General features: G+C 36.9%; 7 protein-coding genes across 14 annotated transcripts in view; 3 read left to right on the top strand and 4 right to left on the bottom strand.

The window, feature by feature from the left end:
* The window catches only part of LOC140801503 (putative pentatricopeptide repeat-containing protein At1g68930), a 5,865-nt gene extending 5,825 nt beyond the window's left edge, over positions 1–40 (top strand). For all 7 annotated transcript variants that reach the window (XM_073156677.1, XM_073156672.1, XM_073156671.1 and 4 more), the window contains one exon: positions 1–40. This exon is cut by the window's left edge. The gene's annotated coding sequence lies outside the window, so the exon portion shown is untranslated.
* Positions 41–5,282: 5,242 nt separating this feature from the next.
* Positions 5,283–10,821, bottom strand: LOC140800684 (NAC domain-containing protein 7-like). Of its 2 annotated transcripts, none has more exons than XM_073155457.1 (4): positions 10,669–10,821; positions 7,982–8,165; positions 7,614–7,885; positions 5,283–6,138 (listed from the first exon to the last, which is right to left on the bottom strand). In XM_073155457.1, the coding sequence occupies exons 2-4, from the start codon at positions 8,139–8,141 to the stop codon at positions 5,557–5,559; spliced, it is 1,014 nt and encodes a 337-aa protein (XP_073011558.1). In that variant the 5' UTR covers positions 8,142–8,165; positions 10,669–10,821; the 3' UTR covers positions 5,283–5,556. The 2 variants fall into 2 exon arrangements, with proteins under 2 accessions (XP_073011558.1, XP_073011557.1); XM_073155456.1 differs by having other exon boundaries at positions 10,471–10,754.
* A 21,154-nt stretch (positions 10,822–31,975) lies between these two features.
* On the bottom strand, positions 31,976–33,193 carry LOC140801310 (uncharacterized). Its single transcript, XM_073156341.1, has 2 exons — positions 32,959–33,193; positions 31,976–32,810 (listed from the first exon to the last, which is right to left on the bottom strand). The coding sequence occupies exons 1-2, from the start codon at positions 33,118–33,120 to the stop codon at positions 32,154–32,156; spliced, it is 819 nt and encodes a 272-aa protein (XP_073012442.1). The 5' UTR covers positions 33,121–33,193; the 3' UTR covers positions 31,976–32,153.
* A 2,120-nt stretch (positions 33,194–35,313) lies between these two features.
* Positions 35,314–36,352, bottom strand: LOC140801284 (uncharacterized). Its single transcript, XM_073156314.1, has 2 exons — positions 36,141–36,352; positions 35,314–36,047 (listed from the first exon to the last, which is right to left on the bottom strand). Exons 1-2 carry the CDS (start codon positions 36,300–36,302, stop codon positions 35,424–35,426), a joined length of 786 nt encoding a protein of 261 aa, XP_073012415.1. The 5' UTR covers positions 36,303–36,352; the 3' UTR covers positions 35,314–35,423.
* Positions 36,353–45,420: 9,068 nt separating this feature from the next.
* Positions 45,421–45,908, top strand: LOC140801070 (protein RESPONSE TO LOW SULFUR 2-like). The gene has a single exon (XM_073156071.1). The coding sequence runs from the start codon at positions 45,478–45,480 to the stop codon at positions 45,817–45,819; it is 342 nt and encodes a 113-aa protein (XP_073012172.1). The 5' UTR covers positions 45,421–45,477; the 3' UTR covers positions 45,820–45,908.
* A 1,221-nt stretch (positions 45,909–47,129) lies between these two features.
* Positions 47,130–50,656, bottom strand: LOC140800967 (uncharacterized). The gene is made up of 2 exons (XM_073155918.1): positions 50,514–50,656; positions 47,130–49,280 (listed from the first exon to the last, which is right to left on the bottom strand). The coding sequence occupies exon 2, from the start codon at positions 49,232–49,234 to the stop codon at positions 48,803–48,805; it is 432 nt and encodes a 143-aa protein (XP_073012019.1). The 5' UTR covers positions 49,235–49,280; positions 50,514–50,656; the 3' UTR covers positions 47,130–48,802.
* A 3,242-nt stretch (positions 50,657–53,898) lies between these two features.
* Positions 53,899–54,705, top strand: LOC140801175 (uncharacterized). Its single transcript, XM_073156177.1, has 2 exons — positions 53,899–54,060; positions 54,148–54,705. Exons 1-2 carry the CDS (start codon positions 53,899–53,901, stop codon positions 54,703–54,705), a joined length of 720 nt encoding a protein of 239 aa, XP_073012278.1.
* Positions 54,706–72,089: the final 17,384 nt, after the last annotated feature.

Genomic DNA, 72,089 nt, shown 5'->3' with positions numbered 1-72,089 from the left:
ATCATAAAAATTATTAAGCAAATAGATAAATGATTCTGTAGATCTTTGTTTCTTGTATCCAAGCTCTAAGTTCTGAATTCAGCTGCTATTGCTCTGGTTTTTCAGGGAGGGAGATGACTTAATTTCTTCTACAATCTTTTACCTCTCCGAATTGCTTGATTTGATGACCTTTTTCCCAGTCGTTCACTACACTGGATTTTGTTAATGTCGACAGCCAACAAGACCAAAAATCTCGGAGTCAACTCAGTCCTGCTGACTAATTGCTGACTAGGCAATTTCTGAGATAAGGAATTCTGAATTTATACCTATAGAACATATGGAGAGAAGAGAAGAGAAGAGGAGAAAATTACGGAAGAGAGACTTTCTATTATTTGAAAAAAGATTTTAGGAGAGAATGAAGAAGAAAGGGAGAAAAAAGAGAGCAAATAATGGTCACCTTTTCTCTCTAAAAGTCAAGAGAGAAAGGAAGAGAAGCTAAATTTTCTCTGGAAGAAACTCTCCGTCCCATTAATAACTAAATTATAGAGTTAGTTTTCGCTTGACTCAGATATGATTCTCCAACTGCAACTTTACAAATGTATTGGAAATAGTATAGATGTGGCATCATTCTACACGTTGATGGTAATATTTTAAGACCAAAGATTCATATAAGTTAACCACGTCGTTTGGTTTGCAGAATATTTGTAATGCGTTTGTAACCATAGCATTAATCTTAATTAGGAGAGTTCTATGATTACCAGATTTGGCAAACTATACTTTGACTTGGGCAAAACACTAACTTGGCGACACTAATTAAACAATAATGACCATCCTTATCCTATTCCCCAACCAAACACACCTTTATATAGTAGACTAACCAATGCTGGGAAGCATTGAAGAAAAGATAATCTTTTCTTGGACTACCAAATATATATCTTTAATTCTAAGCTCATCACATCTTACTTTCCTCTTGGATTCTCAATTTCTTTCCTTAGTACAGGTATTTAAGATAAAATTTTATTTCCATCATTAATATCTCTTAAATAAGCCAATTAACTTTTTTTTCCTCCATCACTAAATTGTATTATTTTATTCTCAAGGGATGAACAATGATACTGGGTCATTTTAGAATTTAATTAATTTTGAGTTGGTTCTATGAGTTTTTGATCAATATTATGTTTCTAATGGCCGTGCTATTATAGTTCTCAAATCATTCGCCAAACAATAATTTGAAAGCTACATCTCAAAGTAAATTGCTTAGAGAAAGAGGTTTATAAAGTCGTTCCCCTTCTAAAATATAATTCTTTAGCAAAATCATAATTTTTTTATAGTTGGCCAGAAACAGCAGATGTATAAAAAACGAAAGAAGTCTCCCTTATGAAGCAAGAAGTGGATAAGAACAAAGAAGTACATTGGTAGAAGTCAGAAGCATCTGAAACAAGAGTCAAAAGGTGGAGATGCAACCGATCGAGCTCTTCGTGTGGACCAACAGCAGGAGAAAGCTTAGTGCAAGTAGTGCCGGACCTTAAAAGCAATCCAAACTCTTAACCCTCCTTCCCTTTTTATCATTCTACTTTTATATGTTGGCCTACGGAAAAGTAGACATCAATCACTTGAGACAGAAGCAATGTCCCACATATGCTATATATAATTTTTACTGCACTGGTATATATATATATATATATGTTGGGAACTCTGATGATTCTAAGTCAGTGGTAACTCAAATGGTATTGGCAACGTACAAAAAGACACCATTATGTTGTCTACTCTTCCTAATTAGTAAGCCATGTTGTCTTTTTGCTGATTCTTTTTAAATCGTACACAATAAAAAATAAATAAACTATGTTGTGAGTGGAGGTTTTTATCAGCTTTTAAATAAAAATAAACCACCACTCTCTAAATTTAATACTTAAAAATAATATATTTTAGATACGTCAACTACCATCTCATGGGTCCGACAGAACTAATTGTTAGTGTAAAAAGCAAGTGCCGAAGTTTTCAACATTTGTTTGTTTTTAAGACATCTAAAATTCTTTTGTTAATATGTCAACTTTTGAAATAAAACATTTATCTGTTCAACAGTTTAGTTTAGAATAAATTATTTATCTTTGTTAGTGCTTTCAGTTTTAACAAAAGATGCTAAACAGTTTAGCACTTTTTGCTGGGCCTGTAATGTGGAGGTCGTCCATATATTTAAATAGACTTATTTTGATATTAAGTTTAGGAGATGGACTATTTTAGTAAATAAGTATTTTGAAAAGAATTAGTTTGGACAAATACTCTTTTTATGATCATAAGTCCAAAACTACAATTGTCTATTACAAAAAAAAATTAATGTTATGCCCACAAATACTCTACAAATATTCTAAAAAAAAAGATGATGTGGCATAATCTTGTTTATTAATAGCTGCAGTCTATCTCATGACAATCACTATCAATGGATAATATTATACCACATCATCAAACGTATTTGTAAAATGTTTGTGGGCAAAACACATAAATGGAAGATACAGGGCTTAATGGAGAATACTAGTGTATTTTGCTGTACATGCGTCGCATGCAGTACGTACATCCATGTACGCATACTTTTACCTATGAAGATTGCAATGAAATCAAGTATAAAGGTACAACTCCAAGTGCATGGTAGTTGATTATTTCAAATAGTAGATTGGTATAGAAGTCGCCAACGCCAGAAAGAAGGGATATATATGGAAGGGATGATTCGAAGCATATAGATCGACCGAGGTAGGGCACACAACAACAGGCGTGGGAGATAAAAAAAGAAAGAAAGGGTTGGATTGGGACAAAGGTGGATGCATGATGGGGTATCACATGAGAGCTCTCACGCAGACATAATGTTATCTTCCTCCGCAAACAATACTAACCATGACACCACCTTAATTATTCTTTCATTTCCCATGCGTTATCCTGCATGCTTCTCGTGTCCTCTTGGTTCCCTACAACTCCAACTTGCCCTTTTTGACCCTTCTCTCTCTCTTCCTTATAGTTGCTTTAAAGGAATGATGGAGTTAGGTTGCTTGCATGGCTTCCAAGTGGGGTTCTCCACCTATATAATCCACAAGCTAAGTAGGTGGGAGGCAATTTTGGTTATTGCCTGGCTCCTGAAAGGAACAGTTGGGATGTCTTTTAGGGATCAGCTCATCTTTTTCTTCATCACATATCCCTTTCTTGCACAGCTACATTTAATGTAACTCCTCATTACTTCTCTTGTGTTGTATTAGGTAGGTTATGTACTGGATCTTAAACAGTACTGTTACATCTTCTTTTGTTTAATATTCTGCTGTTTATTTACCTTGGTTGATCTACTTTTGTTGCTTCATAGGGTGGTACCAACTCTTTCTTATAGTCTTATTTTTACTTACATGAAGGTATCAAAATTTCCTGTCCCTGTGGGATTGCAGGAATTATTTAGGGTTCACCATAAGTACATACGTTATACGTTATAACATAATTTGGCCCACAGAGACACGATCCTCGGTAGTTTTCTACATGGTATACCATAGCTGATTGTGTTTAATTAGCTAGAGAAATGCCTTATCATCATCAAAGTATATGATTTGTACACTGTGATGTTCTAGCATTCTTGAAGTCTTTAAAGTATACCTAATATTTATATTTCTTGATGCAGTGGTGTATTGTTGTTGCTATTCGTTCGTTATTAATGCTTCTACTACTATATAATTCAGTCCTATATTGTTTGCAGCTAATTTAATGAGATATACTATCAATGAATGCCAATTAGATTATAGTGTTTCTTGAGCTTGTATTAAGAGACCATATTTCTTGCGAAGAATAAAAAAGATGTCAATAAGCTAAAATTATCAACCACAGCAATGTTTTATCTGAATTGCATGGTAGATTCAGTTGTTATTGCTGCTTCTATTGTTGCGTTTCCAAATAATAGCAAGTTATTCTTTTATGATAATGTTCGAAGTATTTTCTGGACTTTTTGCTCATAATAAATCTTAGGCGCGGAATAATGTTCTTTCTTTTATTGTGAGGCATTTTTAAGTAATGTCACTGAAGTCTACTTTTTTAGTTCCAAATGGCATCCATAAGAGTGATGACTTTTTCTTCTTTCATGAAATTTCTAAATTGAGGAATAGTCAGCAGCAGCTGAGTTGATTTTTTTTATGGGTTCGAACAATTAGCTATTTAGCTATATGCTGATGTGACGGGAAAATAAAAGCATGCAAGGAGGTAATATGTTAAGCCTTGTTCTCCTAATTCTTCCTGCGCCCTTTTCAATTGTTGAAGATGGAGTAGGAGCTCACTACCTTCCATGGAAAATAACAATAACTTCAGGGACAGTACATATTTATGTAGTATTGTTTAATTGTCTAGTAGAAGCATATATATGCAAGTGCGAAGATCAATTTAAAATTGAGGAAAAAGGAAAGAAAATATTTAGCATGGTAATTATCATATCTTTCCGGCAAGTAATTAGGCATTATGATGAAAGTTGGGCTTCTTTTGTCAAACGAAGTCATGATGATTTTTCAACAAAACACTTAAAGAAGTATGTTACCGTAGCAACTCTTGATTCTTATGTATATATGTTACACAATTTAGCATCAGTTACATGTTCGTAGTTCAAAAAGTATCTTATTTGCATATGCGGGGAGATTACATTGTTTCATCCCGCAGAGAATGGCAAGTAGAACCTACGACAGTTTTAGCTACCAGCATATTCATTTGTCCGAGATGTTCTCGAGTATCCTTAATTTCTATTCCCATGTCCAACTTTAATAAAACATCTTTTTCGGTGAACCAATTGAACAGCATCTCATTTTTCCTACAAAAGTTTGTTTGCCTAGCTAGAGATCACCATTTAATTGATATATATATATATATATATATATATATATATATATATATATATATATACTTCTTTTCTTTAATAGTTCTTTTATCAGTTTGGGTTGCATATTTTGGACCTCCTTTCCAGGTGGTAGGAAAACATATCATCATCCTCAAATAGATAAGTTGATAAAAGAAAAGTGGAAACAAAAAACTTAAATTACATTTCCCTTGTAATTCATGGTCAAAAGTTCTCGTCATCGTTTTGCACATTAAGTATATAGACGGAGATAGATCTGGGTATGTATCGAATACTAATATGTTAGATTATATAGAAAAATGCCAATTAAGAAATTATCTCTTAAATTTTTGCAGTAATTTTCTATCATAAATTTGCAAATAAAAGGAGCTAAGCTATAACAATGAGCATGGCTTAGAAATGCAGGTCTTCGCATGAATTAGTTTTGACGATGAGCATAGGCTTAGAACTTGACCTAACAAAAGATCAAGTAATTAATCAAGGTTAATATCCACAAGTCATAAGAAGTTCAACAGGGCTTCTTATTATCAAACCCTATTATGTACCTATGTCCTTATTCACAAAGTAATATATCTACTATTACAAATGTCTGCGCAGCAGCAACACGACAACTTTAGTTTCATTCACACTGACCATATCGATCACCTGGACATAGGATTAAATATTGCATTTAATAACATCACTAGCAAACTATCTTCTATCCAACATAGTAGCTTTCACTTCCACTGATCAATTTGGCTGCTTGAGGTAGATGCTGATGCATAATCTGCTATAACTTCTTGTTGTTTTTCTGAAACTTGAAAAGCATCAGTGGGGTCGGAGTAATCCTTCTCTTGCGATACATCATCATGGCTAAGTTGTGACGCTACAAACTTGTCGAGAACCCTCCAGTCTGTCACTTGGTCCTCTGATTGATCTGCATTCTCATTGCTATTACAGACTGTGATCATCTCAAGTTGGTGACCTGGCTGGACTTGCACTATGTCATCCTGTGAAATGATGATAGGTTGGATGTTACTTCCATGCTGGATGTAGTTAGGAAGTTTAGGGCTCTCCAAATGAGGAAGCTGGTGGAAAGATTCATTTAGTAGCTGGTACTGCAGCTGTAGCTCTCTCTTTTGTGGATGGAGGTGTTGGTTATATGCCATCGCATGCATCTGTGGTGCCATCCTCATTGGGGAGTTTAGGTCATGCATGAAGGGACCTTCTTCATCATACCAACATGGGTTTTCCTGGTCACATTCCCTCCTTGTTGTCGGCACTCGCTTTTTGAACACCCTGCATACTACCCAACCCTCCTGTAATATGGACTTGCATAATAAGTTACTGAATTTTTATGCTAAAGACCAAGTATGTGGCAATAACTGTGACCAATGCAAAAATGAATAATATGTTTGGAAGGACAATAAAATCATACTCTACTACAACATAGATTTGGTGTTATACGGAATTTGATGATTGCAACTGATTGCATGGCTTCATCATTTTCCAGTTTTCTTCCTAAATTTTTAGATGTTAAATTAAGAACATGAATTATCTTAACCGATACTCTTTAAGGAAGTTAAAGTGACTGTTGCTCTAGCTTTAGCTGAAAGTTGATATAGATGTATTAATAGTAAGCAGCTCTACTTGCCTCATTCAGAGCTGGTTTTGTTGTGTTGCTACTATTTTGAAATACATTTGATTATTATTTAACTCTCCATGCAATAAGTAAGCATCGGATGAAAAATTGAGTGAGTACTCTTTGTTCTTATTCTAGATTCAATGTAACTATTATGTCTAATCTTGACTTCTTTTACTAGAGGAGAAGGAACATAAGAAAAGGTTAAAGACATTTATGCATATATCTTATGCAGTTCAAATTTTGAGTTTACTAAAAGCTAATAGCTTAGTCACTGTTATGCCCTCTTGATAAATTATGTAAGAATAAAGTGATTTCTGTGAAATCCGAGCAGTTGTTTGGTACAACAAAATAGTAATGATCAGGCCAACTAGATAAAGATATTGCAATTCGATTTTCAGTTGATATGAACTTAAAAATTTGTGGCTAGATATTCCCTTAACAATAACTTCTGGTTTATTTTTAATAGACTGATGACGTAAAGAGATAATAAAGGTAAGCATCTCATTGTTCCTTTTTGGTTCCTTAATTTTTCAGTCACTCAATATCGGCACCTTACAAATGTCATGTGAACAGTGAGAAACAGATTTCAGTAAGACTTATTTGATGCTGTAAAACATCTGTCATGATAGTCCTAGAGAAAAATATCTATCAACCCTTCTAGGCCTTAATCCTGGCAACCCTTCTAGTCCTAGAGAAAAAGATCTATCATGATAGTCTAACCTACAAAGACTTAGATCTAACTTGAGGTAATACATGCAATTTCAATTGACATTAGTATTTAGATGAATCAGTCTTGCATCCTGAGTATAAATAATGGAACCTATCTTGAGCATCTTAAAGCACCTTCATTTTTCTTTCTTTCTTTTTTCTTTTTTGTGTCACTCTCTTTAGACAACCTATAATATATATGTTATCAGTTAAAAGAATCAGTTGGTTTTAAGTGGAACAACTGCTTCCTAGGGAAGATATGGAAGATATAACTTTAAATATATTGTTTCCATGGTTTAAAAGTTGGAGGAATTTAGAGTTGGTTATGTCGATTATTCGATTACTACTTCTTTTTGTGTGTGATAACAATACTTAAAATGAGGTTTAGTTGATAAGAAAGAATATAATTTATGTGGTTGAGTACTGCTCGAGAGCACTTGCCTGTGGAGGTCCATTTTCACTTGTTTCAAGTCGATATTCGTGCATGATCCAATCTGATTTTTGCCCATTCGGAGCCCGACCCTTGTAGAATACTAAGGTCTTCCTCATGCCAACTAAGTTGTTCTTTGCATAAATTGGTTTATCTCTTCCAGTAGCTTTCCAGAATCCAACTGCAGTTGCTCTATTGGTGCGAGTTCCAGTTGGATACTTCTTGTCCTTATGGCTAAAGAAGTACCACTCACTTTGATCATCTTGCCCTATCCTGCATTTTTCTATTTTAATGAAGAAAGCTAATCAGAAAACAAATCCTTTGTAGATTACAATTAACTTTATTTCTTATTAACTACAGGAGTTATTTTGAGTCATACCTTGGAGATCCCATGGTTCAATTTTATACAGGTCAACATCTTTTATTATATCAAGGTCAATCCGTCTTGAAGCCATCTTTTTCCTTAGATAGTAATCAACAAGTTCTTCATCAGTAGGGTGGAATCTGAAACCTGGGGGAACATGCGATGAAGTACTCATAGTCTCCAAGTGATCTTGGAAATCCTGTGCATCATGTACAATAGGTAATATTAGTGTAAAGAAATTAATATCATTTAAATTTACTAGGTGTTGTTAAAAGAAACTTCAGAATGCAAATGAATATGGATGAATTTCTTAAATAAAGGTTATTCTATGTTGTGGTGCTAGTTTAAATGGCAGAACACTCTATTGGGTAGAAAGGAGTATAATTCCCAGCAGATGGAGAGAGTATTTGATCAAAGACACTTTGAAAAAAAAAAACGATCCAAATTGTCCAAGAAAGAGATATAGGATATATATTCTTGGTTGCACTAATTGAGTACCGTGATGGAAGAGTCCTTGCAATCAGGCATACAAAGATGTGCGAACGATGACTAACAAGGAAAGTAAATGTCATGCATGGAACAGAAAGAATAAGAGTTGGTAGTGCTCTTTCACGATATATGTTCTTAAATTGCATCAATAAATCCAATCAGATTGTACAGATAAAAGTTGATGGAAAATATCCACAGATTAAGACCGTATGCTGAGTACTATTAATATTGGCTAACTGACATCCTCAATAAACCTAGCAATATCTATAAACACATAATCACATCAACATGCATGAAAGAACGAAGAGTTTTGGTAATAAAAGAACTACATTTACTTGTTGTACATCTTATGATTAGGAAAACATAAAATCATATGCTGAGTAATATTAGTATGTCATTATTCTTCTTGCATGCTCCAAGTATTTTATTGCCACACATCTTATGATATCTGTGTTTCATCTTGTTGAAATAAACTGTTATGAAATAGATGTCTCAATATTTAATCAAATGCTAGAAGACTGTATACAAAATGAACCAGCCAACAATTAAAATTGTCGTGAAGAAGAAGAAGAAGAAGAAGAAGAAGAAGAAGAAGGTGACAAGATGATGATAGTTATCATGATGATGGTGGCAACAATGATGAAAACAAAGAGGAATAAACCTTCCTGGAGGAAGAGTTTAATTATTAGCATCTGATGTAGGAAGAGAAATACTTTCACTTTCTTAAAATACATACATACTTGTAAGGTATTTTTGTCTACTAAGTTCTTATTTAACTCTTGAATTATGATCCAAAAGATCTCCTTCCTAGTTTTCAGGCAAAACTTTTTATCCTTTGTCTTTTACGTACTGGCTTTTGTATTACCTGTATTGCAACAAGATATATACCTAGCTTTTAAAAAGAAAGTAGAAAACACATTGACAATTTAATGTTCAGATGTCAATGATTTGGTATTTGTGTATGCATCTCAATTAATATGCTGTTGTTTATACCAAAAATATACACGTTTTTATGAACGTTACCTTAACCAATAAAACGAATGCTAGCATAGAAAATAATATACATCTAGAAAGTGAGACTTAAATATAAAGAATGAAATGTTCACGAAAATGAACACTAATATTGTTCAAAACATTCCTGCAAAACTCAACTATCAACAAATAATAAGGATCTACCTGCAGTCTCTTAACAAAAAGGGTTAATGGAAAAGCAATATATGATACAACATTCTCGATTAATCCTAATATATGGGCATTGAATATTTCATGCAAGTTCCAGTAAAAAGAGTTGAAAGAATAAAATGCAACTAGATGTAGAATCACTATGGAGTTTACTAGCTTCAAAATAAAAGTGTTTCTTCCAAAGCTACATAATCTTGTTCAGTAGTCATTTGATTTGATTTCATCATATGTTTGGAAGCGGCTATCCTTAAATTAACAAAATCACAAGCTTAAACTGCTCTTGATTTTGGCACTCGTGATCTTTTATTGTAAATTAAATGCCGGTTAACTATGAGAAGTATAGACGAAGCTTATTGCAAAGATTGTCAGAAGATAGTCCCAAGTCTTTTACATAGAATCTTTACTTTAATTCATGAGAGAAGTAGACAAAGATAAGATCTCAAAAATATTTTCCTACTAAACGGATAATGGTACGTAGTCCAAAACTCTGGTGTGTGTATGTGTGTAACTATATTCATATGATACAACAGAACGATCCTTCCCTTCTAGGCAAGGAAGTAGACAAAGAACAGCTGGAATAGGAGAAGAGAAAGCGATCCAAGAACAAGAATAGATCAACCAATCAACGTTAAAATGAGATCCGTATGTCAAGCTTCAATAGATCAGTAATGTTTTTATGTCCTAGTGTGCTTATGTTAGAGAGAGAGAGAGAGAGAGAAAGAGAGAGAGAGAGAGAGAGAGAGAGAGAGAGAGAGAGAGAGAGAGAGAGATGAGAAGAGACAAGAAGAAGCTTTTGTTAGTTCTTTTCATGTCTTGCCTCCTCGAACACCTACCTCGGGATTTGATCCACTGAAACCGTTGTCTGCCTCCTTCTCCTTCTAGCTCTCTAGCTCTAGTTGTAGCTAGCTCCTCTCTCAGTAGCCCAACACGTATGATGACCTCTTGAGCTCTTCGGGATCCCAAGAAAGAAGAAGGAGGAGACGAAGAAGAGAAAGAAAGGAGAGGAGGCAGTTAGAAGACAAACAACATACCGTTACAATCTCTTAACCCTCCATATATGATAATAATATAACTTCTCTTCCTCCACCTCAACTGATCTCAATAGATATCGAAAGCTATCGCAGGGTCAATGCTTTCTGGCGTGAATAATGGCGGGGATAGATCTCTTAGCCTTCGCCGCAACCGCCACCCACCCAACTCTGATAACGACCACAGAGAAGATCTAGAGAGAGAAGAGATGAGAACGGAAACGGAGAAAGATGAGAGAGAGAGAGAGAGAGAGAGAGAGAGAGAGAGAGAGAGAGAGAGCAAAACGTTAACGGGGTGATGAATTATTTGATACTATTGGGAAGGAAGTCTTGCAGGTTAGCAGAGGTGAAGGGGGGGAAAAGGAGAATTTATGATATAAAAATCGTGCAGGACTTGAGAAAGAGATGGAGAGAGAGAGACAGGAAGAAACGGGGAGAGATGAACGGGAAAGGGAGGAAAGATATGGAGAAAACGTAATGCAACAGCATCCTCGTCCATGGGACCCACTTCTTTAGCCCCACACATCATTACCTTTTTTGGTCATTCTCTCTCTCTCTCTCTCTCTCTCTCTCTATGTGGTAGTAGTTCATGCTGCCTTTGTTAGCTAGTGATGGAATTAAGCAATTAGATCCTGTAAGGATTAGGGTTGTCTTTAACCATACAAGTTGAGCCAAGCAGGTGACCACTGCCAGTTATCTACTTCTTTATATGGGTCATTTTTAAAGGGAATAAAGCCTTATCTATCAATACTTTACAAACCTGATCTACAAACACAGTTGATATGGTATCATTATGTCCACTGATTAATGGTTGGTTACCACTGTCATATTTATTATTCTATTTCTAGAATAATTTGTCATATTTACTCTTTGAAGTGTAATGTATGGGAAGATATATGGTTGAATGTTAAATAAGCCATGTATACAACTACAACTACAATTTTCCTCTCTGTATACATTGGTTGGTTGGCTTGTAACTATCTCTATATTAGGGCTACCACTTCTCCAGTCTTCTTGCACTGCCTTTTGGGGCAAGGACCCCACCAACCGACCCACGATTGGGACTCTTCTCCAATAGAAACTTGGCAAAGGGGAGGGAGAGAGAGAGAGAGAGAGAGAGGTGTGTAGGCAAACACACACAAAAAAAAGGAGGAAAAGGAAAAGAAAAAAAAAAGAAAGGAAGAAAGGTGAGTGGATATGGGCCCCACGGAGTATTGATGGGTGGGGCCGAGTGTGGGGGCGGCTGGCGGTCTGGCGTGGGATGACTCGATCATTAGACTCGCATTTTGGGTGCTGGCAATTCCTGCACCCCCCGGGGGCCCACACTCTCACATGGGACAATTGCCACGTGCGGGGGGAGGTTAACAGGGAAAAATACTGTACCCAAATTTTTTTTTCTCTCGGGATCTTCTGACGTGGCAACATCTTGTTTGGCCACGACGACTTTTCCCCCGCTCTTACGGTCACCACCACATTTGACATTACAACTGTTATATTATTCGAAAATTTTCAAATAATACCCTGCATTTTACTGATTTTGTTATTTACACCCCTGTTTTGAGCTAGCTCTTTGTAATCTAACTGTCCTTTATTTTTTTTACCTATTTTTTTGTATACCGGTCTCTGACAAAACTATATCTAAACAACACAAAGTTTACATATTAAAGTACCTTAAATATCCTTGTCTTTCACTTTCCTTTTTAGTTAATTTCTAAATTACCCTTGCCAATCAGTTAAGACTTGCTAGGTCAGTGGCCTCTTTTGATGAAATGTGTTACAATCCGAATTAAGTTCGAGTCCATAAGTCAATCGAGTCATTTGCTTATTATAATAGTTATTTACTTATTATCTTTTGTTTGAATCTATATATGATTCAGTCCAAATTAATTTAACTATTGAGTTATTATGTCTTAGCAGATTTAGCTAAATCGATTTAGTTGAGATAACCTCTAGCCAAGCACTACCCTAGCCAAGAGCACCCCTTGCCTTGGCCTCTTTTCTTCTTTCCCTTGCTCGGCTTTATATGTGGCTTCCATCATCAACAATCCACGATCAAGACCAAGCCAGATTGAATTATTACCAACAGCCACAAATCATCTTGCACGTAACCCTAGCCAAGAGGACCCTACTATGGGTGGGGTGCTCTCGGCTTGCCCTCAGTCTCCACTTGAACCAAGACTAGTTACTCCCTTCCTTAGGATTATATTATCGAAGCCACCATTCCACGATCTATGCCTACCACACGCTCCATGGCAGCATGAAGGCGCCTAACTAGTTTAGGAGACTTCAAATATAGTGACCCTCATGGACTAGCAACACTAGGATGAACCACATAGCTAGATTTCCCCAAATTTAGTGATGGAGACACGCTTGATTTGGTTTATCATCAAGATTCATATGAAGGCACTAAGAAGTAAAGTGTTGTTGGTGTGATTCAGACCACACCGAGTCGTCTCGAGTATGGATACACCCTATGGGAGTTTATTCTTATTTTTGTTTTAGTTCTTTCCTTTAAAAAATAAAAAATTATGTATGTCACGTTCGAATGTAGGGGAGTCGCATTTGAATGCCCCATGTGAATGCCTACAGGTGTTCACATCGACAGAGAACGCAATTTGTGCATTCGAACGCATTCGACCCTGTGTGAACGCCCGTGTGCGAACCCCTGCATACGTTCGCATCAACAGAGAACGTGAATTGCGCGTTCAAACGTAGTCAACGAGAATTCATTGTTTCTAGGGTTATTATTTGTTATTTTGGCTAGTTGGATTAGCCTCTTAAGATGTGGATGACAACCAAAAGGATTATTATGAATGAATATTGATATCTATCGCTTCCCTTCCTCTCTACCCTAATCTTTCTTCTTCTTCGTTCAAGCCCTAGCCGTGCGCCATCTCAATGCCGATGACCTCTAATCCCCCTCAACTGTCGAGTCCTCCCTCCTCCTTTGGATCTGGACCACTTCTTCCCCCTCATCCTTATCCCCTCAACACCACGAGCCATCCATCCCATCACCGTTATCATTCCTCACCCCCATCATCGCCATCACCCGTCACCTTCACCCTTACATTTGCATATTTTCATCCTAGTTGCAGTCAGAATCTACGAAGGGCATGAATACCAAAAACGTAGATCAGGAAGTTACAGATTGATCACGACTAGTTTTGTAATTTTTTGTCTATGGTAGAATATTTTGTAATTATTTTCCTCTAACTATATGGACTGCTTTCCTACATCCGAGCTTTATCGAATAGCAGACGCTCGGTTCATAACAGTTGCTAGCCTCTTTCCATCTAGAAGATGTCATGATTTGGTGTTCCAATCAACACAACCAAACCGACTATTTTAAAGGATATCCTCTCAAAACTATTATTCAAGCCTACCAGTTGGAATTTGAAAGGATATCTTCTGCCCAAGTGAAGCACTTTCATTAACAAACTCAGCTACGATGTTCAAGTCAAGTGAAGGCAAGCGTCCACATTCTCTCGTGGATGCAATCCTCATAGCTAGGATAATGGAGTGAAGCTACATGACATTCGAGGGACCTAGAAGGCGTGTTGGAACTTGTGGCATGAGCATTACGAGTTTTGGATATAGGATAGCTACATCCTCCAATGCAGCATGTAACAACAACTTAAGTGGATAAGTTAAAAAGGAAGGGTCATTACTTCTATTGTGATGAAAGGTCTGTTAGAGGGCACTGATGCGCGAGCATGATTGCTATTATGTTGATAGAAGAACTTGATTAGGCTGATTCCAAGGATGATGTGACTTGGATGGCTAAGTCATACTACACGGCTTCATGTACTTAGTTTCCACCTTGAGGACAATGTGTAAGGAAATATAGTGGATTATTGTTGCGGCTGGTATTGAGTCTAAGTTATAGTTAGCTTAAATCCATGAGCTAATCGAGCCATTTGCTTATTATCTTTTTATTTGTGTCCATGTATGGTTAGTCCGACTCAAGTTAGCTATTGAGTTGTTGGGTCTTAGCCAATTTGGCTAAAGCGTGTCTAGTCTGGCTAGCCTCTTATATAAGTTCTAGAGTGCAACCGAGCCCAACCAAGTTGAATCTAATCTAGTTCTTTCTTTCTCTCTTTCTCTCTCCACCTCAACTAGACTATATTCGTCCTCCCTTTTCTTGTTCGCAATTATCAATCGAAAGCACTCTTCTCGCAACCTCCTTCCTTCTTTCCCTTGCTCAACCTTACACGTGACTATCCTCATCACCAACCCATGGCTGAGATCATGCCAAGACGAAGCCTAACAACAACCACCAATTATCTTGCTACCCTAGTCGAGAGTACCCTAGTGCTCTTGTCTTGCCCTCAGTCTCCACCTCGACTGAGACGAGCTACTCTCTTCCTTAGTTAGATCACATGTTCTTCACATACTCCTTTGCATTAGCAATATGGGTCACACTCGATACAACTTGGCTTATGGCTCTTTGCAAGTAGCCTCACTTCGGTTCACAATTAGGCTCATTTGAAAACATGGAAATACCATATGTTTCAAAGAAGATGCAAAGATCATTTTGGCTAAGAACTCCTACACTCGCTTATGAATACTATGAGATTGCTTTGTCAAGCTCCATTACTTCCTCTCCCCTGCCTCACCTTATTCATTGGGATTCCCCTGTCTAGTTATCTCATGTAACACATGTGCGGGTCACGTGTGCCCCTTTCCTTCTCCTCCCTCACTCTTTTTCTTCTTTCTTCTTTCTTCTTCCCGCTAATGGTCTTTTTGCCCCTTTCTTCTTCCCACTGTGTTATAGCACTGTCGAAGCTTGCCATCGACTCCAACTGATCCATCAGTAAGTGCCCAGCCCCCTCTTGTAGTTAATTTTAGTTAAATGGGCTAGATTTCTTTCTTTTCTCCCCTTTTTCAGCCTCGTTAGTGATTTGGCCGGCCGGCAACCTCGATCGCTGTCGTGTTGGTTTGGGAGCTTCACCTTGTGAAGCTCTTCCAGTTGCTATCCTTATTGGGCCCTCCTCGCCCTTTGTGAGGCTGCGCATCGAGGCTTCTCCCGGTTGCCTTGTGAGATGTTTTCCAACCGTCGTCATCACCGGCTTTTCGCTACGACCAGCGGGTTAGCTTCATCTTTGCAAGGAGATGCCACGGGCCTCGGCATTTGGACCCTCGTGGCCTCTTGCCTTGGCCACCGACCCTGGTGAGGACAATCCTCGATATCGATCAGCCTTGGCTATTGGGCTTCCCCTCGGCTAGCTTCTGCTTGCCAAGGGGAAGGTGTTGGTGGGATTGGTTGGGATAGCTCCCTCACCTCACTAGTGGGTGGCTTGGTCATTTGGGGGTGGATGTTGGCCCTCCGTCAGCTAGTCGGCACCGTGGGTGCCTTCCTCAACCGATGGAGTGTTGGTCAGCATGTCAAGCTTGGCTATCGGCAACCACTCCTCTCCTCCTAGTCAATTGTCCTTGGTCGAGAGAATGAGAGGACATGGTGGGGTGGTGGGTTGGGCAGGGTGTAGCTTAGCCTAGCTTGGGCTTGCGCTTGGGCTGCAACTAGCCTAGCCCATGATTTTGGGTTTGGGCTATTGCCAACCCATGGTCTCGGGGTTGGGCTTGGTGCAACCCAGCCCATGGTTTTGTGGGTTGGGTTGCGGCCTATCCCAAGTAGCTTGCTTAGCTTTCTTTGTTAATTACACTTTGGGCCTAGTGTTAATGGTTTTTATGGTAGTCATAAGGTTGGTTTCAACCCCACCAATTGCTACGGTCTTTAGCTAGCCCAAATAAAATATTGTTATTTATTTTCTTTTAATTTTGTTCAACTTTTTTTTGGTTAATCATGTCAAACGTGGGCCTTAATAATTATGTTAGAGGTTAGTTTTATTAGCTATAGAAATTATAAATTAACTTTAATGACTTAGACTATGGTAGAAGACTGTCATTTCTAATTGCTTTAGCACTACTTGGGATTTAGCATGGTCTATTATACTTTTGTTAAATTAAATTTTAGCAAATGAGTTGTTGAATTGGGTGTATCTATATTAATTCCTCCTGCTAGAGAATTAATACAAATTACTATAGAAAAATTATATTAATTAGAGTATCTTAATTAACGAAATGGATTAATTTAGTGTTGCCTATATTATTTACCTAAGTGATAATAATTAGTGGAATAAGAATTTGAGGTAAATTATTTTAAATTACTTTTAATAATGTGTTAGGCGCCAATACAACTATGCTAGCTCAATCTAATTAATAAATATAGAAATCTGTAGATGGACCTACCTAAGCTTATAGTGAATGTCAGTAGAGTTATTTAATTAATTTTAATTAATCATTGAAAGGTATTTGTGCTTATGCTTTTATTACTTTCTTTATTGAGATGGACTCCGTACCCTATGTGGATGATCTCGTGGCACAGTGTCAGTTAGTATTAGGAAAGCTGTTCAAGCAAGTAAAACTTCTATAATCTAGTAGTGTAGAGAAAGAAATAACTTACCTTATTACATCATCACATTCATGTTATGCATGTGCATACGTTTTCCTTACTGTTATTGTTTGTACGTTGTGCATATTAATTTTATTTTGCTGTTCTTTTCACATATCATAATCTTTATACATATTCATTGGGCATGAATATGTGTGTTGGAACGTAAAATATGATAATGATGTGTGTTCTGTTAGGTTTTTAGTATTGGCAATTGTGTACAAAATATGCTAAGTATTTTTATGCATGTGCATTAGCATTTATACAAGTCTTAAAAGTATTTGGATTGAAGTATTATAAGATCAAAAGAGAAAGGTTTTTGCATTCACACTGCGTTCGCACTACGTTCGAACGCGCTCTCAGGGGTTCACACATATAGAGAATATATTCAGGCCGTTCGAATGCGAACACACGCGTCACACATACAGAGAATGCGTTCGGGCCACTCGAATGCGAGCACAGGCGTTCACATATATAGAGAACGCGTTCGGGCCGTTCGAACACATGTGCAGGAGTTTGTACATATAGAGAATATTTTTCTACCGTTTGAACGCACTCAAAGGTCGTTCAAATGCACCCTGCATACGTTCACAGCACGTTCACACATACAAAGGAGTGTTTTTTCGCGTTCGAACATAACAAGTGAAAATCAGGTCACCACATTTGAACACACCTAAGAACGAATCAAGCCGTTCGAGTGCACTCGGGCCGCGTTTGAACGCACCTGTGTAATATGTAAATTTTGGAATTTCGTGATTACGGATATGACTTGGATTTGGCTCTATCTTGGGTACATATATAAGCATTGTGATGCCCTAACTCTAGAATGGTTGGTAAAGGCAATTGAAGGAGAATTCTTAAGGCTACATCATTTCTTCAACCAACAAGGTCCCACTCTTCTACAAGGCATTAAACTTTCGTCTTAAGGGCTATCTAGATGAAAGATCAATCTCGAGGGCTACTGAGGTTAGATATCAATCACGAGAAGCGGTGAATAGTGGGTTTTAGTGAGCAAGACTGAGAGAAACAAAGTCATGAGGATCAACGAGTTGTTTTGTTAGTCAGTCTTGTAACTGCTACTATTCTAGTGATTGGTTTTAATCCGAGTTTGGATTCATGGTTTTTTCTCTTTTGGGTTTTTCCATGTTAAAATCTTGGCGTTCATCTTTATTTTTGTTTTTTAATATTTCTTTCACTTTTTACTTAAGAAAATGAGTGATACCATTACCTAGGGTTTAGATACATACGTGTGTCTAGGTGTTTTTTTCATGTTCCATTATGCTTGTGAAGCTATTTAATATCATACCACTAGTACATGTACATGGCCATAAATAGAGTGACTACTGTGGCTTGACAATACATGAAACCTCCCTAGCCAAAGTTAGAGGCGGAAGATATATATATATATATATATATATATATTACGATTCAAGCTTGAGGTCTCAGTCTATTGATCACAGACAATTAGGTAGTCATTTCGTTGGGTGCTAGGTGACTTACTTTTGATCTATAAGAGTTATACCATTTAGAGTATTTAAGATAGAGAGAGAGAGAGAAGGGTAAGATGACGTCAACCTAGTGGTACTTGATGACGCAGGGTAAGGATGTATGTGAGCGACAGCTCATGATATTTACACAATGATGTGATAATGTGGAATCGAGGGCTCAAATGGTAGTATCAATGTGTGATATTAACCTATGTTATGGTGATACAATCTCCCCTTGGTAGGCTAAATCTGGTTGCGGCTATCTTGGCTTGTCCAGTTCTGTTTGATGTGCATCCTTATTGCTCGATGCTTGTCTTCCATTAGTATCGCATCCCCAAAGGCCTCCTTTAAGGTCCTAGGCCTTAAAGTCCTTACGTCGGCTTGTATGTCTCCCCGCAGCCAAAAGATGAAAGTGTTGCAAAGTTGTTGATCAGTCCAAGGAGATTAGTAGCCAGTACTTATTCTCTCAAAATCTTCTTGGTATGCTTCAACCGTGGTCCTTTGTATAGTCTTTGAGAAAAGAGCATCGAAGTCTTCATACCCTTATGCTCCAAATTGCCATATGATATTGGTGCAGAAATTGGCTTTGAAGCCATTGAGTTCCCAAGATGATGTCGGCACTCCGTAAGGCCAACAGATAAAGATCTAATATGAAAGTTTGGCCTTGCACCTTCAACTCCACACCTCTGCAAATAAAATCAGCCCGTAAATGTGGTGCCATCTCCGATCGTCACATCGAACCCGTCCGTTGGTTTCGACTCGAGCCTAATCTTTCTAAGAATCCTCTTGTTAATAAAGTTGTGAGTGGACCTGGTGTCAATCAAAATTCTCACTGTGGTTTTCTTGACTACACTATTCACCTGCAAGGTCTTTGGTGCGGCTGTCTTGGAATAGGCATGGAGAGAGATTTTGGCCATAATGTCTTTCATGGGCTGCTCCTCTGCTACTCCTTCTTGATGTTCAGCCACACCCTCATCTTCAGCTGCGACCTCATCCTCAGCTTCCTCCAATCCATCTATTAGCATCACCGATCCTATCAGTTTAGCGCAGCGATATCCGGGCATAAACTTCTCATCACAGCGAAAGCATAAGCATTGGCTCTTCGCTCCTCCACTTGAGCAAGTGAGAGTGTTCGACCCGGACTTCTAGGTGCATACTTCACATCATGGGAGGGCCTCAGGGGTGCTTGAGGAGGCACCATTACAGCAGCAGCTCATAATACGCCGGTCACATTTCCTATTGCTATGGGAGGCCGAACCGAGTTGCGACTATCTTGGCTTGTCCAATTCTGTATGAGGTGTATCTTCATTGCTCTATGCTTGTGTTCCATTAGTACTGCATCCTCGAAGGCCTCCATTAAGGTTCTAGGCCTTAAAACCCTCATGTCAGCTTGTATGTCTTCCTATAACCCCGAGATGAAGGTGCTGTGAAATTGTTGATCAGGAGGTTGGCAGCGACTACTTATTCTCTCAAATTCTTCTTAGTATGCTCCAACCGTATCCTTTGTATAGTCTTTGAGAGAAGAGCATCGAAGTCTTCATACCCCGATGCTCTAAATCGCCGCATGATATCAGTGTAGAAATCGTCCCAACTTTCAATCGTATCATGCACATTGGCTCCTTGAAACCAATGAAATGCCTCATCTTCAAGGTGGAAGCAAGCAAGCGTCATCTTATACTCTTCCACCGTACCTTGGTACGCGAAAAATTATTCCAGCCTATACAACCAATCGATCGGATCACCACCTTTGAACTTTGAAAAGTCGAGATGCACCGTTCGCCCACGGATACCGTTGTCTCGTTCTAGATTATATCAAGCCCTTGTCTAACCTGAGGAGGATGCATCACAAATGGTTGATGATCCCTCCTTCGGTTTATGTTAACCCAACGAGGTTCTAGTTCGTCTTGCTCCGGCCAAGGGTCTAGATCTCCAAGATGATCTCCATTTAGGTTTGCTCGACGAACGGGCTCACCCACAATTTGGCCTGGCGGAATCATCTTTGCTGGCCTCTGCCCAAAGGGTTGTGGCAGTAGGGGTTCTTGTTGGTGAAGGTTCTAAACCGGTGGCGGCGGGTTCATGGTGAAAAACTCGTGTTAGGGAGTCGTTGGTGCATTTCTGATCGCCATAGCTTCTCTTGTCGCCCAGATTTCCTGCATCATCTCCATCATCATTTGATTATTGATGGCCATTTATTCGGAAAGATATCCAATCATGGCTTGAACACTATGTTCTTCCATATTCAGATTCGGTCGGTTGGTTCCATGAGTGGAAGTTCCCACGACCGTTTCCCCCTCCTCCATTAGGGAAATTTTGTCCTCCTCATTTCACCGTACAGCTATGGCTTTAGTTGTCATCATAGGAAGCACGTGTCCGAGAAACGATGGCTCTGATATCACTCTTAATACGATCTCCCCTTGGGTTAAGGTTTGATCTATCCCATTTTCAATTTTGGACAAGATCTTGCATAGAACTTTAGAAGAGGATTCCTAAAGATATAGTCGTTGGATCAATGTGAAATTTTGATAAGTCATAGCCCTGGAAAGAAGCTTTTCAACGAATCTAATTTTAGGAGAATTAGACGGCATGATTTGAAGATATCTTTAGACAAGTGGGCGCACGTCGGGAGTCTTGTTCTTTGGATCCGTGGATGGAGGCATGGGTTCCTAGGTGGATTATGGAGGTGGTAGGATGGTGGTAATAGGGTGGAACCGATGAGTAAGGTGGTGGTGGAAGGATTATAGATGATGGAAAGGGTTAGGGCGAGGGTAGAGAGATTTGAAGAAGGGAGTGGGCTGCCCTAAGGGACTAAGGTGGGTGGCCGGTCGAGGGAGGCTAGAGGCGGTGGAGCCGGGGGATAAGGGAACGAGAGAAAAGGAGAAGAAGATTAGGGCAAAAACTGTAATGCCCCCCATCCAGCACGAGCACGTGCACGCCCACGTGCCCACACGGCACGCGCGGCGCACGCGACAGGTCGGGCGGAGCCCGTCCCACCCAGATACTCTCCTGTGCACATATAATCATGATATCATCAAATAAAACATGTTAACCTATCCATGATCACATAATCCATCACCAAATACATCATGCTATCAACCAAATAAACTTGTTAACATACGAATATCCAAGTTCATAATAATATACACTAGACCACTACATAATCCGGCAGGGCCCACACAGGCCATAACAAACCATCAAGATATAACTAAACAACTGATACACGAGTGCTATAAATTCTGATATATACTATACAAATCATCATTCGATATAATAAGGCACAAATATAACAAACAACGATACAACTCAATGTCTGGTTAAACTATCTTCTATACCATCTCGCATCAATAGCTCACCTCATCATCACTCTAAAATATCTTCTCAGGATATCTCAGGTCGCTATCACGTACCACAAATCTGAGGGGTTAGAAAAGAAATAAAGAGAGTCATGAGCAAAAGGCTCAGTGAATAGACCTTACCCCGAATCGGTGATGCCAAACGAGAGTAAATCATATACTTGGATAATATGAATCGGAAAGAGTATCATGCCATGAATGAGTATATGAATGTATCCTCAATAATATATAAATGAAAAGTAGATAACATGTCATAACTGATAAAAGAATATATAATCCTCGACCATGAGTAAACAAATCTCTGTATCATACTATCATCATAACTCTCTCTCAAATATGACACATGATGCATGCCGACCATGACCACGTTATGATATCAAATGCAATCATATATGATGAATATTGACCACTCGATAATTAGGTAATCAAATGATAATGAAATCATATGCATTTCTCAGCATCATAATCATCACTGACATCTCAATATAATATCGACATACTAGACCACTGTGCACAGTCAATACCCAGTACTCGGTCTCAACATCATGCCCGAAGGCTCAGAGCATACTCTGGCATCCGCAAGGAGTATCTCAAATATAATCATACCCCGCCACCTGCTAGGGTATCAACATCCATCCAGACCGGGCACACACATAGTTGATAGAAACCTCGTGAGGATAACTCGCCACATATGCCCTAGCGAACAACATGTGTCCAAATGTCTGCTGCGCACACAGACTAACGACCTTAGACGTAAGGCCAACAGGATCGCGACCATGTCGAGCGATCAATCATCCACCGAGCGCGTCTTAACCCTCGCGCCCACTCAGGTATCCTCACGCTTTCTATTAACTATCCTACCAATCACATTTCATGCTTTCTTTCTAAATGACAGAGCAAATGCATATATCCAATACGATAATAAGTCAATACCTAACAGAAATTTAGGTGGAATAGGAATCAAGAGAAATTGATGCAATGTAGTCTCCAATTGTATCGTCAATACATGCATACTTATGCTACAGATCAACTCGGTAAACAATCATAACAGTAGAATCATCCTTAATCATCTCTATATATATCACCAATGTACTCATATCCCAAATCAGCATAATTGAATGCATGATAAAATATGCTCGACTGTAATCATCTCTAGATAAAATCATATAATCATGCTGGAGGCCAAAACATGTATGTACATCATATATACTATAACCTAATTTGAGAAAGGCGTCTAGGGGATAAGACTACTCACCGTCTGATCAGAAGATACAAACCACGCATCTCTCACGTCCGTCAGGTAACCAAGTGACACTCATCGCTAGCAAGGTCTACGAGGTCTCAAATAAGGGAGTTCGGGATCTGAAATATTTAAGTAGTATGATGTTAGCCGTTTATCTAATTAAAATTAATTCAGTTAAAATATAAAGGTTTATTAGATTTAGAATCACTTTTCTTTATTTTTGATTACATAACTAGGTCTATAATATAGATACGATTCAAATATTATAATTCTTTATTATTATAAAAAGTTAGTTATAATATAAGGAGAAGAGGCTTGTTTCCTTTTATATAAGAGTATTTCTAAATATATAATTATAAAATAAAATAAAAGGCTAAATAAGTATAAAGGTGGTCTAATTTTAATTAATTTTATAATTCATACACTATCTCGATTAATTAGGGACAACGCAGTCTTTACTCAATAAAATAATAAATAAATAACTAAATAAACTTAGTATTTTATTTGTTGCAGAATAATCATAAAATTAATAGAAATACATAAAATTAATAGAAATACTTAAAATATATATGATGAGGGTATTAAAATATAAATCTAATAAGTATAATTTACAAATCTATCTATTAATCTAATAGATATGTAAATAAATAAATAAATATAAGTATTACCTATATTTATACCTAATTAATCATTAATTATAAAAATTATCATTAATAAAATTATATTGAATGATATATAATATTATTAAAATAGTTAATGTCTAAATAATCTATTTACATTAATTAAGAAGAAAAATACATAAATAAATAACATAAATAAACTAATTAATTAATAAATTAATTACATCTGCCATCAGTGCTGGGCCGAGCCCAACACCGTGCGTGGCGACGAGAAGGAGCTGAGGAAGAAGGAGAAAAAGAAAGAAAGAAAGAAAGAAAGAAAGAAAGAAAGAAAGAAGAAGAAGAAGAAGAAGAAGAGAAGAGGAAGAAGAAGAAGAGAAGAGGAAGAGAAGAGGAAGAGAAGAAAGAGAGGAGGTGAGGGAGGAGGTTGCGGACCCGAGCCGGCGGGGAGGGCACCGGCCGCTACTGGCCAGCCAGCGGCCGGCGCCGTCAGCTCGGCTCTGACGATACCAACCTCGGGCAAGAGAGAGAGAGAGAGAGAGAGAGAGAGAGAGAGAGAGAGAGAGGAAAGAGAGGGGGAGTGAGAGATCTCAGCGGCGGCGGCGGCGGCTCTAGGGAAGGTGCCGGTATAGATAGAGAGAGTAGAGTGAGAGGGTGGCCGAGAGAGAGAGAGAGGGTGGCCGAGAGAGAGAGAGAGAGAGACAGAGAGATTTAAAGAGAGAGAGAGAGAAGGCAGTGGAGGAGGAGCAGTGGCGGTGCCGAGGCCCACCGCGGCCAGCTAGCCGCAGCCGGTTGGCTGCGGTAGCGGCCGCAGGCGCGTGGCGCCCCACCAAGCTGCATGAGCAGCTGGCATGGGCACGAGGCCGGCCACAGTGTGGCCGGTCGCGTCGTGCCCATGAAATTTTTTTTTTTTTTTGGGGGATTGGGTTGTTACAAAAACTCAATTCATTCCATGTTTCTTTTTTGGTTATCATTCACACCTTAAGAGGCTTATCAAATAATTCAAAAATGACAATTATTAATCCTAGAAAGAATGGATTTTCATTAACCGCATTCGAACAGAGTCGAATGTGTTCTCTATATTTGTGAACGTCTAGGGGCATTCGAACGCACCCAACCATGTTTGAACGCAACCTATAGAAATCTTATTTTTCTCTGAATAAAATACTAAAACAATAAGAAAAGACACTCCTAAGGTGTATCCATGGTCGAGACGATATCAGTGAAGTCTGAATCATATCAGATGGGCTTACAGTTGAGGTCCTTAGTCATTGATGGTGAATAATCAGTCATGTTATTCGCTAGGTAATGGACTAACGATTCTACCACTAGGATCTACCCTTTCTTTAGGGTATGTGTGTGGTCATATATGAGTATTGTTATGGCCTACAAGCGTGGCTCTATATGAGCCTGTGTTACAAACTTGGTAATATAAGATAATATATATCATGTGTATAGGCCTATGGGCAGAGCTCGATGTGAGCTCAAGTTTAAAGACTTGATAGTCTAGATTGATACATGATAGGTTATCGATTGCTAATGTATATACACATTAGATGAACATGTTGAATATGAGATACTAATGCATTGATTTGATCATGATGTACATATTCAGATTTACTTATTGTTACATCATTCATTGCACTATTTTTAGACTATAATAGTAGATACTTGCTGAGCTTTATGTTAACCACCATTTGGTGAAACTATTTTCAGATTAATAGTTGACTCGGGCTTGTGGAGGATCTGGCGAACACTAGTGTTTAGTCTTCTATCTCTTATTTTATTCTATTTTCATATAAATTAATCTAGATGGCTTGTTACTCCTATATGGGTATTGATTTATGTTTGTATGGATATGTATATTAGGGTTATTGTAGCCTTAGTGTTATGGGCTTTTTCTAATATATTATTTGAGAAAATGTGGATTTTTCTCTTATATATTGTGTTGAAACATTGAACAGCGAGTCACGTGGTAATCACATGGGTTCTACCCACGTGAAGGGCATGTATTTGATGGCGGGTGTTACACCTCAATCTTAACAATGGTAGTTCATTCTCAAGTCACGACAAATCTAGTGTGGTAGATTTCACCTTATGGTCCATATCGTGTTCCTTGATTATAGCAAAAGTCACTTCGGTGTTTACCACTTGCCTTATCGACTAAAGCTATCCTCCTCAAGAAAGCTTTATCATCCTACATAGAATCACCCACCTAGAGGTGAAATTGTCTCTATGTCACTAGTAAACATTATAGAGGTGATCAGCAAGTGGGTTAGGTTTGGTTCAAGTCGAGCTTTTCAAGATAATTGTGCTCAAGATTATGTTTGCCAGGCTGTGTTCAGGTCAAGCTAGAATATTAAAGTATGTTACTGCCCACTAGCCCGTGATATATTGGACTCAAGTCGACCGTAACGGGTTGGGTTATAAAAAATAACATATATCATAATGGGCCAAGTGTACTTTTCATGGAACATATTTATATAGTAGTATATATTTTATAGGAACGGATTGGCATAATGGGCCAGTCTGCAGTCGAGTGTAGTGGGTCAAGTAGGCAAAGGCCTAAACTGTGCCACCCATTACCATTTCAGACTTGAGCTAGGCTTAGCCTAGTTAAAATAGGGTGTGTTCGGGCTGAGCATGGGCACGTTAGGCCCAGTGATGATCAGGTCTAAAACATTATGAAGGACCTTCACTTAGCGCCTTGGACTTTGGCCTACCTTATATATGATTGCAAATTTCCTCCTCATTATTCTTGTTTAAATGCTAAACATATCTACCCTAAAACTAACAAGTCTACTGGCTAATTAGCAAATTTAGGTACAAATATAATATGTAGATATACCTAGGAGAGTCTTTTCTCAACCTTTTGGTACAACTTTTAGTCGCGGATGTTGGCGATGACTTTTGTATCTCTAGCAGTTAGGTAATGTAGTTTTTCTTCTTTTAAAAAATAATTACCTTGCCAAAAGTACCATTACAAAATCCTAGCTTCTTTTAACATTTTTCTCAAGGTTATATATTAGTAGACATAGTTAACGAGGGATTAGGGTAGGAAGTGTCTTAATAATTTTTTATTTACTAAGTTTTTAGAGGTAAATAAACCAAAGTGTAGGGTTAAAAAGTAGACAAAATAATAATACGATGTTATATAAAAATTATAGTCCGACAAGATAGTGCTCAAATTATTAAAAGAGACTCCTATTGTACGAGTGTTTCTGGATTTAAATTCTAGTTTAATTAGGACACTATTAAATTTCTATTTCTCTCAAAGAAAAAAAATTATAAGCAAAAATGAAGAATTTGAATTACAAATATCAGTTTTCAGATATCCTTTTCGGATATTTGGAACCAGTGCCAGGATAGTCTATCCTTGGAACTTTCCTCTCCTCTTGTTGTAGAAGAAATTATATCATTTTTGTGAGCAGTAGTAGTAGCAAAATCAAAAATGGATTCAGGAAAGATCTACATAACCATTTATTTGGTTGCCTGAAAATATTTACAACTAAATAAGCCTAGTCAAAACTAGGCATCATAGAGAAAAGAAGACGAGATCAAAACTGCATCCATTTCTCCACATCACTGTTATTTACTGAACAAGAATAGTAAGTTCCACAGGTAGTTGGGATCCTCTTCGAAAATTCATGTAGTAGAAACAGCAAAGAAAAGGAAAAGAAAGGAAAGAAAGAAATCCACTATTGGATTTTGATGTTGGCAGCCCGACTGTTTTATTGATGGTGAACAAGGAAGCACAGCTGCCATGCAGCAAGAAGCTCCTCTCCACAGGCCTCGATTAATTCACTACGGATCTTTTGGGACCAACAGCAAGAAGCTCTTCAACAGTCCGATTCAAAATTTATTATAGTGAGCATTTTGAAATCCAATTCAAAATTTATTATAGTGAGCATTTTCTTATTTTTAAATTTTATATGTGAGTAAATTTTATCGTAATAAATTATAAATTACCCCTTGTAGTTATGCCTAAAATCAAACTATCCTTTTGAACTTTTATTCATATCGCTTTACACCATGTTGTTTAGACTAATGCAAATCTATTAACATTTTTTATCCAAACTAACAGCAAAAGTACAGAAAAATACTATTAGAGATTATAAACCTCTTCAGTCATCTCCAATCTAAGATTATAAACCTTAAATCGTAGTTAATATTAAACTATCACAATGCAACTTTCTTTAAATATATGGGGAAGAAAAAATTTGAATCTTCTTAACAATATGGGTAGAAGATTCATATTTATTCAAACAACAAAATTATTAATACTATATAAGTATTATGGTAATTTGTACTTTCTCATTAGTTTGATGAAAGTTAATATTTTCACATTAGCCTAAAGCACAAGGGGGCAAAGTGAAGCAAATGAAAATATTTTTGCTTAGCCACCCATCATCGTCTGTTCTTCGCTAGTGAATTAAGCTTTCCAAACAACCATTAGTGGCCCTTGATCCCTATCATATGATCTTTTGGGAATTAATATTCATCAGCTATATCATACACAAACATCCTATCAAAAATTATGGAGGTCACCTTCTACAAGTTCTTCGTTGTCCACAAACGGACCTTTGCCAACTCGGACCCCTTTCTGGCACTCGGTCATCCGATGTCCAAGTTCACCACTTTTCTAAGAACAAGGACCAGCCCCAGTAACAAGCGCTTTATTCGAGAAAACTTGATGTTCCCCGTAGTAGGTATTGCAACTGGAGTTCAACTAGATGGTTTTGAGTTCATGTTGTTCCTCCCAACGCTAGTGTAACCACCAGATTTGCGGCCAGATAGCATTTCTAATTGCAAAGCTCTTTGATGTGCCTCTGAAACAGAATAAAGGTCAAACATTTAAGAGTATCATGAACTTATCGAGGCATACCTCCAATGTAGCGAGAAATCAATTGGTCTTCCATTTCTGAAAGGTCATTGCGTACAATCAACTAATAGAACTCTAGATGTAAACATCAACCTTACACGCTTCTTGTCGTAGATACAACCGCCTCATGTATTTGTGGGGCAAAAACACTGAATGCATATGCTTCTTCAACTTCTCCCATGACTCTATCTTCTACTTCCCTTGGTGAGATCCGTTGAGTTTGGAGTATTGCCACCATGCAGCAACGATCCTAAAACCTAGTAGAGACCAAAGAAACTCATTTGCCATCAAGATCCTCCCTAAAATCCAAGACCTCCTCCACCATGGCAATCCAATCTAGAAACTCTTTGGGTTGCAAGCTTTTAGGGAATTCAGGCACTTTAGTCTTCAAACGTGATTCCCATCACTCCAAATCACGGTGGACTGTCAACTTTCTTTCCCATGCCTAATGACTAGGAAAAAGATTTTCGAGATCATATGCCTCCTCATTTGATACATGGATATTCCGGACGGGAGGCAGATGGTTTTGTTGTTGAGCCAAAGTAGTCAACGCAGCAATTTGCCAAGTTAGTGCCTTGACCTTTTGTGTCAAGCAAGCAATATTTTCATGATCACGATTATACACCTCCTCAATATGGGACTTCCTGCACATCGATACGTCTTCCTAGTAGCACGGTGCAAAGAAGAGCATATCTGATACCAGCTGAAGTAGGGAGCAAGCGTGTAAGGACACCGACGAGCCAAAGCAAGAACACCTTCCTCGATCTTGTTGATTTTCCAATATAATACCAAGAACTAAGTCCTCAAAATCTTATTGATTCAAAAAATACCAAGAACAATGGAAAACGAAACTCTAATAATTTTATTCAATCTTCAATAATCTCATATTACAATCTTTTAGCAATATAAAATAACATAAAAGGGTAATATCATAATTTTGCCAAACATAGTATAAGTGACACAGAGAAAAAGATAAAGCTAATCGTAGAAATTCAAACACGGAAGGAATTATCCAAATCCAAGATCTCTACGAAAAGTAATAGCAAAATTATAATTTTTAAGACCTAAACGATGGAATTTGGCAAAAAAAAAACATTGGGCTCAATGCTATTTATTTTTTCTTAGAACGATGTTTCCACCCAAAATAATGTATTACTCGATTCAGTGATGTCATCCTGAGACCCTTTGATTCCACCAAGATCCTTCCAATGTTCTCAGACTGTCATGAATTCCTCCCTCGATGCATGCTACATCATGTAGCAATTTTCTTCCTCTAAAGAATATATATATATATATATATATATATTTATGCACTTACAATATGAACATATAAATTTAGTTTCTCTATATAATTGTTTATGACCTCTACAAATTAGCTAGTTTTCATTCATTGTTTTTTCTTTAATTATTAAGCTGAATATTTTGCATCAGTCGTTGGCACTCATTAGCACCCTCGCAGCGATGAAATTAAAAATGTCCATATATATATATATATATATATTAGAATATAAAATATAAAAATTATGATTTTTTTAAATTAAGAGAACAATAATTTTTATATTTTATATTCTAACAATAATATATTACTTTATACCGGACTACATAGATAGACTATATATATATACAAAACATGTAATATAGACAATTGGATCAAGTTAAATTCAAGCCTTTCTTAAGCCCCTGCCTAAGAACTTGCATTGGTTTATTAAATTGGGTTGAATGTTAAACTTAGACATTATCTATTTATTATATATATTTTAATGAGTTAGATTTAAGCTTAGACATTATCTATTTATTATATATATTTTAATGAGTTAGATTTAAGCTAGTTATACGGTTGCATGATTTATAGATAAATTATTCTGGTGATAAACAAGTTATTATGATTATAATCGGTTTATTGGGTGATTAATAAATTATCCGGGATTTGGTTAAACTTAAATGGACAAAACTAATTGAAGTACTAAAACGCAAACTTAAATGGACAAAACTAATTCAAAGCCTTTGGATTTATATATAATTATCATGTTGGGTCAAAAATTATCAGCCATTAGAACTTAGTATAAAAGCAAACATCAAACTATGTGATGGTGTATATTTCATATTTGTAATTTATATCTTTTTGAGTACTAAGTCAACTTTGGCAGAATCTTGCACTTGATGCCCATTTGACAACTGTGTCGTCATGAATGTCGTACATTGCTTGGAACTTTGATCCTCACCAGTCCCATATACCATGCCGATTTAATTAAGACGCATACAGACATATTTAATTAACAGTGAAACAATTTAGTTAAGAGGCATTCCGTTGGACTAAACTATTAATTAACTCGGCATTTGGTCTGTGAATAAAAGATACTTATTCATAAATAAGATCTCTCTTAACTATGTTTTGTAACCAAATACTTATTTCTATACATTTTGATCAAACCTTGTATAAATTAAATCAACAAGTTAAGTAGAAAATCTTATCATAGGGTGGAATATAAGATAAAATTATACACATTTTCTAGTAGAATTTTTATTAATAGAAAATAACCAAAATATCATATCTATATCTAACCCTTTCCTTTTTTTTTCCATTTTTCTTCCCCCATCTCAATAGCCGATCTCTCTATCACAATAGTCGATTGCTCTCCGTCTTCGATCTATCATGTTAGATCTATTTGATTCATTTATTATTTTTATTCTTTTATTTCTCAGTTTGTTTTAAATTATTTCCAATAGTTTCATTAAATTTGTTTTTCAATCCATAATTAATGAAATAATTGGCTCGCACTTTTTGAGTTCTCCTTACAATGTCATTTTACTAATGCTAGAAAGAGAACATGAGATGACCATCAATAAGGCATATTAGGGATACATTGTGTTATTACCTACTATCTATTATGAGGGCATTTTGATCTTTTCATCTTAAAATGATTTTAATTGACATACTTAATCATTATAGTTTTATCTATATTTTACAACCAAATAATAAAATATGAGTAAAATTATAAAAATACCTTATTTATATTTATCTTTGAAAATTATTATGCAATAACTAAAGGAAGCCAGTAAAAGTTTAAAAACATGCAGCGCGTGGAATCCGTGGCCTAATGCAAGGGGCAATCAATTAATTAATTAACTAATCCAAGTCAACACCATGAACACAGCATGACTTCATACACGAATCGAATCATCGACTAATATAAAAAGTAAACGATATAGCTGTTGCATGCATTGAATCTTACGTATCAGACATAAACACATAGCCAAAGATTACGTACTCCATGACTTCATACACTCCTCTAAACCATTCTTTATTCATGCACCGCATACATATCCACAGCGCACAACATCCCAATTCAATTCAACGAGGGGTTGAATTAATATATCAGATGGGACGCTACCTGCATGTGAATTAAAACTAAGAAAATATCGCCCTCAGAGGCGATCGAAGCCAGAAATTTAGATTAGAGGGAGCCCGCCGTGGGTCGGACGGACCGCTGGCTCAAGCAGGCTGCAGCATTAGTGCCATTTGGCTCCGGCGGGGGGGCGGAACACGACCCGAGTTCCAAATCCTTCTTCTTCTCCTCCTCCTCGTGGATCGTACTATAACCAGAGTAGGCGTCGAGGAAGTAAAGCACACAAACTAAAACCAAGGAGCATAGAATCATAGGAATAGGCCCAAAGATCCATAAGAACAAAGGGAGAGAGATGTAGAAGGCATGGATGCCGAGTGACCAGAAGTAGCTCCCTTTGTTCAAGGCCCGGGCAACGTAATCGGCCGCGAACTCCGGCGCGATGCGTTGGCTCTTGATTGGGACGGAGAGGAGGATGCTGGCGTGGCTGTAGTAGCGAATGGATTGCACGTTGAGGAGGAAGGAGAGCAGGAAGCAGAGCAAGATGGAGAAGAACTTGATGGATAAGACGAGGTCGCTCCTGTTGCCGAACACAACGTCTTGTCCTCTCAGTATGCGAGAATTTCCGTCTGTTGTGCTGCTAGTACTGCTAGTCATCAGTACAGCGATGACAGACGCGAGCATGATAGCGGTGGAGGCTAATAGGGTTGAGGCCATTATGGTGTTCCGCAGGGTTTGGACTCCCAAGATACCATTCTTCGCTGGGTCCTGTACGTATTAAAGATAGCTTCAAAAGATTATATATATATATATATATATATATATATATATATATATATATATATATATGTATGTATGTATGTATGTGAGAAGTATAATTTAGACGTTGGGTATGAGAGAGTGAAGGAGAGGTGACCTCCATAATGGTTTGAACCCAGATGCGGCGATTGATGGCGTTGATGCCGATGACGGTCTTGGTCGGGTGGAAACGGATGCGGTAGACGAGCCATAGATGGTAGGCCACCAAAATAGCTAACCCTAAAGGGACCAAGATGAAATCTAGATCTTGTTTCTTCATAAGGAGGAGGAGGAGGAGAAGACGAAAGTAAAGTAGAAGAGATATAGAAAGCCTAAAGCTTTGAATCGTTTCTATGTATGGCCAGACTCAACATACATGCGATGCTTATATAGAAAAAGAAGATCCCTTAGGTTGTAGCTCTGCAGAGAACCTTGTTTTGAAAAGTCTATATATATATATATATATATATATATATATATATATATATATATATTGGTATGACAGCCGAGCCAAGTTACGGTCAATTAGTGACATTATATATACATATATATATAATTTTGGAAAAATAATGTTTACCACCATATATTATGCAGTATTATAGTTTTGACTTTTGACCTATCCAGTTAGAAGCATACATTTTGAATTTATTCACAAAAAAAATATTGGGCTAATTTGACCCTCTTGCACTTAACACAATAGAATATAACATAGGAATATTCTGCTATCTAATTTAAAAATTAATATTTATAAAATATTCTTAATGTTTCTCTTTGAAATTATGTTGGAAATATATTACTATCTGAAAATATCTGTTTAGATAGATTTTCCACGTTGGAATATATTGCGTTCTAAAATTTTTATTGGAATAGATTTATCTCAATCGAACGAAATCAAATCTTGTTCGAACAGATTTTGAACAGAATTCTTACAATACCATTCTTCAAATTGAAACAACTTTAATTTAATATTTATAATAAATCTAAATAATTTTTATTATGAAATACTTTACTTTCTATTTATGGTAATCACAAAAAAACTAACACTACATAATCTTTTCTTCTGCGCTCCTAAGACGTGTTCGTTGACTCTGATGAGGTCAAATAGAGATCTCAAAAATGTCGATGTGGATGGTTATCTTTATTTAATTTTTTTTAAATTTTTATGTGAAAGAAATTAAGCTTTTTTTCTTAATAAGCCAAGCCAACACGCTATTATTAATAATAATTTGTACGGTGATGTAGCTAGTCGAGGACAATACACAAGGCAAGCTCTAGTGTATGCTCTTAGACCACCTATTTTACAATTTCTTTTGCTGCTAAACCATCCCAATTTTTGATTGCATACATAAACAATCAAATTAATTGCCTAATATTCTTGTAGAGTATAGGTCAGGTGCCTCAAAAGGGGTTAACTGAGTGAAGAAGAGATTAATTGCTGTTGTGAAAGTCTAAGGTTTGTATATCCACGACAACAAAGATTAGTAACGAGAGTTTTGCCTTAAAAACTTGATATGTTTACTTTCTCCCCATTTTATATTTCTATTGCAAATTCTTTTTATATTATTATATTTACTAATTTATTTATTTTTTAAAAAAGTTTTTAATAACTCTGATTTTTATTTAATGAAGTATGGAGAAATGATTAGACATGTTCACCATTAACGCGTAAAACATAGATATTTTGGAGGAAATACTCTTCCTTATTAAGTTAGATTAGGTGTGAGAAAATACTTCATACTTTATATATATATATAAAGTATTAATTAATTTTTTACCTATATAAATTAATTTGTGCATGGTCGAATCTTATGTGAAAATTTGGTTCTTAAAATCATTCGTTTTATGTTATGTGCTGGATTTCCTATCGCTTAAATGGATTTTGACACATATTAGCTCAGCTTAATATGTTTCTATTTGAGTCAAGATATCATTAATTAAATTTGGCACATATAAACAAGTTTTCATATTTGTAGTGCTTGGATTGGATTGAAAATGATTAGAAACATATAAGTTTTGTGATTTTGATGGTGTTGTGCTTGTATTTATATAATTTGATTCAGATTTTTGAAACTTTAATGTTAAAAAAATTTGATCTGAATTTTGGAGATCGAGCACTATTCAAATGATTCGATTGCATTCTTTTGATGGATCGCTTCACTTCATCTTAATGCATTGTATTCTTATCTTTTATTATCCTTGTCATTTTATGAAAAAAAAAAGAGAAGAATTTAATTTATGTGGAGAATTGATTGTAGTTTATTTTGTGCTTTAAATATTGTGCATATATGTTATAAGCATTCGAAATTTAGTTTTTGAAATTACATGCATATTTTTATATTGATTGTATTGTGTGTATTATGCTTGACATATTGGATCTGAGTTACTGTATATAAAATAGTAATTAAATTTTAAAATGTAAAAGTTAAGCATAAAAACTACATGAATGTTGCACTGAAAACATAAGCAGATCTAATGACCAATCTTTATTCTATAATGCTCACGGTATCATCATAATCACTTCTCGAGATCGTTTCAACGACTGTTGAATGATATTGAAACCTTTCAGATTATTCTCGCAGTTCTCTAGAACCGCCGGACAGCAACTGTCTCAGTACCTAACCCAAGCTCCAATGCAGTCACACTGCCATTCTCCCTTCTCTTCTCCTCCTCCTCAGAACTCACACCGTAACCCGAGTATGCATCAAGAAAATAAAGTAAGCAGACCAAGATGAAGGAGCACAAGACCATCGGAATGGGCCCAAATACCCAAATGAACAAAGGAAGCGAGATGTACAAGACATGGAGGCCAAGGGACCAGAAGTAGCTCCCTTTGTTCAAAGCCCGGGCGACGTACTCCGCCGCGAACTCCGGCGGCATGCGTTGTCTCTTGACCGGCACAGAGATGAGGAGACTTGCATGGCTGTAGTAACGAACGGATTGCACGATAAGGAGGAAGGCGAGCACGAAGCAGACCAAGATGGCGAAGAACTTGATGGAGAGGCCGAGGTCGCTCCTGTCTCCGAACACAATGTTCTGCCCTCGGAAAACATGGGAGTTTGATCCACTCTCATTATTTCTGCTGCTGCTGCTTGTCATAAGCAGTGCGATTAGCGAGGCTAGCATGATGGCAGTGGAAGCTAATAGAGTTGATGCCATTATGTTGTTCCTTAGGGTCTGGACTCCCAGGATGCCATTCTTTGCAGGGTCCTTTGTGAAAAATATATAGATCAGTGTAAGAGAATTGTTCGTCGTATAAGTAGGATAGAGATATCGAGATATGAAGTACGTCCTCTGGCTTACCTCCATAATGTTTTCAACCCAAATGCGGCGGTTGATGGCGTTGATGCCGATGACGGTCTTCGTCGGATGGCGAAGTACGCGGTAGACGAGCCATACATGGTAGGCCACCATGATAGTTAGGCCCAAGGGGACCAAGACGAAGTCTAGATCTTCTTTCTTCATGGCAAAGAAGAGGAGCTAGGGTGAGATGAAAGCTTTTGAGTTGATTATTGCTAATATATATAGAAGCAGCAGCTGAAAGCTTTTGAGTTGATTATTGCTAATATATATAGAAGCAGCAGCTGAAAGATTCCATTGCTATTAAGTTTGCGTATTCTTATTAATTCAATTTGCATTTGTAACTGTGGTGCCTCGGGAGAAAATAAATATATAAGAAATTTGACACCTGGTCCTTTGGATCCGAAATCAACGCCGGCAAAGTCGGCGTATCTTATTAGATGCTTCGGATATGGTACTTTAGAAGGTCCTAGTCTGACACTATTTGAAGTCATGTACTACGTAATCGTTTTGTGTTGACTATTTCTCCTCTTGTTTAGTGTATCGTGAGCGATTTGCATCTAAAATATAGTTGGATTTTGATGTTGTGACGTAGACTTGGTTTTGTTTTTTATTTAAGTGAGTTTTTGATTCCGTGAGGCACGATTAGATTTTTTTTTTCTCATTTTCTTCCAACTTTGTCATTTCAATTGTTTAGTGTCTCATTAAATATTGACAGAACACTATAAGAGAGATGGCCCATGCTTTTATTCATCATCTTCTACACTAATTTTCTTCCTTTTTTACTCATTTTTGTATCTGTTAATCTTCTTTATTTTCTATACAAGTCTCTCTAATCATCTTTAATTAATAAAATAAAATATTATTAGGAAATAGTTGTGATATAATTATGATTAGTTAAATAACAAAAAAAAACATAACTCTGCAAATTTTAATGGTAAAATATGTAAATTCTACAGTATACAGAATGTGTATAAAAAATAATGAAAATTATTTTTATTTTTATAAAAGTTGTTAATATATTTTCTTCTTCCTCTTTTTCTTTTCTGTTGTTGCTTCTCTTTCTTCTTTGTTATTGCCTCTTCTTTTTTAAGGGTTCACTCTTCTTTTTATACAAATATATCAAATCACTTAAAATAAAGTAAGAGATTAATCGGAGATAATGATGAGATTATTATGATAAAGTAAGAGACTAATCTTAATTATCTCATCACTATCTTTAATTAATATCTTATTTTATTAATTAAAAACTATTAAACAATTAGAAAGATTTGTATAGAAAAAAAGAGAAAATAATTAAAAATAAAAGAAGAAAAGGAAGTAGCATAAAAAAAAGGAGCATAGTTTTCGTACTTAAACTACAAAATTTTAGTTTAGCATAATTTTAGAAAAATATTTAGAAAATAATTATTTGGCATCCAAATATTATAAAACCAATTAGATAAAATTGAAGACATCATGATCTACAACTAGGGGTGAAAATGGGTCGGATTAACTCCGACCCGACCCGCTATCTGACCCGATTCAGATCGGATTCGGATAAAAATTTTATATCCAATTCGGATACGGATTCGGATACGGATAGAATTTTTTAAAAAAAATCGGATACGGATTTGGATACGGGTCGGATATATTTTTCGAATTCGGAGACGGATATCGGATATCCGTTTATTCGCATATTTTTTTTAAATGATTTATAGTTTTTAATTTCCTTATTTAAATAGTAAATATTAATATTATTACTAATAATACATTATATATTATTTATAGAGATTAATTTCTCTAATTTTATAAATTTGACATATAAAAAAATTATTTAGCGTAAAACTCTTAATAATTTTGTGTTAATTATATATATATAAAATATTATAATTATTTTAAATTCAATCAATATCCGTTTAAGATCTGATCCTCTATCCGAAAATTATCCGTATTCGTTTAGTTAGGATATGGTTTTAAATTTTGCTATCAGTCTAATATCCGTATCCGAATCCGTATCCGGACTAAAAATATGGATCCAGATATAGGCTGAGCACTATCCGATCAGTATCCGATCCGTTTTCACCGCTATCTACAACATTTGGATTTCTTCAGATTGAGAATCTATCTACGGTGGAACGAATAATTCCTAGTTTAAATATGAAATTATGAATAACAGCCAAAATTTCATACTTAAATGCAAAACTTCATATTTAAATGCAGCATTTCAATTATGCACAGTTTTTAAAAATATATTCAAAAGATAATCATTTAATATCCAAAAATTATGAAACTAATTGGATAAAATTAGTGACATTAGAATCTAGAACATTTGTATTTAGAGTTTATTTACATTATGAATCTATCTGTAGTGAAACGAATAATTTCTAATTTAATTTATGTTTTACTACGAAATTCTAACTATAATTCATAAATTTTTTAAGTACATTGTAATTTATTTGCAACATAAATTAAGTTCTGTTTTTGAAACATTAATTAAAGAGTTTTTGTTTATTTAATTTTATCATAATTATCTCAGAATTATCTCTGATTAGTCTATTACTGTATTAATTAAATTAAGAATAATTAGAGAGATTTATATAGAAAAAATAGAAAGAAAAATATAGAGAGAAGAAGAAGAAAAGGGTCACCTAGTTTTCGTTGTTAAACTATAAAATTCTAATTTAGCGTAGTTTTAGAAAAATATTCAAAAGATAATTAATTGACGTCTAAATATTATAAAATCAATTGGATAAAATCGTTGACATCATGGTTTACAACTTTTGTATTAAGAGTTTCTTTAGATTAGGAATCTATTTATGATGAAATTAATAATTCCTAGTTTAAATATGAAATTATGAATTATAGTCAGAATTTTGTGCTTAAATGTTAAATTTCATACTTAACGCATAATTTTAATTCTGCACAGTTTTAGAAAAATATTCAAAAGATAATTCCTAGTTTAAATATGAAATTATGAATTATAGTTAGAATTTCGTGCTTAAATGTTAAATTTCATACTTAACGCATAATTTTAATTCTGCACAGTTTTAGAAAAATATTCAAAAGATAATCATCTAACGTCCAAAAATTTGAAACCAATTGGATAAAGTCAATGATATTATGATGTAGAACTTTTGTATTCGGAGCTTATTTAGATTATTAATCTATCGGCAGCGGAACGAATAATTCTTTATTTAAGTACGAAATTCTATGTTTAATTATAAAATTCTAACTATAATTCATAAGTTTTTTAAGTGGATATTATAATTTATTTGTAGCATATATTAAGTTCTCTTTTTAAAACATTGATTAAAGAGTTTTTATTTAGTTAATATATCTTAATTATCTCACAACTATCTCTAATGACCCTCTTATTATATTAATTAAAGAGTTATTAGATAGATTTGCATATACTAAAAGAATGAATGATTAAGAGATAGAAAAAGAAGAAGAAGCATAAAAAGGAGATAAAATAAGAAGAAGAAGAAAAGGGTCCAAGTCATATAGTTTGGCACCTAAATTACAAATATAAAAGTTCTAGATCATGATGTTACAAATTATATTAAATTAATTCATAATTTTTGGACGTTAGATGATTATCTTTTGAATATTTTTTTAAAACTGTACAGAATTTAAATTTTATAATTTAGGTACGAAATTTGTACTTAAATTATAAATTTCATACTTAAATTATAAATTTCATACTTAAACTATAAAATTCTAATTCTGCATAGTTTTGAAAAAATATTCAGAAAATATTTATGTGACGTCCAAATAATATGAAACCAATTGAATAAAATCAGTGGCATCATGATCTAGAATTTTACTATTCATATTTATTTATTTTAGGAATCTATTTGAAGGCTTTTTTCACCCAAAAAAAATAAGAAGAAGAAGAAAAGGGTAAGGGTCACATAATTTTTGTACCTAAACTACAAAATTTTAATTTAGCATAGTTTTGGAAAAATATTTTGAAGATAATCATCTAGCATCCAAATATTATAAAATAGATAAAATCAGCAATATCATGATCTATAACTTTTGTATTCAGAGATTCTTCATATTAGGAATCTTTCTACGGCGAAATGAATAATTCCTGATTTAAATATAAAATTTTTTGTTTAAAAATAAATTTCTAACTATAATTTATAATCTCTTTAAATAGCTATTGTAATTTATTTGCAACATAAATTAAGTTCCCTTTTTGCAACATTAATTATAGAGTTTTTGTTTATCTAATTTATCCGAATTATCTTACCACTATCTCTGATTAGTCTCTTACTGTATTAATTAAATAGTGATTAGAGAGACTTGTATAGAAAAAAAAAATAGAATGATCAAAAGATACAATAAGAACAAGAATAAGAACAAGAACAAGCAACGATAAAAAAGGAAAAGAAGAAATATAAAAAGAAGAAAGAAAATTAAGTACATTAATAAATTTTAGGACCTATGTATTTAGGTTAATTACGATGAACTTCGTAATTAAATTAGGTATTTCATAAAAGAAAGATGAAATACGTAATTTTTTTTACATATGTACGTAAGTTAAGTTGTAATGAGATATGCGTAAATAATTATATATTTCCTTAATAATTAATTCAGGGCAAGCATGCTTTTAATAGTCTATATTTTTTTCAAAGATCAACTTGAACGCTTTATTTATTTTACTTGTACAGCAGCGAGAAACACAAACTTTTAATGCCCTATATTTTTTTTTCAGAGATATTCTGATTCTGCCTACTTAGTGGCCTTACTATCTTCCTCTATGATGAAGGGGTTTGACTCATTTGAAATTTTTTATTAGTCTTTTTTTCTCCTTTCCAACCCCTTGCGAGTTTAAATTGTTTTGATTCATGCTTTTCAATTTTACCGAGATAAGTGGAGTCCCACTTCCTAATCTTTGCCATTAAATTTATTCAAATTATCTGTACAAATTAAGAGAATAAATTTCTTTCGACAGAGAATAGGAAAATAAGTACAATACAAATAAATATACATCTCATGTAAAATATAGAGGAAAAACAAATTAACAAGAACCTCAAAACATTGCTAACCACAAAATTCTAAGATTAGCACTTTAGTACATACATTAGCACTGCTAAATAAGTTAAAAGTACCTTGTACCAACTGTGAGGATGTTGCTAAAGATCTTGCTTCCTAGTGATGCAAAACAACTTTTTATTAAAGCCTAGAAGAGAGTTTTTAGAAGAAGACAAGTCGTGAAACGAAACCATTGACCTATTTCAAAGTTAGAAGATGATGGGAACGACTAATGAAGTGACGTCAATTGAATCAAATAATAGAAATGGGACTAGGTGACAAAATTAAAAACCAAGATTTTTAGTGCAAATTGCCTAAGATACAATAAATACATCTAATGATATTGTCACCCTTACATGAGTGGCGACATATTTTACTAGTTATTTATAGTCATTAAACTAAGGACCCTAGCCATTAGCCCATACCTCAACTCTATCATCACTACTCACAGTAGAATCATTAAACACATCATATTCTCAAGCAAATTAGCTTTGGCTATTCAAGCTTTGATAACAAATTAATGCGGGCTAACTTGGAGTATTTGAGCTTTAAAACTATCTTGAAGCGGTCCAATTAGCTATGGTACCAAAATTATACAACCCAATTAAGGATCACAGTTGAAACATCTAAGATAACAAATAAGGTCTTTCACTGTTGTCTAGAAATGATGGGCACCAATTAGGAAGGGTGTGAACCGAGTTTAGTCTAGTGCTCGAGTTACTTATCAATCTCTAGAAGCAGTATGCCCCGATCATCGAAATGTGTGCAATGATGCAAACTATGGAGTACAAGAAGCCCGATCTAGTGATATATTGCTGCTAAGACTTTACGAGGACTTCTTGGGATTATAATAAGTCAATAAGGTAGTGTTTAGACTAAAGAAAAGGTCATGGCAAGGCTTAACTTGGCGATAGTTTACTAGTTTGTACATGAATTAGGACTAGAGTTGATGTAGATATTAGTGAAACATGACTAGGGGCTGAGGATATGTTGCAAACAATGATGGTGGCTAGCCATAAGGTGAAGATGATGATTAAATAGAGGTCAAATAGTAGTCAGTGGAGACGGCTCGACTAGAAGATAGTGGTGGTAGGTTGCGAATGTAGTTGATGGCTGAAAGCTTTGCTTGGCCTACATATGTGGAAATGGCTCTTCTCTGGTTGTGCAAGATGAAGAAAAATATTGTTGTGATGAAGAAAAAAAATCACTAAAAAGAGAGAGTGACAAGAGAGAGAATGACTTATTAGATAATAGGAAAAAAACTAAATAGAGAAGCAGAGATTGAGAAAGGTACATTTCATTCAATATATAAATATTTATAAGATACCGTAAGACCATATATATAGATAATAAAATAAAAGAGTTCTAAATCAAATAAAAAATGAATAAGTAAATGTTAATAATTTGGGTAATGTCCTTTTGATAATATTAATGTTAATAATTTTAAAATTCTAAAAATAAACAACTAAACCAAAATTTGAGCTAACCCCTAGATCAAAGGATTGGACTAGGTTGCGACGTCGTTGCATTCCACTAAATAATTAGGCAGGCTAGGCCAAAGAGCCCAAAACATAGTTGGGTTTTAAGAGTGGGATGCAGCCCAAAAGAAATTAATAGAGTGGGCTTAGTCTAACATGCAACCTATAGAAAGGAACTAGGTGCGGGGTAGCTCAATTCCTATTCTCCTCGTCCTTTCGAGAGAAGAAGCAACAATAGAGAAAACAATTCAAACATACATAAGCTTAGAGAATTCCTAAACCATCCAAATAAGGAAATATTTGATGCTTGTTAGATGGCCCTTGTGATCCAATTTATTGTATGAGTTCTCACCTTGGTCGCCAACTAGAGGAGTAAACTACTCGAGCCTTCAACTCAGGCTCGGTTCAAAATTAATTTCGAGTATACTTTTTTTATTTAGGCTTGGCTGAGCCAAACCAAGCTTAAGTTGAGCCAAAGCCTAAATCGAGACTATATTACAAACCAAACTTAGATGTGATCATTGGGCAGGCCGAGCCCAGTTCAAGCCAGGCTTTTCGGGCCAATCGAGCTTAAATATTTATTCACGATCTGACCCACCAATCACTTGGGTCGGGCCGAGTTCAGGTTGGGCTAGAATATTCTAACCTGTTACCGCCTAGTAGCCAATTAGATATTGGGCTTTGGTTTGGTATAATAGCGCTAACATAATTTATTAAATATAAAAAATATTATATTTTATTGAGTTGAATTTAATGGGTTTGTACGAAGATATTTTAGTTATCTTTTATAGGAACTTATTTAAATATTGATATATAGTTCACTAAATATCCAATGTGAGACTAAAAAAATTATAAGAATATGCATACATTATGAGTTGCGCTATAGATGAGAGTAGTAGATTGGGCTGGGCCAAGCCGGGCCAAATGGGCAAAGGCTTAGCCCATATCTCCCACTACCATCTCGGGCTCGGGTCGGGCCAGGTCTAAATCAGACTCGGACCGAGCTTAGTCCAGTTAAAATCGGACAAGTTTGGACCGGATTTGGGATAGTCGGGCCTAATAATTATGTCTAACCAAATTCAAACCGAGACGGATTGAGCTAATCCCATGCCTAAAACTAGGCTATTTTTGCGAAGCCTATCAAACCTATCTTTGAATCAAAGATCTAATGATTATAGATATACTTATATATATATATATATATATATATATAATATGTTAATATATATATAATATTAATAAATAATGTTTTGAACTGAGCTTATTTAGCTAAGTCTTAGTGAGCCAGCTCTGCTTAAAGCTCAGCTCAAAAATCCATTTGAGCCCACAAAATTATTTAGGCTAAGCTCGAAATTCCATTTGAGCCCACAAAATTATTTAGGCTCGGCTAAGCTCGAGCCGCTCGTGTATTTTGTCACCCCCACCGTTAGCCAAGGTGAATGGGTTGATCTTCATCAATTGCCAAGGTGAATGGGTATTTTGAGTACTTTGATATTTTATTTTAAAGTTTTAAAAATTAGAAAATTACCAAAAAGACCTTATATTTTGCCTTTAGTCACACCAAATATGTTGATAATTATCATTGGACCCTTGCATTTTACTTTTAGTGTCCCAAAAATACACTGCTAGTTTTCTTATTGGTAATTTACAATACAGGTAAATTAATTTTAATTATAGATGTAAATTAACCTTAAAACTCGAGTAAATTTTTAAGTTAAGATAAGAATAAAAGGAAAAACAATTAAAGTCAAACAAAGGATATTTCAAGTGTTTTATTATTTTTATATTTAAAGGTAATAGAATATTCTATATTCTTTTAGATCTAATTGAGGTGTTTCAAAGTTGTTTTCGAGGTAAAAAGAAAAGAAGTAGATCCATCGTATCAACGTGGTAGTTGTAAATTATAATAAAAGTGATGGAGGGTGTTATTTTACAAATATTCCTAAAAATATGTAGAACATACTGAGCCTATAAATAGGGTGTGAATGCAAATTTCTCTGTAACAAAAGTTAAGAAATAGATTCGTGGCTATCAATTATCCACGTATAACGATTACCGAACTAGTCCCATCAGATCTACTGGAGCCTCCAGCACGATCTCACAAATAAGATAAATCCGGGTGAAAACGGATAGAATATGGATCCGATCATATTCAACTCATATTCAAATGTATAATTTTAGTCTGCATACGAATTTTGATACCAATACTGAACGGATAGCAAAATTTAAAATCATATTCTAACTAAACGGATACGGATAATTTTCGGATAGAGAATCAGATATTAAACGGATATTAATTAAATTTAAAAAAATTATAATATTTTATTTAGATATAATTAACACAAAAATATTAAGAGTTTTACAACAAATAAAATTTTTGTACATTAAATATGTAAAATTAGAGAAATTAATCTCTATAAATAATATATAACATATTATTAGTAACAATATTAATATTTTAAATTAAAAACTGTAAATCATTCAAAAAAATATGCAGGTAAAGAAATATTCAATATCCGTATCATAATCGGATAAAAATTTGTGCATCATGGACCGATTATGCATCGTGTCAAGATCTTGAGGTACCGTCTCAGATACATCGAACCTAGACTCCTTTCCGTCACCCCTCTCTCCGGATGAACGCCGATCGCCTCCAAGTTTCTACACAATTGGTTACCATTTAGACTACGATTTATTCAGTTTCGTACAATCGATCTTGCATACGATCGTTTATAATTTCACCATACAAATCTCATAAAACGCGGAGCTACCCCGTACCTCCGATCCACACAGCGCCAACCAAATCTTTATAATTTAAAAGCAATCGTTACCAATACATGGCTCCGAGCATTTCGATTGCCTTCTTCTCCGCCGATCCAGTAGCCGGGAAGCGGCGGCCGTTGGCAGGGGCGGAGGAGCTGAGGCGGAGGAACGAGGAGTTGGAGAAGGAGGTGAGGGAGGCGACAGCGAGGGAGCAGGCGACGAGGGCGGAGTTGGAGAAGACGAGGGAGAGGCTTCGAGTGGTGGAGGAGGCGGAGGAGCGGCTCTGCGCGCAGCTCGGCGATTTGGAGGCGGAGGCGGTGGTCCAGGCGAGGGAGTTCAGGATCCAAGTCAAGGCGCTCGCGGAGGAGCTCGCGAGGGCGAGGAGTATGCTTGGGTGCGGCGCAGGGGAGAGATGACCGTTGGGTTCTGATGGTTTTTGTAACGGATTGGGAGAGAAGAAATTTAAAAAGAATATATATATATATATTGATAGTTTAACTTGGCATCGAATCTGTCATTCGTTTATTTTAGTTTTCTCTTCTTTTCTTTGGTTTAATTTGATCGAAATGAGTGAGTTCTACTTATTTCGCGCGCAAATTGAGTGAGCCCGAAGCATAGATATTTGGTAGCCGACGAGGTTTATTTCTATTATGAATGAGGTCTTTGGTGACGGAGAAGTCTTTGGGTAGTTATCAAAGGCCTTTAGTTGCGTAGCGTAGATGGGTAGTTATCAGAGAGCATTAAACTATTTCAAAGATCTCATTGAACTGAGCTAAAGTAAATCTCTGTACCTTTTAATTATTGTTTGTTTTAAAAAAATCATAAAAATTAAAAATTATTGTTCGTTTTTTATATTGATTTAATTTTTTTTATGAGATATTGATCTTGTACTTATGTAAGACCTTACAAAAAAAAATTTCGTTAATTATCAGTTTAATTTGAAAACGACGTAATAACTATTATTTTAGAAAAAAAATATTAAAATTAAGAGTAAAATAATCATTTGGCATTTTTCATCTACATATTTAAAGAAATAAATGAGGAGGTCCAGTAGAAATATGAATAGTTTAAGGTGCATTAGTTTAAAGAACCCTAAGTCTTGAAATAACGAAGAAAGTACCAAATTGAAAATGAAATCTGTGAAATATAGTTTTGCGGGGTTTCCATTTTGCAATATAAGAAGGTTTGATCTTGTTAGATAAAGCAAAGACGATTATCAATGTGGCTCCATTTGTCCAAGTATAGATTCTGCAACTATCTATAAGATATTTATTGCAATAAAGACTAAAGTATCTTTAAAGTTAAAGTCAACTAAAGTATTTAGCAAGTATTTAGAGTAAAGAACAACGACAGATATTTAAATTAATCAAATAGGGCCAGGTCCTTGTAGCAGAAGTCTTCCAGTGCAGGATAAGGAAGGAAGGTAAGGATACAATACGTTAGTGGACTCCTTTAAGTGCAGATGAAGCAAGCAAAAGGAATTATAAATTTTAGACTGCCTTGACAGCATCTAGTTTGGTAGATAGTCCCTGTAAAATATAATGATAAAACTGGTATTTGATAAAAACTTGAACAAAATCACATAATAAATATCTATACCACACCCTAATCGGAGCAATATAGAAAACATATTATACTTAAACAATTAACTGGATTATCTCTATAATCAGTTCTAGGTGCACTGTCAAAGCACAAAGCAGATCACAGTACTCTTCAGTGACAGGACTGGCAAGAATATCACTATATTGACCATCATACAGTTAAATATAAAACAATCAAGATATTGAAAGCAAGGATCAAGTGGAAGAGGATCTGTCTGCAGACCTTTCAAACAAAAACAAAAAAATTGTGGAATAGGATTGCACATCACATTTTACTATTACAAAATGGCTATACATAAGCAATCCAAAAGTGAATTATATCATTGAAAGGCCCTAACAAACGAACTCAAGATTCTTCTCATAACGGCAAAGCAAATTGAAAGGTAGTTAGCTCTCTGCAACTATAACACCATGGGCAAGAAGACATCCTTGGCAATAGATTAACACTGGAGCTTGTTGCGAGGCATCAACTAGCAGCCATGGTAACAGGCATTCCACCGTGAATTATAGGATCATGGAATACTTACAGCAAACTTCAATCTTACTATTTGGAAGTATCTACAAAGCTTGCTGCTGGATATTCATACTACTAACTTGAGCCGGTTGATGGCTAAATTATAGTCCACATACAAGAGATGCAACTTGCAGCACTTGCATAATGTTCAAGACATCAGGCTACAACAGGCAAAGCGCCACACTCAGCTGCTCTTGAATGTGTTCGTTGTGTGAAGCTTTAACAAGTTAAGAGAGGATATGCCATACCTGCAAAGAACAGAAGATAATGTAAGAATCCTCATGCCAATAGGAACTAGTCAAAGTAGGATTTGTTAGCTCTGCAGAGTTGTGTTGCCTGAAAGATCCTGCAAAATAACTTGGTAAGTTCACAAGACAACATCAACTGTAAAGACTGAAGAAAATTATAATTTAGAAATATGTTGCAGATATGTTAATAGGGAACCGAAGGAACAGTTCAACTGCAAAGAATGAAGAGAAATTAGAAAGGTTTTGCAGACAAATAGAGGGAATTAAAAGAACAAATCAACCAATACAAACATAAACCAAACCTTCACTGGCCTCCATCAAAACCATCTCAAAGTATAGTGCAGTAGATGCACATAGTTTAGAGATGTTGGAACATAAGCAGGATTAAGTATTAAATAGGAACAGCATAGACACTCAATACAGAATTATCAGGCAATTTAAGCACTGATATAATTACAAATAATTATGTGAAGAAGAAAGTGCAATAATACAAATGAATATCAGAGTTCAGCAAACTACTTTACAATATGGGAATGAATAAAAATAAATACAGATGAAATGAAAATAAAGAGAAGCTGCAGAAGAAAAATGCAATAATACAAATAGAGGGTTCAGCAAATTACTTTACAATATAGGAATGAATAGAAATAGTACAATTAAGATGAAATGAAAATAAAGAGAAGCTGCAAAGAGGTTACACATCACGTACTACAATATTCCCAAGTTGGCCAACACAACTAACCCTAGAGCCCCTTAGTAGATTCCTATTGAGCGCTATAGTCAAATTTAGAGCCAAAATATATATTCTCAGAAAATTTCATGTAAATTTCCTCTTAAGGCAGATGGGAATGTCAATACGTAGCTTACCATAATTTTAAAGTCTAAAATTAGTTCAAAGTTACAAAGTACCATTAGCATAGATATACTCCAAATGGAGCTATAAAAAGGATTCAAGTCTCATCGTGGTATGAAAGTTCTCAGTTTCCATCAAATGACAGAAATTATGAAAAAAGGGTAAATGCGGAACTGATGAGCTCTAACTCATATCCATTCCATCTCCAACTTGACTGCAGATTGGAGCAACTGCACTAAAAGACCTCTCGAAAGGAGAGGGATGCAGCTGAGCATTGCGTCTACGCTTACATGCGCAGTCATCAGGTATTTCCAGATCAAGCTTCCTCCGAACTCCTCTCACAGCTTGCTCTTCCACTGGTGAAAGAGGGAAGATCTGTCCACTCACTCTGCAAAGGGAGCTATGGTTATCGTACACAATTCTCTGATCACAAGTTTTATCACAGATATGTGTAATTCCTGTTAGCCTGCAGCGATACATGTTTCCGAACACATGTTCATTTTGGCATCTTACGTCACATTTGTGACTTGGGATCAGCCCATCACGGTTGAGAATACTGGATAAATAAATGACATTGCTCGGCTCAGCAATCATAGATTTGCCATATACCTCCATTGCTTGGAATGAGGTATGGTATCAATTAGCAAAGAAAGCGTCCTTTCTGCAGTCCAACAGAAAAAATAAGAATAAGACAACAAGAAAGAAAGGATTGTTCAATATCTCAAATTGAATGCAAACAAAGCTAATGGATTCACTCTTCAGTTCTCAATCTTATCAAACTGCTGCATGCCCAAACCTGACATAGAACATACAATAGAGGGGAAGAGCACTTCTGTGGAATGGTACTTATGCTTCAAGCAGGGAAATAAAAGGATGACAGAGAAAGAAAATGGAGAGAGAGAGAGAGAGAGAGAGAGAGAGAGAGAATCACAAAAGTAGACAGCAAGAAACTGCAAGAAACCATCATTCTCAATAAATTTCCATCCATACATTGACCCAGTGCATAACTGAACTTTGCAATCCCTCACCCTTTCTCTAGCTATCTAATGCTGAACTCAGAATCTGAATGTAGAATAAAGAGACAATATCAATCTGAAACATTTTGCCACCACTGCACAAAGTCTAGGTGTAATATAGATCATAAATTTGAGAAATAGATGGTAAGCAACAAAGAATTGTGCTATCTGTGCATCTTCCTTATGTCAAGGACATATAAACTGGATTTCCCAATAGATTCAACAGCCATAGCCATCTGATGTTTCACAAAACGACTACTTAAGTGAGTCAAACTTCTCCGAGCAACCTCTAATTGCCCTCTAAATTTAGCCATTCCCAGACAGGTAGTACCACAGCAGTGTAAAATGGCAAAATAGACCTATTCAGAGCATTCTGATGAGTGGAGGATATTTTCTACTGAAATTAGTACCCTGCTACAGTGAGCAACTGACGAATTTATGAAGTAATCTCTTTAATATGTCCTACCACAACCACATCCGTTAATTGGCCTCCCAAATTTTGATAAGCATCCAAAAGAGGGATGAAAAAATTGCTCCTTTTTCTCCCTTCTCTTTCCCATTCTTTACACCCAAAACGTCGCGAAAGGCTCTTCCTTCTTTGGTCATGATACAACTACGTCGCAATCCAGAGCATGGTTAGTCTTTCGATCTAGCTAATCGAACCCTCACGACTTTCCAATCAAATAAACAGACTGAGACTATTAATACCAAAATCTGTACCAATTTCTAGTCAAAAGTCCACCTAAACAATCTCTTTTTCATATCACCACACAAATTGACAATAGAATTAGAAACAAAAAGATACCCAAATCCTTCCAGAGTGGAAAAAAAAAAAACCCTAACCCTAGTCTCCAAATAGGGGGAAAACGGGTACTTACATGCAAAAGAAAACCAGCAGGGAATCCGTAGGAAATCCAAAAGGGGGGGAAATTGAACACAAGACGACGAAGAGCCTTCTCTCCTCTTCTCTCCCCCTCTTCCTCCAAAATCGCAAACTCCTCACTCCCCCTCACTCTTCGCCGCGTGCTAAGCCAAAACGCGAACTCATAGCTCGAACTAGACGCCGATTTATAGGCCCAGACGGAGACCGACGAAATGAAACGCAAATGAAACCGCGGGGTGAATTTGGCAAAGAAAAGAAAAGGACAAAAACAATTCCGTCGTCTCATCTGGTCTTATCCGAACACGCAACAGCTCTGATAGCCGTTGTCGCCCTCGACACGTAGACACAAAGGTGGGATCCACTTCTCGTTTGCTGGTTGCTGTGCTAGCGAACTCGGAGGAATGGGGTTGACGATTTTGCCGTGAGGTGAGGGACGTTAGCACGTGACGTATTAATTTGCGAATCCAGAGGAGAGGCGGTGGGGCCCGCCCCAACCGCTCCATGTCGATCTCGCTTGAGTTGCAAGCATACGTGCCGTTCTGCGCGGCCGGACGATCGTGATCAAACGGCTGTTGTTGAGCTAAGTTTAAACTGGGTAGGTTAATTTGACTATCCTTGGTCAAAATTAAACTCTCTGAGCCCAAACCCAGCCTAATCTCCCCAGAGTTAAGGATTGGGTTCGGCCAGATTGAACTCTAGGTGGTAATTGGATGGGTCTAGGCTAAGGCAAGCCATTTAGGAATAATTCTTTGGGTGTTATAAGCCACACAACAAATGCCAGTAGTTAATTAAAGGGGTTGAAATATCAAATATAAACATGTCCTAACTTATTAAATGAGTTACACAGATTATTAAAGCCATTGAATGGTTAATCACATAATGTGCACATTATAAATGGATTGTCACAATCTAATCATGTAACTTAAACAAATTAATTTTGAGTTAAATTGTTTAAAGAGCAAACATGAATATAATCTATTTAATAATTGAATTAGGTGGGTCGATACTGATTATGCTAAATCTAAATCCCTCTTAATAGAGGGCCTTCAGGTTTAATTAAGAGAAGCTTGGATGAAGTGTCATATAAGCCAAAAAAAAAAGACTTAAGATTTAAATGAGTAAATTTTATATATTTTAAATAATAAAATAAATTTGATGAATAGAACAGTGATTTTCTAATTTATATTTAAAAGATGGGCTTGGCATTATTTTTAAAAATTTTTGAGAATAGTGGAGATGAGAGTAGAAAAGGAGTTAAAATAATTTTCTAAATATTTGCTAAGGAATAACATAAGTCCGGAAGCAGTTGCTAGATGCGCAGTGCAACTGACGAAGGACTATGCCTAGCAAAGGAGAGCAACAAGTAGAAAGGAGAGGACTGACAGCACCTGATAGGTGCAGCCCGCTCCAAGATGGGTAAAGATTAATATAGATGGAGCCTATTCTGAAGAAGGCCATCAAAGTGGACCATGGACCGTGCTTAGAACGGTAGATGGTGCCTTGCTATCTGTGGCATGGAAGCCAACTATAAGCGATTCACTACTGGAGGTGGAGACACGAGCCTTCAGACTTGACCTGCGGATCGCGGTGAGGTATAGCAAGGTTAAAGTTGAGTCTAACTCGCTCAACTTAGTCAGAGTTTTGAACGCTGAGGTTAGTTGCCCTTGGATTATTAAGGGATTAGTTACCAAGTGTAAAACCATCAAATTTTGCATGTGCCAAAAGAAAGGAATTATGAGGTTGATTGGGCAGCCAAATAGGATAAAAATATATCACAGCCTATTTTTATGGGGTCGTCTAACTCTATCCCCCATACCTATATAACCTAATTTTTAATGATGCCTTGACCCTTTCCAGGAGATAGGCCATGCTTAATCAAGCTTAATCTTCAAAAAAGAAAAAAAAAACATAAGTCGGTGGCTATATGAGCCTCCCTTAGGGGTGAAAATGGATCGGATACGGATCGAATAGTGCTCAACCCATATCCGGATCCATATTTTTAGTTCGGATACGGATTTAGATACGGATATTAGACGGATAGCAAAATTTAAAATCGGATACGGATAATTTTCAGATAGAGGATCAGATCTTAAACGGATATTGCTTGAATTTAAAATAATTTAAATATTTTATTTAGATATAATTAACATAAAATTATTATGAGTTTTCTGAGAAATAATTTTTTTGTATGTCAAATTTATAAAATTAGAGAAATTAATCTCTATAAATAATATATAACGTATTATTAGTAACAATATTAATATTTACTATTTAAATAAGCAAACTAAAAACTGTAAATTATTTTAAAAAATATGCAGGTAAACGGATATCCGATATCCGTATTCGAATCCGAAAAATATATCCAACCCGTATTCGAATTTTTTTTTAAAATTCTATCCATATCCAAATTCGTATCCGAATCGGATAGGAATTTTTTATTCGAATCCGATCCGAATCGGGTCGAATAGCGGGTCGGGTCGGAGTTAATCAGACCCGTTTTCACCCCTCCCTCCTAAAGACCCTAAAATTTATTTATTTTTCACAGTAACCACCGGGAGAAGTCCAAAAGAGGTGATTCGCGGAACAACGTTTAAGATGGTACTCCTTGATTGACGGCGGATGCGAGGTCAGACCTAGCATTATTCTATTTGAGTGCTTAACGATTTAACATCCAAATTATACGTATACTTCCCTACCAAACTGACACACGACTAGGTGAGTCAATGAAAAATCCTGTAATAAATTATTACAGAAATAAAAGAAACGGAACACAACTTGAAGACAATGACTAATGCAAATGCTATAGGATGGGCCCAAAGTTATAATTTCTTTTATTTTATGGCCATCTGCCAAGAAATGTAAGTAAAATCCAATGCACACCAGCACTAGGGACTTTTTTTTTTTTTAATTCAATACTATTTTAACACTCTTTCTTTCTCCTACGCGCGCTATGTGGTGATAGAGAAACCTAAAAAATAATGCAAATAGCTTGAACCGATTATGGAACTAAAATATTACTAAATCAAGAAATGAAAAAGGTCGGCTCTAGGCTTGCGTTTTACTTTTCTAGTAATTAACTATTCCAAGTATGACTTCTCAATAGTACTTTTATTTAAATATAAAAATTAGCATTCTCTAGTTGTATAAACTTTTAGAGTAATTAGTGAGATGACACGTACAAAGATATCAGTCATGGCTATTGCCATCCTATCCAAACTCTTTGACCTTATCTTGATTTAAGAGTTTATTTTCTTTGTGCAAAGCTACATCTTAACGACTCTTTCTATACTATAAATATCACATATATCTTAAGCTCCTCAATCACCATGCATAGCAATAGCTAAATAGCAACCTAAGAACTCGTTCTCCTGCTTGTGATCATGAAGAAAGAAGATCTAGACTTCATCTTGGTCCCTAGTGGCCTACTTATCATGGTGTTTTACCACGTCTGGCTCGTCTACCGCATCCTCCGCCACCCGGCGAAGACCGTCATCGGCATCAACGCCATGAACCGGCGGATTTGGGTTCAAACCATAATGGAGGTCAGCTCTCTAGATCTAAATTTCCCTAGAAATTTTCACACAGAGTTAGTTACAAACTCGATCCTATGTCTATTGCGGTGATCACAGGACACTGCGAAGAATGGCATCTTGGCAGTCCAAACCCTGCGGAACAACATAATGGCATCAACCCTACTAGCCTCCACCGCCATCATGCTGACCTCGTTGATCGCCGCGCTCATGACGGCCAGCATCAGCGGAAGCTCCCAAGTTCTCCGAGGGTCGAGCATCGTCTTCGGGGACAGGAGCGACCTCGGCCTCTCCATCAAGTTCTTCGCCATCTTGGTCTGCTTCATACTCGCCTTCCTCCTCAACGTGCAATCCGTTCGGTATTACAGCCATGCGAGCATCCTCATCACCGTTCCTATCAAGAGGCAACGCATCGCGCCGGAGTTCGCGGCGGAGTACGTCGCTCGGGCTTTGAACAAAGGGAGCTACTTCTGGTCGCTTGGCCTCCATGCCTTCTATATCTCTCTCCCTTTGTTCTTATGGGTTTTTGGGCCCATTCCTATGATCTTATGCTCCTTGATCCTCGTCTGTTTGCTTTACTTCCTTGATGTGTACTCGGATTATGATATGAAAGATGAGGATAAGAAAGAGGAGAATGGTAGTTTTGAGGGTGTTTGACCAGCTGCAGTACGATCTGCAATCTAATTCAACTCTCGTTGAATTGATTAGGGATTACAATACTGTGTGCATGATAGATTAATAAGTATGAATTGAACACGCCTCTGTGAAGTCATGTAATGCGTAATCATTTGTCATGTATTTTTAACTTGTAATATTGAGTCTTTTTCAAGTATTCATTTACGTTGAATGTCCTGGCTAGCTAGGGTTATTTGCATGAAATATCAAAATAATTTTCCATCTCACTTATGTTTTTATAATTAATTGCACTTTAACCTCCGTGTGGATTGGCCCAATTTCGTGAAATTCTCTTGTCTTAGTTCCGACTTAAGTACAATTGTTATTTTTTTTAATTATATTTGATTAAATTAGATGTCAAATTTGAAGATTTTTATTAAAGACAAAGTTCTAGAGAATTTAATAAGATTTTAATACATTATGTCAATTAAATTTTAGATGACAAAAAATTTATATATCTGGTTTCATATCTTTGTAATATGAAATCTGATTGATATTATTTTAAATATATCAAAAAAAATTTAAATCCTCGACAACTTTGTTTTTAAATGAGAATTTTCAAATTTGACATATAATTTAGTCAAATATGATAAGAAAAATATAAGTATTGCACTTTAATCCAAGTCTACATAGAGTTAAGTGCTGCAATTAAAATTACATGGCAATTTTATAAGTTTGTAAGAATTATATACTTTTTTTAAATAGTAGAAACTTATGACGTTACAAATAAACCGTAGATTACTACTAAGAAGAATTAAATTCTCAATCTCTAGAAAGTTTAATACCCTATAATAGTTTGATACCCAACTTCTGTATAAAATTCTTTAAATGGCTTAAATAACCATTCTTTTGTTAAACAAATTAAATATGGATTGGGAGAGAACTTCAGAATGTTGTAGTGATTAAAAAAAAAAATCCAACTGAAGTTTGATGATTGGTTGACCTTTAAATGAAATCTAAAGTTGTTTTGCTTCTCTGTTTATTGCAGGATTGTTTTCTGGATCGACTTTACTTGTTGGTCATAATGAGTAAAATAAGTTGCCCAAATGAAATTTTGATTATGTCTAATTGTTTAGATTCACCTTATCTACATTTCCCTTACATATATTTAATTTCCTTACTGGAGGTTTTGAAATTTATCTTTTAACCAATATAAGTACTTTTCCAATGGTCTTGTTGGCGCTCATCAGATTGTGACATATTTTGTAGCCAAGAGATTATTTTGAACTATACTTTTGTGGATATACATACCTATTATATTTATAATTCTTGGTCCAACTTGTGTTAGAGGATAAGGGGCCAAATTTATGGTGACATTGATAAATGTTCCAATATAGGGTGTATCGTAATCCCTTGATTCAATGACAGCATAGGGGCTAATTTTAATCTGTTTGGTTCTTATCTGATGTCTACAAGTAAGATCCAATTCATATCTAGTTCATATTTGTAACACCCGAAAAATAAAAAAAATAAAAAAAACCCTTCGGCGCGTGCGTCGCTCTGCCACCCATCCTTCTTCTGCTTCCTCCTCTTTCCTTGCCGTGCACGCCCCACCTCCACTATTTCCTCCCCCCTTGTCGTGCACACCCCACCTCCACTATTTCCTCCCCCCACCGCACCATCCCTCCCTCCCTCACCTTCTTTCGAATTGTCGACACCGGAGCCGACGAGCCTACCGTATGACCTCCCTCTCGGTAAGCCCTCCTACCCCGCCTTTAATTTTAGTAGATTAACCCCTCCCCCCCCTCGTCGTCGTCGGAGTCTGCGGCGGCCGACGACTCCGCGTCTAGCCGCCGGTCTGAGAGCTCCGATGGAAGGAGAGAAATTCTCTATTTGGGCTTCGGCCCTTAGGACCTCCATGGCCACCGGCTATAGAGTGCGCCCCGCCGCCGTCAAGCCCTCCTCCTCTCTTTCATTTTTCTTCCCCTTTTACTTACCCTTCTTGGCCTCGTGCTGTGCCGCCGGCACCGTCGGCCTCGTGGCTGCACCGCCGACACCGTGGCCTCGTTGTCCGCGTTTCCCCTCCTCTGTCTCCTCCCTTGCTCGGAGGGAGATGGTTGAAGGAGGAAGGGGGATTAGCAAAACCCCCACCCACTAAACCCCTTTTCCGAGTCCTTGTGGGATGCGGTCTGACCGCAACCCACTAACCCAAATGTTTGGGTGGGCTGCAGACTGTAGCCCACCAATCAAACCTTGGTGGGCTGCGGTTGGACCCCCAGCCTACCTTAACCAACCTGGTGGGCTACAGTTGGACTGCAGCCCACCAAGACATCCCTTACCCTGTTGGGTTAGGTTTGAGCCTAACCCAATACCCCCAGCCTAGCCCATTTGGGCCATTTGGACCCTATAGCCCTATTTCTTATTTTCACAGCGTAACCACTCCCCTAAAGACAAATTATTATCACTTAATTAGTGTGAATTTTAGGATGACATAGAACTCACCCTAGGGAACCCTTGACTCATTAATATGACTAAACATAAATTCTCTAATAATATAATTTATTATATTAATTCGCTAATCTTACGTATGGAGTTGCGTGAATTAATAGGATTGACACTATGTGAGGAGGATTTTGGGATTCCGAAGGAGCGAGCTAGCTGAGGAGATTTAGAGTACTGTACAGATCCCCATGCGAGTAGAGTTTAGACAAGTCTAGAATAATGTAGTTACAGTTATCATACCTTTCATAATAATATAGGAATGTTAGTATTAGTACATACATCTAGCATACTACGATATATGCTTAACATGTGCAGTTATTGATAATTTAGTCATCATGATATTATGAGAATGTTAGCATATGCATTAGTGTAATGATGCTCTACATGTAGGGGTGAAAACGGATCGGATACGGCTCGAATAGTGCTCAACCCATATCCGGATCCATATTTTTTATCCGGATACGGATTCGGATACGGATATTTGACGGATAGCAAAAATTAAAACCATATCCTAAGAAAACGGATACGGATAATTTTCGGATAAGGATCAGATAGTTTTCGGATACGGATCGGATAGTTTCGGATACGGATCGGATAGTGTTCGGATAAATTTTCGGATCTTAAACAAATACCTATCAAATTTTAAACAAATTAATATGAATTTACTACGAATATTAATTAAGTCTAAAACTATTCAAATACAATTTGAATAAAACTTAAAGTGTTTGAGAACTGATTCATCGGCAAAAAGATAGTAACGGTGCAAAAAGAAAAAACAAAAGAAATTATAGACTTTAAACAACATAATGTGCATAAACTAATGATCTAAACCTAATGTGCAAAATATCATTTAGGTTCAAAAGTTATGAAAAAAATATAAATTTGTTCTAGTAGATAAATTATCCATGCCTAGCATTGCATTGATCAGTCCTGCCCTCACTACCCTGGTCGCACAGGTATCTGTTCCATTTTTATTTATGATTTCTCTTGTAGTTACTGACATCTGCTGTTGATGTTGTTGATGCTAGTCAAAACAGAGTAACAATCGTTAAATGAACTCGCAAACATAGGTCACCTAGCATCAAACTTGCACATGCTTATCTACTTGAAATCTCTTCAATTTGTTCCCTTGTTTGCATCAAACACAGTTTGTCTCGAAGCATGGAGAGCTAGCTCTTATTTATCACTAATTCATATAACCTCTAATTTAGACTAATTTCAGAATTCCGTCCCTATTTCCAAACCAAAAATCTAGATATTGTTGTTCTTGTGAACCAATTATCTCATAAAGTAATATGTAGAAATATCATATGTTGGTTTGATTAACCTTATTACATCTTATGTTCCTGTGTTGTAAAATGGATAATAAACTTGGAGAACAAACAAAAAGGGTTGCTCTCTAATCTTGGTTAAGAATAGCAACTTAGGTATTCGCAGTCTGCCTAGATGCACCAAATAGTGCCTGTCATATTGTATCCTTCTACTTCTGATCACCTCATAACTTTGTTAGTGGTGGTTGTTAGTGGTGGCAAGCAAAACGGGATATAGGATCTATGAAGGTAAATATTATTCACAATTAACTCATGCAAAGAACATTAATATAGGCAGATTTTACAGACAGATAAACAAAGGCTTGTTAACTAAAACAAAACAAAACAAGTATAATAAGTAAACAAAACAATTGTGCTAGTAACAGCAAGAGTCTCAAGAGACTAGAAGCATGAGTACATAAAAGAAGTGAAAAAACTGAAACTAGATCAAAACTCGAAAATTAACTACATGGGAATGTGTTGTTCAGATCCTTCTTTATTTTTCTATTTCGTTCAGTGCAGAGTCCTGTTAAACTTTATCAGTAAATAGCTCTTAGATAATAGCAGTAAGTAACTTTGGAACGTCAGGATGAGTTGACACAAGATCTCCTATGCTTACATACTAAGTGCATACTTTAAGGAAGAATATGAATCACTAAATGAGATAAATTCATTAGGTCCAAAAAGATAGTCAATATACTCCCAATCCTGCCAAAGGTTAAAAATGTCTATGAATGCATTAATATACCTGACCAATGGAGTGGAGGGAGGGCCGACGGCGGTGGAGGAGGGAGGACCCGTGGAGGGAGGGTCGGTGGCGGTGGAGGAGGAGGACCCGTGGAGGGAGGCCGGTGGAGGAGAGCTGAAGTCGACGAGGGAGGGCCGGTGGAGGAGAGCCGAGTTTGATGAAGGAGGGCCGGAGGAGGGAGGCGGTGAAAATAGGTGAGGCCGTGAGGGCGATGTGGATTTTTGTCCTTAGATGGAGGCGGCGCCGCGGCTAGCAGTGAGGCTGTGAGGGCGATGGAGATTTGGGGGAGATGGTGAGTAGATGGAGGCAGTGATGGCGGTGAGGGTGGTGAGCTAATTTTAGATGGAGGCGACAGGATCGAGGACCCGTGGAGTGAGGCCGGTGGAGGAGAGCCGAGGTCGACGAGGAAGGGCCGGAGGAGGGAGGCAGTGAAAATGGGTGAGCCGGTGAGGCCGTGAGGGCTAGCAGTGAGGGCGGCGCCGCGGGTAGGAGTGAGGTCGATGGAGATTTGGGGGAGATGATGAGTAGATGAGAGATAGAGGTAGGGTTTAGTAACTTTAGTTGGGTATTTATTAAGCGGGTAAACGGATATCCGTTATCCGAATCCGTATCCGATAAAATCAACTAAACCCGTATCCGTATCCGGATCCGGATTTTTTTCTAAAAGGCTATCCGTATCCGGATCCGGATCCGGATATTTTTGGAAATAGCTATCTGTATCCGTATCCGAATCCGGATCGGATAGGATTTTTCTATCCGTATTCGATCCGATCCGGATCGGATAGCGGGTCGAGTCGGACTTAATCCGACCCTTTTTCACCCCTATCTACATGTATCATGTATTATAAACTCTTGCATAAATATCTGTTGTGAATATAGAATGTAACGGTCATGATGACTATGACATGCCTTATAGTCGAGTTCTGACTAGGTAGTACCCCTACTCACTTAGCCCGGGGTTAAGGGTAGAGTGTATTTTATATGACTATACTATCGGAGCCTGTGTGGCATTCAGGTAATTATACTACATAGTTAGAACTAGATTCTGATGATAGTGATAGGCTCTGATACCAAATTGATAAGATCTAGAACAAAAGATAAGCTACGCAACTATTCCTTCAAGATCTAAATATATTATAGGAATTAGTTCGTGCAACCGTGGGAAAATATTCATCAACTGTAGTTAGAAAATTATGAAACTAATTGGTTAGATCCATAACTTCTTGATCTATAACTTTCATATTTATGCCCTTTGCATATTCAAACTATAGTAGGAACAAAAATACGAAATAATGTGGGTGATGGTGGTGGTGACGGGTGGAGTGGATGTTAGGGTTATGGATGGATATGGAGGTGAAGGTGGATAGTGGATGTGATTAAGAGAAATAGACGAAGGGAACGAAGTGGTCGAGATCTCAAAGAAGAGGGGTGACTCAATAGTCAAGGGAGATTAGAAGTTAGGAGAAACCTTACCAACTATAGAGGTGGAAGGATGGTGAAGAGGGAGGAGGGAGAAGTCTAGAGAGAAGATAGGAGGCAAGAAATCAATAATCCAATTGCATAATGAAGTTGGGTGCCATCTACATATTTATAGAGGCTAGCCAACAAGTCCTAAAATAATATGAAACCCGAATTCTAGAGGATTCAGTTGATCGCGGTCGAACGCACCAAAAGACGCTCTATGTATGTGCGAACGCAATGCAGGCATTCAAATGCGGGAGTTCGAACTCGCCCAATCGCGTTCGAATGTACAATATGCATTTTTTGTATTTGCGAACCTGATGCAGGCGTTCGCAAGGGCGTTCGAACGTGATCCAGCCTACGTTCGAATGCGACCGACAGAAATTTTATTTTAATAAAAATAAACTCCTAGTGGAATAAGAAAAGATTCTAATTAAGTGTATCAGCCCACCACGCTTCCCCCACCTTGCCCTTAAGGTGAAAAGTCGGGAAAACGCTCCAAGATAGTAGTCTCCAACTCCCATATCGCCTCATTAGATGGCTTGCCAAGTCACTCAACTAGAATCTCCATCTCCAACCTGGTACCATGTCGTCGTCGGCGTCTAGCAAGTACTCGAACTAGCTCTACAATCTCTATCTCCTCCAATGGCTCTGATAGAACCGATCCAACAATCTCATGATCTTCAATGTGCTCTCTCAACAATGAAACATGCAAGATAGGATGAACTCTCGACCCATCCGACAGCTCCAAACGATATGCAATCGGACTAATACGATCCAAATGGCTGCAACCTCACAAACACCCAACTAACGATGTCGAACTCCTACTCCCTATGGCTACGATCATAAACTTGCTTCATGTGATTTTGAGCAAGCTTAAGATGAGCACACAACCTCCTCAATGTGGCATCTCTATCTATCAATGCTAAGTCCACCTTCATCCGAGCCATGCGTCCATACACCACCTCAAATGGAGTCATGTCAATGCTACTATGGTAGGCGGTGTTGTAGGACGACTCCGCCCACGGTAAGAACTCCAACCATCGTCTCAGTATCTCTCTGACAAAGCACCTCAAGTACTGCTAAATGCCTCGATTGACCACCTCGGTTTGGCCGTCCGTCTGTGGATGGTAGGCTGAACTGAAGTTCAGTCAAGTCCCTTACAATCTAAAAAACTCCGTCCAAAAATCACTCATAAATATACGATCATGATCCGAGACAATCATGCGTGGCATGCCATGTAACCGAGCAACATCTGTAACAAAAATTTTAGCCACCGACTTTGTTGAAAACGAATGTGACAATGCCGAAAAGTATGCATACTTGCTTAATCTGTCAACCACCATAGAGATAACAGAATAACCACATACCAGCGGAAGACCCTCTATGAAATCCATAGAAATGTCCTCCCAAACACGGTCCGGTATAGGTAAAGGCTGAAGTAATTCAGCCGGTTTCAATGTGGTTGCTTTAGCCCTTTGACAGACTTCACAAGCACAGACAAAACTCCTCACATCCCGCCTCAATGCTGGTCATGTACAACTCTGAGATATCCTCCTATAAGTCCTCAAGACACCCTCATGACCAGCCTCTGGAGTGTGGTGGAAGTGCTCCAATAATTTTTGCCGCAATCCATCATTTGCGGGCACTTGAATGCATCCGTGATCCAGCAGCAAACCATCTCGATTCTCCAACTCTGGATGGCGCTCTGGATCATCCATCACCTCCTGCAACAATCTCAAAATATCTAGGTCAAATGTACATGCATACCTAAGCTCGTCAAAGAAGGGAAAGGTAGGAGAAGAATAGGCTGCAAGCTCGGCGGTATCGGGTTAGCGCGATAGTGCATCCGCCGCTCTATTTTTCGTCCCCTTCTTGTATTGGATTTCATAATCATATCCCAGCAATTTTGTGACCCATCGCTGTTGTGCCGGAGTGTGCATATGCTGTCCCATAAAGTATGGAAGGCTACTTTGATCGGTTCAGATAATAAATCGTTTACCGATCAAATAAAGCCTCCACTTTGTCACCGAATGCAGAATTGCCAACATCTCTTTATCATAAGTCGATAATTGCTGAGATTTTTGTGACAAAGCCTTACTAAGAAAGACTATGGAACGTCCTCCTTGCATAAGTACAAGTCCTATGCTAACACCCGACGCATCACATTCCACAATGAACTCTTTGGTAAAGTCTGATAGCGTTAGAACGTAGTCCATCGTCATTGCTGTTTTTAATATTTTAAAGGCTGAAGTGGCTTCATCCGTCCATCTAAAAGAGTCCTTCAACAAAAACGTTAGAAGAGCAGCGATCTTGCCATATTCGGCGATGAAGCGTCGATAATATCCGGTCAGCCCCAAAAATCCTCTTAATCCGGTGGTAGTAGTAAGAATAGGCCAAGCGGTCATACATGCAACCATTTGAGGATCTGCTGCTACACCATCCACTGAAATGATGTGGCCTAAATACTCCACTTGTGGTACTCCCCATAGGCACTTCGACTTCTTGATCTTCAATTGGTTTTGCTTCAACAAATTCAGCATATCCTCCAAATGTCGCCAATACTCCAATTCAGTTCTGCTATATACCAAAATGTCGTCAAAAAATACCAAGACATACCTTCGCAAGAGAGGCCAAAATATATCATTCATAAGGCCTTGAAAGGTAGCTGGAGCATTGGTGAGACCAAAAGGCATCACCTGGAACTCGTAATGCCCGTTCGGAGTCCGAAACGTAGTTTTGTGCATATCTGCCGAGTGAACTCTAATTTGATGATCCCCAGCCCTCAAGTCAAGCTAACTAAATATAGTCACCCCTACAAGCTCATCCAGCAACTCCTCAATAACTGGAATGGGATACTAGTCCTTAACGGTAATATCATTTAGGGCTCGATAGTCGACACAAAAATGCCATGTCCCGTCCTTTTTCACACAAAAAGCACGGGGGATAAATATGAGCTATGAAATGGTTATATGAGGCCTTGCTCCAATATCTCGGGTACCATATTTGAGATAACTTCTTTTTGCACATGTGGATACCGATGGTAGTACTTGAACTCATTTAAGGCTCATTTCCTGCTGGTCCTAACTGAAGAAGGTAGGCCAAATCATACGCACAAGGCAGCCCCATCATAGGCTGCATCGCAAGAATCGGCGAAGACCGAACACCATCCAGTCGCACATCTTTCTTTCCTTGTTTAAATTTCATCGATATGCTCCGAAAATCAAATGTGACGGGTCTCAAACTCTGTAACTACTGAGCACCAAGGACAATGTCCGCTTCTCGCAGTGCCAACGGATACAAGTCCACAATGATATCATGTCCTTGCACTCATATACCTACCCGGCGACACAAGCTTTCTGCCTTAAGCTTTGTGCCGTCTCCAATAGCAACGTCAAATCCGGTGGTTAGTTCGGCATCCAAACCCAATCTCCTTACTAACCTCTAGTCTAGAAAGTTGTGTGTACTCCCTGAATCAATGAGGATGTGCACACAATGATTGCTAACGAGTCCGTCTACTCGTAACATTCTCGGCACGGAAGTAACCAAATATGCATGCATCGATATTTCAGCTTGGATATCTTCCTCCACACCCTCCTCAACGGTCTCCTCATGGACCTCCTCTGGACACTCTCCATCATCAACAACCTCATCATCCTCCTCAAGACCATCTATAAGCATCACACTGTCGATCAGCTTAGAACACCGATGACCGGGGGTGAAACGCTCATCACATCAAAAGCAAAGGCCTTTCGCCGTTTGCTCTTCGCTCCTCTAACATCGGAAGGTCTCAAAGGTGGTCGTGGTCTAGTTGTAATAACCCAAAAAAAATAATAATAAATAAATAAAAATAAAATAAAATAAAATAATATATAAATAAATAAATAAAAAAGAGACAAAAAGAGAGAAATTAAAAAAATAAAAAATTTGGTATTGCATGGCACAAGCTTGTGCCATTGGGCGCACGTTGAGGGCGACACGTGCGACCACAATCGCCGGCCGGGGCCAGCCGACTGCGGTGGGCCCCACCGTCGCCGCAGCTCCCGCCCTTCCCCTCCTTCACCGCCTCTCTCTCTCTCTCTAAATCTCTCTCCCTCTCTTTTGATTTCTCGCTCTCACACATTCTCTCTCTGTCTCATCAGCGCCGACCTACCGCCACCGTCGTTGCCACCACCACCGCACCTCCCCCCTCACCGCCTCTCTCTCTCTCCCTCTTTATTGGTCTCTCTCCAACTCTCTCTAACTCTCTCTCTTACCCTCCTCTCTTTCTCAATCACCTCTCTCTCTCAAGCTTTCTCTTTCTCTCCTATTGCCGATGCCGGCCTACCGCCGCCATCGCTGTCGGCCTACCGCCACCATCGCTGCCGTCACCGTCGCCGCCGCAACACCACCTTCACCATCTCTCTCTATAGCTCTCTCTCTCTCTCTAAGACTCGTTCTCTCTCTCTTACCCTCCTCTCTCTCTCTCTCACTCTCTCTCTTTCTCTCCTTCTCTTATCAATGTCGGCCTGCCGCTATCTTCGTCGTCGCCATTGCCGCCGCCGCCGCTACGGCCGAGGTGAGCCTCCCTCCCTTCCCTTCTCTTCTTCTTCTTCTTCCTTTCCTCTACTTCTTTTTCCTTTGTTCATTTTACCTTCTCTGGTAATAAAACACATGTGTAAATTACTTATGTTATTTAGTTAATCTAAATTAGATTTTTAGTTTAATTTTTCAAGAATAGATATATTTAGTAACATGGTAAGTGTTATTTAGTGTAATTATATGTACAACTTATTATACATTATTATGCATGTAATATAATAGTAGGCTTACTTAATATTTATATTACATGATTAAGTAAAGATTATTTTATATGCAACTCTTAATTTGTTTAGTAACGATAGTAGTGACAAAATAATTAAAGTATAATTATATAATATTATATAATATATGTGCTTGTATTTTAAATTATATTATTGTACATGAAGCTCTTTTACGTTTTTTTTATCAAAAGAGATTGACTATTATATACTTAATATATAATTAGTAAACTATGGTTTTATAAATAAATCTATAATTAGAAATTTTAAACCTAATAAATCATCATATGTTACACAAACGGATCTCAATTGGATAAATAACTAACTTTATATTACTTAAACAATTTCAGATCACAACCCCTTTTATTTGAGACCTCATGGACCTTACTAGTGATTTGTGATGATTGATCGATGGACGTGAGGGATACGTGTATTGTGTCTTCTTATCAAACAGTGAGTAGTCTTATCCCATAGGCGCCTTTCTCAAATTAGGATATATTATATATTATATACTTGCATATTTGGCCTCCAGCATGATTATATGACTTTATCTAAAGATGATTACAGTCGAGCATATTTTTATCATGCATCTAATTAGGCTGATCTTGGATATAAGTATGATGACGATAAATAGGGATGATAAGAGATGATTATACTGTTATAATATTATGTTCAGTTGATCTGTAGCACGAGTATGCATGTAATAGATTAGCATGAGTATGCATGTGTTGACTACATGATCAGAGACTATATTAGCATAGTGGTCTAGTATGTTGATGACATATAGAGCTAACATTGATGACTGAGATGTTGAGAACTACATATAATTTTATTCTCATCTGAATACCTGATTATTAAATGGTCAATTTACATCATATATGATTATATTTGATATCATAGCATGGTCATAGACGGCATGCATCATATGTTATATTTGAGAGAGAGTTATGATGATACTATTACATGGAGATTATTTATATATTGTGAGGATTATATATTTTATCAGTTATGACATGTTATCTACTTTTCATTTATATATTATTGATGAAACATTCATATACTCATTCATGATATGATACTTTTTCTAATTCATATTATCGAGTATATGATTTACTCTCTATTTAGCATCACTGATTTGGGGTAAGGTCTATTCACTGAGTCTTTTGCTCATGACTCTCTTATTTCTTTTCTAACCCACTCAAATATGTGGTACGTGATATCGATTTGAGATATCTTGAGGAGATATTTTAGAGCGAGAATGAGGTGAGCTATAGACGTGAGATGGTATAGAAGATAGTTTGACTAGATATTGAGTTGTACTATTATTTGATATTTATATTTTATTATATCGGACGGTGATTTGTATAATACATGTCAGATTATAGTGTACTTGTGTATTAGTTGTTTAGTTGTATCTTGATGATTTGTGTTGGTCTGTGTGGGTCCTACCAGATTATGTAGTGGTCTAGTGTATATTATTGTGGGCTTGGATATTCATATGTTAATAAGTTTATTTGGTTGATAGTATGATTTATTTGGTGTTAGATTATGTGAGCATAAATATGTTAGCATGTAGTATTTGATGATGTCATGATCATTTGTACACAGGAGTGTATCTGTGTGTGATGTGCTCCGTCAGTCCTATCACGTGCGCCGCGTGTGCCATGTGGGCGCATGGGCGTGCACGTGCCACTGCTGGGCGGGGGCGTTATACTAGTACTCGCAGTCACTGTTTTTAAAACCACAGAATTTCCAACCAGTGTTCTAGGTGCAAACCACCCATTTCGGTTGCCCTAATTGGTTTTCGCTACCATCTTTAGAGCCTTATATTTTTGCTCCATCCTCACGACCTTCTCAAAGGCCTTCTCAAGAGTAGTTGGACATAGAGCATGAACATCCGCTTGTATCTCTACTCGCAGCCCTGAAATAAATGTGCTCATCAATGTCTGTTCGGGTCAAGGTGGCTCATAACGACTACTAACTCTCTCAAACTCAGCTTGGTACTCCGATATGGTCGTCTTCTGAACCATCTTGCTTAATGTGGCAGTAAAATCTTTATATGTCGTTGTCCCAAATCTGCATGTTATCCTCCTATTAAAATCAACCCATCTAGTAAATTCACTACTACGAATAACCGATTTATACCAATGCAATGTCGTTCCTAGGAGGTGAAAGCTTGCCTTTTAGAATTTTGCATCTTCCACTGTACCTTGACAATCAAAATATTATTCAACTTGAAACACCTAATCCGTTGGATCATCGTCTTGAAATTTTGAAAAGTCCAAGCGTGCGATTCTCCCCCGAATATCATTGTCAGGTTTGCAAAAAATCGTTGGTTCAGGTCTAAATCTTTGTGCAGGTTGATCACCCTCCCTCAATCCTCGAGCACGTCCATCACCATCTACATAGGGATCAACCTCATCTTCATAGTGCCAATCCTCCTTATCGACGAAGTGCACCAGTGCCGCACGCCTCTCGGGTTCCACAACCGACCGCCAGTCTTGAGTTTTGCAACGGAGGTGGGGAATGATGTGTAGGCATAGGTAAGAGGGGATTATTGACACTCGCATGATGCATCTGGACCTATGGGATATCAGTTCGATGAGGCCCCACCTCTGGTCCATCTTGAAACCTCGATTGCCGTCGAGATGATAATGAATCAAATCGGTTCATGACATATTCCCTGAAATCATTGTGATCCTTTTGAATTGAGTCAACTTTATGCATCAATGTATGGAACATGCCCCGAAGTTCATCCATATTCACACTCATGGACGTTGGCTGACTCGGTCCAGCCGTGGTCGCTCCAAAGGAATCGGCTTCATGGTTAGGGTCTTCATGGATTGAGTCCTCCCTTGTTGGTGTTCTCTCCATAGGTCTCCTTGTTGATGTCATCTTTCTTGTTTCAACCATTAATGGAGGTCTAAGGTTCGCCTGCTCTGATACTAATTTGATAGGCTCTGATACCAAATTGATAAGATATGGAACCAAAGATAAGCTACGTAACTATTCCTTCAAGATCTGAATTTATTACAGGAATTAGTCCGCGTAACTATGGAAACATATTCTTCTAATATTCTTCTGTTGTCATAAAATTACAAAACTAATTGGGTTAGATCCGTAACTTCTTGATCTACAACTTTTATATTTATGCTCTTCACAGATTCAAACTATAGCAGAAACAAAAACACGGAATTACGTTGGTGATGGTAGTGGTGACGGGTGGAGTGGATGTTAGGGTTATGGATGGATATGGAGGTAAGTATGGATAGTGAATGTGATTAAGGGAAGTAGTTGAAGGGAACGAAGTGGTCAAGATCCCAAAGAAGAAGGGTGACTCGATAGTCGAAGGAGATTAAAAATTAGGAGAAACCTTACCAATTGTAGAGGTGGAAGGATGGTGAAGAGGGAAGAGGGAGAAGTCTAGAGAGAAGATAGGAGATAAGAAATCAATAATCCAATTACATAATGACATTGGCTGCCATCCACATATTTATATAGGCTAGTCAACAAGTCCTAAAATAATATGAAACTCTAATTCTAGAGGATACGCGCTCGATCGCGTTCGAACGCACTAAAATACGTTCTCTGTATGTGCGAACGCGATGGAGACATTCGAACATGGGCGTTCGAACTCGCCCGACCACGTTTGAATGCACAATATGCATTTTCTGTATTTGTAAACCTAATGCAGGCGTTCGTAAGAGCGTTTGAATGCGATCCCTCCTACGTTCAAACGCGACCTATAGGAATTTTATTTTAATGAAAATTAACTCCTAATGCAATATGAAAAGATCCTAACTAAGTGTAATAGATAGAAGAACATGATTGTGAGGCGGGGATATATCTTTAGCGGTACCCGACGACGTAGGGTTAGGGCATTCGTTGATGAGCCGAGGGCTCCCGATTCTCCTACTGAGGACGGTGATGATTTAGAGAGAGTGAGATATAGACTCACGACCGGGGTCCTTAGTCTAATGGCCACAGACAACTAGTCACATGTAGTATCGCCATGCATGTGTGGGTGACATTACCGCTAGATGTGTATATATCCCCTCGATGTATGAGATGATGAATGGTTATGTGATGGATGATTTTCTTGAGAATATCTACCTTGTGTCGTGAATGGCTCAGTGAGCTATGATAAAATATGATTAATGCCTTAGTGAGCATGAGATGACTAAACTACTCTTTTATTACTATGCATAACATGTAAATAATATGATTGAGATTTGTATGAATAAAAGATTGTATCAAGCTTTATATCTATGTGGACTTATCCTGATACGTTTAGGATCTGACATGTTCCAAGATAGTGATGTATAGTCTTTATTGATTGCATTGATTTAGTAATTCATGGTAAGTTATTTAAATAAGCGTATTGTTATTAGTGGCAACTATAAGCACGCACTAGATATGCACATGTGATTTCATTGTTATAGATTGTATGGATTCTACTCGCTGGGCTGTGTGCTCACCACCTCTTCGTGGCATTATTTTAGAGCTAGGAGACGCAGGTACGAATAGCGAGGAGTAGCTGTCCTTTTATTTTAGTTATGCTTATGTCTATTAGTTTTATTGAGCCTGCGAGGGCGTTATGATTGACGTTGTATTTTGGGACTTTAGAGTTGTATTTTGGATGTGTATCTTGAAGGCTTGTTGTGGCCTGTTGAACTTGTATCTGGACTCTTATGGTTGAGTTTATTTATAGTATGAACTTATGCTACTATGTGCCTTGTGAATACCTATTACTGACAGGCCATGTGATGCATCGCGTGGGGAGATTTATCCATACGGTTTACACGTGTATTTGGAGGTTTTGATGTTTCAATATTAGTATTTGTTTAATATCTAATAGGCATCCAATTTGTTTTTGCATTTGTTTAAGATCCGATCTAGAAACATTTCATGTCCATTTAGCTAGAATATGATCTTAAAGTTTACTATTCATCTAATATCTGTATCTGAATCTATATCGAGAGCAAAGATATAGATTCGGATATGATTTAAGCACTATTCGTTCACTCCTAGCATGATAATTAGGTCTTCGTCATTTTCCCGGAGCATTTTTCTTACTTTACTAGGAGCATCTTCACCTTGAAGAACTTTCATTATATAAACCCAACTTTCATACTCGCTATGACAGATTTTATTATTCCTCTCAAGCCTAATACTCTGTCTCATATTTCTAATGAGCATCTCCAACTATTAGCTCTATATTTAGAACCCTAAGACTCTAAATATAGAGCCAAGAGCCCGATGCACTTTAATGCACTAGGCTCTATATTTAGTATTTAATTATATAATATATATATATTTATATTATATTTAAATCAATTAATAGGTCCCATTAACATTGTATTTTTTTAATAAAAAAATATGGTTAAAATCTCATCATGATCTTTAAAATAAGACCAATATTCAATAATTTTAAATAGATAATTTTAAAAATTAAAATAAATGTAATTATTTTAAATTAACGAAAAAATATAACTTTTTAAATATTTTTTATTTGATGTATTTTAACATTTAGTGTTCATATTTGGATTATCCAAATAATTTTAGGATCCGCAATTTTAAGTAATAAACTAGAAAAAAATATTTATTGTATATTTGAAGAATTAAAATTTTAAGATAAATCTAAAATATTTTAATATTATACTTAATTTTAAAACTAATTAGTAAAACTAATTAAATAATTAGATTATAAAATAAAGAATACATATATAATTTAAAATAGTGGCTTAAACTTTTAGGGAGCAGTATATATAGAGATTTTGAGCTTGATTGGAGATGGTCTTATATTCGATCAATAAATATATTTTTGCTATAGTGGAATTGTCTTTAAATTTCAAAGAAAGATAGTATCATGTCATATAGACTTAAAATTTTTGATCGGTTTGCTAGTCCGCACGATACTCCACTTATTTTATAAAATAAAGTAATAATCAAAGTAAATATAGTGTAAAGTAAGAAATAAAAAAGACTTCAATAACACTTAGAGCTAGTTTGTTAGTAAAGTTCTCACTTTTATTTCATTCACTGAACTTTAGACAAATTATAAGTAAAGTGTTCATGCCCTTATATAGGCAAAAAAAAAAAGAAAAAAAAAACTTAGCTACTAAGTTTTTAAAATATCTTTTCAAGATATTTAGAAAACTAAGGATAATATCAAGAGAGGTTATCCCTTATCCTTATCCATCTACCCAATGGATAAACTCAAGACTTGTCCAACAGCGAATAAAATCAAGTTTTGTCTAATTATTGTAGTGTTCCTTGAGTCAGACTACGTTATTGCATCGCTTAAGCCCTTAGACTACTGTGACACTTTGATTTCGACCAAAATTTTGATGGGGTGTGATATTCTCCCTCACAGAATGTGCGACTGACTTGGTCTCGCGTTTGTAGTTCTTTAGTTGTGCCCTTATTGTTTATTGTCATTAGTGTCTTATGCATTTTGACATTTGTTAGTCTGCATAACATATAACATATCTTTGTCCAAAATCTTCACCACTCCAAGATATGGCATTGACATGACTTCGACAATAATAAAAAATTCCATTAGATACTCCGAATAGGGTGCTGCCTGCTAAGTTCTTCAAGCTC

The sequence above is a fragment of the Typha latifolia genome, chromosome 14 (assembly GCF_019914945.1).
Source record: "Typha latifolia isolate L0001 chromosome 14, TyphaL0001v2, whole genome shotgun sequence".
NCBI lineage: Eukaryota > Viridiplantae > Streptophyta > Magnoliopsida > Poales > Typhaceae > Typha > Typha latifolia.
Note: the sequence above shows the minus strand (reverse complement) of the source record. Positions and strands in the feature narration are given on the sequence as shown.

Coding starts and splice junctions, on each gene's coding strand:
- LOC140800684 (XM_073155457.1), bottom strand. CDS start 8,141: ATGAGTACTTCATCGCATGTTCCCCCAGGTTTCAGATTCCACCCTACT. Junction 7,886..7,981: donor TGAACCATGGGATCTCCAAG/GTATGACTCAAA, acceptor TCATTAAAATAG/AAAAATGCAGGATAGGGCAA. Junction 6,139..7,613: donor GTGAAAATGGACCTCCACAG/GCAAGTGCTCTC, acceptor TCCATATTACAG/GAGGGTTGGGTAGTATGCAG.
- LOC140801310 (XM_073156341.1), bottom strand. CDS start 33,120: ATGAAGAAACAAGATCTAGATTTCATCTTGGTCCCTTTAGGGTTAGCT. Junction 32,811..32,958: donor GGGTTCAAACCATTATGGAG/GTCACCTCTCCT, acceptor TAATACGTACAG/GACCCAGCGAAGAATGGTAT.
- LOC140801284 (XM_073156314.1), bottom strand. CDS start 36,302: ATGAAGAAAGAAGATCTAGACTTCGTCTTGGTCCCCTTGGGCCTAACT. Junction 36,048..36,140: donor GGGTTGAAAACATTATGGAG/GTAAGCCAGAGG, acceptor TTTTTCACAAAG/GACCCTGCAAAGAATGGCAT.
- LOC140801070 (XM_073156071.1), top strand. CDS start 45,478: ATGGCTCCGAGCATTTCGATTGCCTTCTTCTCCGCCGATCCAGTAGCC.
- LOC140800967 (XM_073155918.1), bottom strand. CDS start 49,234: ATGGAGGTATATGGCAAATCTATGATTGCTGAGCCGAGCAATGTCATT.
- LOC140801175 (XM_073156177.1), top strand. CDS start 53,899: ATGAAGAAAGAAGATCTAGACTTCATCTTGGTCCCTAGTGGCCTACTT. Junction 54,061..54,147: donor GGGTTCAAACCATAATGGAG/GTCAGCTCTCTA, acceptor CGGTGATCACAG/GACACTGCGAAGAATGGCAT.